The sequence below is a fragment of the Zea mays genome, chromosome 2, assembly GCF_902167145.1.
Source record: "Zea mays cultivar B73 chromosome 2, Zm-B73-REFERENCE-NAM-5.0, whole genome shotgun sequence".
NCBI classification, from domain to species: Eukaryota; Viridiplantae; Streptophyta; class Magnoliopsida; order Poales; family Poaceae; genus Zea; species Zea mays.
This window is the reverse complement of record NC_050097.1, coordinates 176590349-176662437: the sequence shown is the minus strand read 5'-3', so window position 1 is coordinate 176662437 and position 72089 is coordinate 176590349. Positions and strand designations below refer to the sequence as shown.

The following is a 72089-nucleotide window of genomic DNA, read 5'->3' as shown; positions in this document are numbered from 1 at the left end:
GCATGCGCAGATCGACTGATTTGCTGCCGATTTGCGGTTGCTCAGGGTATGTGTCCATCGGCATCCCATAAAGGGGTTGTGACTGGTCGTGACAACCTGTAGCCGATGTGTTACACGTGTTACCTCCTAACTCAACCTCATGCGAAGGAAAATTTGTGATACTAGATTTATCAAATGCACGTACTAGTCTCTTAAGATCGCTTTGCATACCCCCTATGATGTTCTGCATTTGTTCACGCTGATCTTCTACATAATTTCTAAGAGACTGCAGATCGTTGGTATTACTTACATTGGGGATATCTGGCGTGGGTTGGAGCGAAGCCGGATCCGTCGCCCGATGTCGGACGACATTGTTGTTCCTGTCCACTTTGAAGTTGGCCAAGAACTTTGCTTTTGCCTCCTGGATCATCCGCTCCTTGTGCTCCTCGAACTGGAGCTGCTCGTCAGCCGGCAAGGTTTCCCAAGTCGGCTCTATGATGTTGCTTGGAGAAATATCAGAGCTATCCCTTGAACCGACCATTGAGGGCCGATTTGATAGGTCTATATGTGTGTTCCCCAGCGGAGTCGCCAAAAAGTATGTTGACACCTTTTTGGAGGCGCCAATTACTCAAGAGAACCAGCGGCGGTGCTCTCTGGTCAGGTGCGGACGGTCCGCGGCCCAGGGCCGGACGGTCCGCGACCTGGCGCGAGGCGGTGGTGCTCTTTGGTCTGGCGCGGACGGTCCGTGACCTGGTGCAGGAGCTCGGGTTCCATGCCTGACGGCCGGACGGTCCGCGCCCTAGGGCCGGACGGTCCGCGCGTGCGCAGGGGCGGCGGAGGATCGCCGGCGGCGCCTGGATCTCGCTCCCGGGAGGGACCCCGTCAGGGAGGAGAGATCCTAGGTGGCGTCTAGGCTCGGGTAGACCGACCTAGACTCCTCTAATCGACGTAGAGTCGAGGAGAGGCGGAGAATTTGGGGATTGGAAGGCTAAACTAGGGCTAAACTAGAACTACTCCTAAGGTAAAATGCGAAATAGAAGTTGTATTGATTCGATTGATCATTACAAATCGGCCGTATACCTCTCTATTTATAGAGGAGGGGGGTTGGACCCTTTACAAACTAATTTCCGAGCTTTTCCTGTGATTTTAGCTAACAACCGTAACACAAAACTCAGAACCCTAATCTGCTCTGCGCACGCGCGGACCGTCCGGCCCCCAGGCGCGGACCGTCCGGACCGCGGACCGTCCGGCCTCAGGGCCGGACCGTCCGCATGCTCAATTCGGTGCTCAACGCAAATATACTCAAGTTTGTTGCGGACAGTCCGTGCCCCTCGGCCAAACGGTCTGCACAGCGCACCAGGGGCTTAGCCAAAATGAGACCCTTCTGACCAATGCTGTCGGACGGTCCAACCACTTGCCCTAGACGGTCTGCAGTACAAACTGCCCAAACCACACAGAAACAACCCCAATATGCAGACCTCTCTATTAGTTCCCGGATGGTCTGGCCTGGACGGTCCGTGGATCAAAAAATAAGCCCTTCAAATTTACTTTTGAAAAGGTTTTTCTTTCGCAATTTCGAAAGCACTATTAGCTCTCATGCACATGCATCAATTATATGCTCTATGAGGCACTAAGTTTCACATCACGTAAACATTATTGACCCCTCTTGATATTACGACTATCTAGTCTACTAATCTGGTTGTTTTACTTTTCTAATCATCTCTTGACCGGCAAAATTAAACACCTATCAATTACCTTTTTTGAGCTATTCCACAATCCATACCAAAGTCTCCAAGATTTTTAAAGTAGATCAACTGTCAGTAGTCTATCCTACATTCTTTTTTTCTCCAAGAATATGTTAAACCACATATAATTGTCATTAATTACCAAAAGACTACTTAGGGGCCTAGATGTTTCTCACAAGAAAGGTGCATAGTCTAGAGCCAGGTGGGAGTTTGTTGGCAACAGTTGCAGAGAGATTGGGGTAGCAACAACATTCAAAAACTCAAAGGTGGTCATAGATGGGTGACGTTGGGGAAGAGGAGTCCCTTGTTAACGGCGATGTTGACAGCATCCTCGTCGGAGGATGAGTCGGTGGAGCTCTCATCGGAGTCCCATTCCCGACACACGTGGGCATCGCCGCCCTTCTTCTTGTAGTATCTCTTCTTCTCCTTCTTCTTCCCCTTCTTGTCTTCGCTCCTATCACTATCACTAGACATTTTGCAATAAAATGACCGGGCTTACCATATTTGTAGCACACCCTTTTGGAGCGGGGTTTGTAATCTTTCTCCCTACTTTGCTTGAGGATTTAGCGAAAGCTCTTGATGATAAGCGCCATTTCCTCGTTGTCGAGCTTGGAGGCGTCGATGGGAAGCCTACTTGATGTAGACTCCTCTTTCTTCTCTTCCATCGCTTTGAATGTGATGGGATGCACCTCGGGTGTTGAGGTGGCGCCTTGCTCCAAATTGACAATAGTTTGGAGTCTTTGATCATAAGTTCAAAGCTCACAAACTTGCTAATTACTTCCTCGGGAGACATCTGTTTATATCTAGGGTCTCCACGGATTAGTTGCACTTGAGTGGGATTACGAAAAACAAGTGATCTAAGAATAACCTTGACCATTTCATGGTCATCCCACTTGGTGCTCCCGAGGTTGCGCACTTGATTGACCAAGGTCTTAAGCCGGTTGTACATCGCTTGTGGCTCCTCTTATTGGTTGAGGGCGAATCGACCGAGCTCCCCCTCGATCGTTTCCCGCTTGGTGATCTTGGTCACCTCATCCCCTTCGTGCGCGGTCTTAATGACGTCACAAATCTCCTTGGCGCTCTTTAACCCTTGCACCTTATTATACTCCTCCCGACATAGAGAGGCGAGGAGTATAGTAGTTGCTTAGGAGTTAAAGTGTCATATTTGGGCGACCTCGTCTGAGTCGTAGTCCTCGTCCCCCCACCGTAGGTACCTACGCTCCAAATTCAACAATGTCCCAAATGCTTGCGTGGAGTGAGGTTAGGTGATGCCTCATTTTATCACTCCACATACAATAATCCTCACCATAAAAATATGGTGGTTTGCCTAATGGAACGGAGAGTAGAGGAGCGCGCTTAGAAATACGGGGATAACGAAGTGGCATCTTACTATACTTCTTGCGCTCATGACGCTTAAAAGTGACGGATGCCGCGTCGGAGCCGGATGTGGAGGGCGACGAAGAGTCGGTCTCATAGTAGACCACTTTCTTCATCTTCTTGTCGCCACTCCGATGCGACTTGACGCGGGGAGGGGATCCCTCCTTGGCTTTGGTGCTGGACACCCTTGATGGAGCCTTCCTATGGCTTGCGGCCTTCTCGCCGGTTTCCATCTCCCTCTTGGAGGATCTTCCCGACATCACTTCGAGTTGTTAGACTCTAATGAAGCACCAGGCTCTGATACCAATTGAAAGTCATCTAGAGGGGGTGAATAGGCGGAATCTGAAAATTATAAACTTAAGCACACACTACAAGCCGAAATTAGCGTTAGAAATGAATCCGAGTCTGAAAGAGAGGGAAAATAAATCAACCAAGAAATAGAGCGGATGAACACGGTGATTTGTTTTACCGAGGTTCGGTTCTAAAGAACCTAGTCCCCGTTGAGGTGGTCACAAAGACCGGGTCTCTTTCAACCCTTTCCCTCTCTCAAACGGTCACCTAGACCGAGTGAGCTTTCTCCTTAATCAAACGAGTCACTTAGAACCCACAAGGACCACCACACACTTGGTGTCTCTTGCTTTGATTACAAGTCACTTGGGAACAAGAATGAGGAAGGAAGAAAGCGATCCAAGCAACAAGAGCGCAAAGAACACGAACAAACACTCTCTCAAGTCACTAGGTGGTTGGAATGAGTTTTGGCACTTGGAGAGGCTTTTGATCTTTTGATTTGTGTCTAGGGGTGAATGCACTATCTCTTGTATTGAATGAGAAACTCGGAAAACTTGGATACTTGGAGTTGTGGTGGTTGGGGGGTATTTATAGCCCTCAACCACCAACAAGCCGTTGGAGGTGGCTGCTGTCGATGGGCGCACCGGACAGTTCGGTGTGCCACCGGACACTGTCCGGTGCGCCATCCACGTCACCCAACCGTTAGGGTTCGGGAGCTGTCGACCGTTGTAGGCTTTGTCCTCATACGACACCGGACAGTCCGGTGCCACACCGGACAGACACTATTCACTGTCCGGTGCGCCTCTGACTCTACGCTCTGACTCTACCGTGCACTGCTGTGCACAATTCCTCTGTTCTTCAGCTTTTGCAGTCGACCGTTGCGCGAAATAGTTGTTGCTCCGCTGGTGTCACACCCGGGTTTCGGGCCACCAAGACCCGGGCGCGAACATAATCACCAGGTGTGCTGGGACCAAGTCTCACACATATGATGAATCATGGCACAGGATCGAATGTCACATCTTTACTATATAATAGGAGTTCTATACAAAATAATTAATTACATTATAAGGAGACAACGGTCCAGCAACCCAAAGTTGACTGGGAGACGACGGTCTAGACCACTCACGAACTCATCACAACATCCTCCATGCACCTCATCCTGTGGTACCTGTTCTTGACCTGTGGGGGGGTGTGAGACAGCAAGAGTGAGCTCACATACGTTCATCGCTCAACAAGTTGTGGGGAATAATGTGCATGAACTCGCCAAAGGTGGGAGCTCACGTGAAGTGTAAGGCTTACCAAAGAAGATGGCTGAAGCTGAGCATTGCTTTTAAAGTTGGTCAAAATTTTATTAGCAATTACTAAGTATAAGTAAATACCAACCCAATTAAGTAGTAGAACAAAAGTAACAACCTCACCTGCGATGCAATGCATATGACAAATTGAGTTTAAGTTCCATAATTTAATCATGTGAGTGTCCGAGCTGCTCATGACCGTGAGCACGGCTAGTATACCAGTTTTACACTATGCAGAGGTTGCACATCTTTACCCACAAGTCATGTTACCCATCTGCCAAGAGACGGCCAATCCCATACACCTCTACCGAGGAGGCGAGGCAGGGTAACACTACGAGGCCTTTACAAAGTTCCACTAGCTTCAGAAAACCCGCTACAGTTTATAGGAAGCTCCAATGTAGGAATCCCTCGCATGACCGCCATCGCAGCAAAATCATCCCAAGGGCCTCCCTACACTGACCACTCCCCTACTGCCCTTGCCCCTTTCGGGTAAGGTAGTCTTCCACTAGCTTTCCTAATTAGTCAGCCAAGGGCGTCCATAAACCCTTGTGGTAGCACTGTTTTCCTGGGTGGTTCTCCATGTTCCAATTAACATAATGATCTTATCATGAACAGTAAATAACAACTGATAACAAAAGTGTAATCATGAATAATGTATCTCCATACCCAAAACCACATATAGCACTAGCAAGTACTACCCAGAAAGTTTAGTGGTAAACAAGGTATAAAGATAGACAAACTAGGGTATCCTATTGGGTCCCATCAAAATTAACCTATGCAGATCATTATGATTAATCAGAACATGACTGGGTAAAAAGAAGTGATCAAGGGCACAACTTGCATGGGACTTGAGATTCCAGGTACCAGGATGATCTTTAGGTAGCTCGTAACCTCGTGCTAGTCGTAGCAATACAAACAAGCATGGTATAGGCAAAATTAACATCACACCAAACATAAGAACAAACTATATAAGAATATTCTACGCATCGCTACAAGATCGTGGGAACGAGAATCACTAAATTTGGAGTTACGGTTAAGGATTTATGAATTTCTGACGTTATTAACCACCTAGAATAGATTAATTCAAATGAACAATTTTAATTCAAGTTTCATGACTAAACAGTGTTAATAGTTGTTAGAAAATGTTAATACAAAATTATTGCAACTAGAATGACTCAATTTGGAGCTAAAATGAATTAACTATGAATTATACAAGTTTATGGAATTATTTTCATACTAAAATCATTTTCTATATTATTTTATCTTATTTTATTTACTATATGGGCTGCTGCCACAATTCTGGAGTTTCCTAGGGTCAAATCTACAAAATCCAGGGCCTATGTGGAATTACTTATACACAGTAGTGGGCCGCGGGTTTATATCAATAGAGATCAAGGGTTCTTTTGAATATTTGCACAGCCGAAGGGGTATGGAGCGATTACAGCCGCACGATCAGAGGCGCACGGTGCAGATTAAATCTGTCTTTAAATGAATCGGTACGGAACGCAAGCCCTCGGATCTAAGATCGATGCACCAGATTTAATATGGCTGCGATTAAATCCCTGCTCTCCATCTAGGATCCAACGGTCCCCGCCATCCATTCCGAAACGTTCCTCGGGATCTAATCCCAGCCCTTGATTCAAGGATCAACGGTGATGGCACCATCTCCTCCCCAGCGTCGTTCATCCACGGATCAATGCACCAGATCCGCCTGCCCGACCTGGATGCCAAGAGCGATCCTGGCCGTCTGATACTGATCCAGCGGCCAGAAAGCATTGCCTAAGCCTAGCCGTTGATCTAAATATCAATGGAGGACGTGCTATCACCTACCTCCAGCCATCGTACGCTATGACCGCGCAGGGCCATAGCCGCCTGCTACACCGAGACGGAGCATAACCCCATGCATTCGCTGTGCAGGTACAACCGCCTATGTAGCCGTCGCACGAGCAGGGCAACCTCCGTACCTCCTGGCTGCAGTCCACGACGCCAACAAAAGCAACAGCACAGGTACGTCTTCCACATCGGGTGCCAGTCGACGTCGTTGCCGGCCGTGCCCTCGGCACCACCTGTAGCTTGCGAGAGCCCCCATGCGCAGACAGCCAACCATGGATGGCCGCGGCGGCTTCACGGTGGGTCCGACCATGCTTCCGCTGCGCAGCCGTGGCGAACGTCGCGCCGTCTTCAGCAGACGATGCGCATAGCATCGCATGGGCGCCCGCGACGAGCAGTGAGCCGGCCGGTGAGTTCACCATATCGCTAGAGGAGAGAGACGGTTGATCGAGGAGAAAGCCAGGCGGACGAGAAGAATAGCGGAACGGTGACCGGATTTATATTGGGGTTGAGGCGACCTGCACGGCTGGAATTTCGCTTGTTTGTTTAGGATTCGCCCGGTTCACAGATTCTAATAAATTTGCTTCGATCAGCGGATTCCGTTTGGTTGGGCAGTCCCTCAATTTCCGCTCAGCCGTTTGCGAACACAATCCGACGAGGAAGAAGACCGACCACTTGGGCCCACATGGCTGTGAGAGAAAGGAGGACGGGAGCTGGTCGGCCAGGGTGTTGGGAATGGGTAGAGAGGCTGTCGCCTAGGCCCTGCTTGTCAGGCAACAAGCGCATGGACACGGAGTGAGTTTCGCGGAGGTGGCATGCTGAGCCGGACCCACATGGTGGTGAGTGCAAGTGCATTAGTCCACATGGGCTGGAAACAGGGTTGTTGGGCCCTGCTTGTCAGGCAACAAGCGCATGGACACGGAGTGAGTTTCGCGGAGGTGGCATGCTGAGCCGGACCCACATGGCGGTGAGTGCAAGTGCATTAGTCCACATGGGCTGGAAACAGGGTTGTTGGGCCACAGGAAGTGGTTTTGGCCCAAAGCCAGTTCTGGCATTTTCTTTTCTTCTATACTTTTATCTTTTCTATTTCAAACTTTAGCCATCCAATTCAAATTCAAACTCATGTCTTTGAACTTCAAGTTTCCAAGTGTCAAAATTAATCCTAATATAAACTTTACTATTTACAATATTATGTATTTTTTATTCTTTTCCTTATTATTTATTTATGGGAGGAAAATTTTATTTCCCATTCTCTTTTATTTTCTGTTTCTATTTTCAAATTCTAATTTCTTAATTTGAACTTGTCTCACAATTTAAATGCAAATACCAAAAACGCGAGAGCATCATGAAGCGCATATTTTTTTGTATTTATTTATTTGATATTTGGTTAACTTAATTCCATTTAATTAAACATTCAAAAGCAGAGGAGATCAAATAACATCCACAAGTTTCAAGAATCCCTAAACACTATTTATTTTATTATTATATATATATATTGCCACCAATTTTGGGCTTTACAGCTGGTGCACCGGACAGTCCGGTGAATTATAGTGGAGCGCGCCTAGAGAAACCCGAGAGTGGCTAGTTGGTTTTTGTACGGACCTAGTGCACCGGACAATGTCCGGTAGCACGCCGGACAGTCCGGAGCGCCAGGCCACAACACACTTGGTTTCTTTTGCTCCTTTGAAATGTATCCCTAACTTGAATATTTATTGGTTTGTGTTGAACCTTTTTGCACGTGTAGAACATGTATTCTAGAGCAAACTAGTTAGTCCATTTATTTGTGTTGGACATTCAACCATCGAAATTAATTGTGGGAAAAGGTTAATCCTATTTCCCTTTCAGGCGCCAACTTGCTTTCCTGCTTGACATGCGCTACAAACCCTGTCTTTCTCAAAATAAACATTTGTTAGTCCTAAAATGTGTTCTCTCTTTAGAAGTTTGTGAAGATTCTTCATTCCAACATGGGCTAGTCGGCGATGCCAGAGCCAACCCATATTAGTCTTAGCAATTAAACAAGTATTGAGTTCAGTTGTGTTTTCATTAAAATCGACTAAATATAGCTGACCCTCTAGCACTCCCTTAAATGCTATTGAATCATCACTTCTTCTAAAGACAGTAACACCTACATCTGTAAATAGACAGTTGTAGCCCATTTTACATAATTGAGAGACAGAAAGCAAATTGTAATCTAAAGAGTCTACAAGAAAAACATTGGAAATAGAATGGTCAGGCGATATAGCAATTTTACCAAGTCCTTTGACCAAACCTTGATTTCCATCCCCGAATGTGATAGCTCGTTGGGGATCTTCATTTCTCTCATAGGAGGAGAACATTCTTTTCTCCCCTGTCATGTGGTTTGTGCACCCACCGGATGCATAAACCTATAAAACAATTTTAGGCCTTGTTCTTAGGTACCCAAACAGTCTTGGGTCCTTTGACGTTAGAAACAAGCACCTTGGGTACCCAAACACAAGTCTTTGAACCCTTGTGTTTGCCCCCAACATATTTGGCAACTACTTTGCCTGATTTGTTAGTAAGCACATAAGAAGCATCAAAAGTTTTGAATGAAATGTTATGATCATTTGATGCAGCATGAGTTTTCTTTTTAGGCATTTTAACATGTCTAGAATGCCTAGAGCTAGAAGCCTCATTTTTATACATGAAAGCATGATGAGAAACAATGTGAGGTTTTCTAGCATGAATTCTCCTAATTTTGTGCTCAGGATAATTAGCAGGATATAAAATATAGCCCTCATTATCCTGAACCATGGGAGCCTTACCCTTAACAAAATTAGACAATCTTTTAGGGGCATTAAGCTTGACATTGCTTCCCTGTTGGAAACCAATATCATCCTTAATGTCTGGGCGTCTCCCATTATAGAGCATGCTTCTAGCAAATTTAAAATTTTCATTTTCAAGTTCATGCTCATTAATTTTAGCAGTTAGTTTAGCTATATGATCATTTTGTTGTTTAATTATGGCAAGGTGATCATCAATAGCTTCAACATTAATATCTCTACATCTAGTGCAAATGGAAACATGCTCGACAGTAGATGTAGAGGGTTTGCAAACATTAAATTCATCTATCTTAGATTTTAACATGACATTTTCATTTCTAAGACAGGAAATGCAATCATTGCAAACATTTAAATCTTTGACCTTAGAATTTAATCTAGCATTTTCATTTCTAAGGCTAGAAATTGACTCATGGCAAATGCTAAGCTCCTTAGATAATTTTCACATTTTTCTACTTCCTGAACAAAGGCATTTTCAACTTAACATGTTTTTTGTTTTCTTTAATAAGGAATTCCTCTTGGCTATCCAAAAGTTCATCCTTCTCATGAATGGCTCCTATTAATTCATTTAACTTTTCGTTTTGTTCCATGCTAAGGTTGGCAAAAAGAGTAAGCAAATCATCTTCATCTTCACTAGAGCTACCCTCATCACTAGATGTTGTATATTTGGGGGTGGCTCTAGATTGTACCTTCTTTTTCTTGTCGTCCGTCGCCATGAAACACTTGTGGCCGACGTTGAGGAAGAGGAGGCCCTTGTTGACGGCGATGTTGGAGGCGTCCTCGTCGGAGGAGGAGTCGGTGGAGCTCTCGTCGAAGTCTCATTCCCGGAACACGTGGGCATCACCACCCTTCTTCTTGTACTACCTCTTCTTCTCCTTCTTCTTCCCCTTCTTGTCTTCGCCCCTGTCACTATCACTAGACATTGGGCATTTAGCGATAGAATGACCGAGCTTACCACATTTGTAGCACATCCTTTTGAGTGGGGTTTGTAGTCCTTCCCCCTCCTTTTCTTGAGGATTTGGCGGAAGCTCTTGATGATGAGCGTCATCTCCTCATTGTCGAGCTTGGAGGCGTCGATTGGAAACCTACTTGATGTAGACTCCCTCTTCTCTTCTTCCATCGCCTTGAATGCGACGGGTTGCACCTCGGGTGTAGAGGTGGCACCTTACTCCAAGTTGACAATATGTTTGGAGTCTTTGATCATAAGTTCAAAGCTCACAAACTTGTCAATAACTTACTCGGGAGACATCTGTTTATATCTAGGGTCTCCACGGATTAGTTGCACTTGAGTGGGATTACGAAAAACAAGTGATCTAAGAATAACCTTGACCATTTCATGGTCATCCCACTTGGTGCTCCCGAGGTTGCGCACTTGGTTCACCAAGGTCTTGAGCCGGTTGTACATTGCTTGTGGCTCCTCTCCTTTGTTGAGGATGAATTGACCGAGTTCTCCCTCGATCGTTTCGCGCTTGGTGATCTTGGTCACCTCGTCCCCTTCGTGCGCCATTTTGAGGAAGTCCCAAATTTCTTTGGCGCTCTTTAACCCTTGCACCTTATTATTGTCACACCCGGTTTTGGAAGGCAAACCGAATGCGAACCATGTACGTGCCAGGATCAGTTATTCACGTACACAGCAGTTACATAACATGGACATCATCACACAGTGCTCAAAATGGTATTAAAAGGGAAATAATAGTCGATTACATCATACGTCTGAGACGTCCATATAGTCCTTACAATAAATCAAACTGCGAAAACGAAACGTAGACAACCGCGGCCTTCACAGGCAGCCGACTGGGGGTTGCCGCTAACCCACGCCTAGAACTCATCGTAGTCTTGGAACTCCTGGAAGTCTCCTTCCACAGCTTCATCTTCGCCTGAGCAGTGGTTGCAATGCTGACAACCTGGGGATGGGGGGGTTTGGTGTGTAGAGCAAGGGTGAGTACACATCAACATACTCAGCAAGTATCCTGTTTGGCTGTAGTGGACTAGCTTTATGTGGGGATAAGTCAAGCAGTTGCTTTTAGTTGGTCAGATTATTATTTACTAATAGAAAGCCAGGTTTTAGCATTAACCCGAGTTATTAGCCCGATGTACCCTTTCCAAATGGAAAGAATACCACTTACCAGCACCATAGCCATAACCAGAACCATCGATCTCATAACCACCTATACCGTAATGTCTCTGATCAAGTACCACTAATCACTGGAGCTCCCTTGGCCGCTCATAACCGCGAGCACGGCTGATATATCAGTTTTCAAACACTCTGCAGAGGTTGTGCACTTTACCCACAAGCCGTGATTCCCATTCTGCCCGAAGAGAGCTACTCCCCATTGACCACTACCTAGGTGGCCTAGCAGGGCATCACTACGTAGCCTTTACAAAGATTCCCTGGGACTGTAGCCACCCGTTAGGTTTCCTAAATGCACCGCACTCCTCCCCAAGGGGCGAACCCAAACTTGGCAGAGCGAGCCGCATACACCGAGCCCCATTGACGGCACGACGGCTAAGTGAACTACACCCCGGATCCTCTAATTATTCAGCTAAGGGTATCCCATTCCACCCTCATGGTTGCACTGTTTTCCCGGGCGGTCATCCATAGAACAGGTCCTTACGGAGAGGCACTCGAGAAATCGCTCGAGCCCCCTTGAAGACCACAAGTACAACATCATAATAAGAGAGGGGAAAACAACGTATCATAGATAATCTCATCATGTTCATTGATTAGAGTTTGAGCAATAGCATAGAGCTAAATAATAATAATCCAACCCAAATAGGTAAACAAGGACATGGATAACAAAAGCTAGTCAATCCTTAGGCATAAATGTGTAACGCGGGAGGTGAATTAAAGAATGAATAGGACAGAGATAGGTCAAAGGACACTTGCCTTCACCCAACAGACGCTCAGGATATTCAACTTAGTAGAACTCGTAAAGTTTTGATCTCTTGGTCGCCGGAGCTTGATCCTTGATTCCTCGAAGCTCGGAAAAAGGGTCGCAGACTATTCGCGACGCATAGCGAATACAAGCAGGAACAAACAAACAAACATATACAAGTATAAGAACATCACACCATACAAAGGAAAACAATATAAGAACGTGCAATACAAAATAAAGCTCGCTTCTATGGTCACGCGAGGAAAGAAACGCGATCGTCGAAGCTACGGTCTAGAAGTTATAACGTTTACGCTACGCAAGTAATAGCCAGGACATTTACAAAATATAAATTAATGTCACTACTTAGTTTGATTAATTTGATATTCTAATAGTTAACAGCTACATAGGTGATTAATTAACATGAATGATCATAAGCAAAAACAATTTAATAATGCGCGCGACAACGCGCGAAAGACGTGTGACGACACGCGACACTGCGCGGACGGCACGCGAAACAACGCGACTACACGCGTGAACAGCACGATGACACGTAAAAGATGTCGTATACGAACAACAACAAATAAACAATTAATTAACCATATTTAGGCTGATATTAATCAGGTTGATTAACATTTATTTATGAAAGCATGAATTAAAAAACTATAAACAGTTTTAATTAGAAGGTCATTTTATTAAGTATCGAATGAATAGCTGATTAAATAATATAGACTTGCGACGTGATGAAATACTATTATTAATATGTTGACAATAATGTTATGAAGTTAAAGTAACGCGAGTGGGGCGACACGGATTTAATAACGTGTGCGACCGCGCGGAACAACGTAAATGACGAGCGTGGACGACACGCGGATCATCACGAAACCACATGCAAAACACGTACGCGACACGAGAGGATCACTAACAAATATCGTGTTTATTATAAACGAGTGATAATTCAGAACCTGCGAGTTGACATTAATCACGCTACGCATACACCCATGGAAAGCCACCTAAATTACGCTATGCGTATAACCTAGACAATTTAATTTCTTTTGACACCTTCATTTACCAATCATATGACATACAAGATTAGCACCACAAAGACAAGGAAAAATAGGGGAAAGATACTTTCCTATTGTCGAGATGGAGCACCACATCGGCAACACAGATCCGGAGGTCGCCACATAACATGCCTCCGCGCAACCAAACTAGATTTGAAACCCCCCAATGTCGACGATGAGTCCTGGTGAACTCGATGTCGATGATGCCAGAGTGGCGGAGCTTGTCGTTGAGGTTGGGCTTGGCCAGCCTCCTGAACACCGTGGCACTGAGGTCGAAGCGGTATTTGGACCCGGGGTAGTAGTTCATGCCGTGGTGATCACCGTCTCTGTTGTCATCGGGGCCAGTGTCGTTGGGCTGGCCGTACTAGGTGGCTCGGGCCCGCTGCTAGGGGCCCCAGCACACGGCAACGGCGTCCACGGCGTTGAGCTGGGCCTCGTGACAGTGGCCTCCGGCGATCAGGGCTAGGACGAGCACGAGCGTCACGACGACGGTGGGGGATCCGCGCGTGGGGGGCTGCCGGGCGCGCAACGCAGCGCAAGTGCCCGCGACGGCCATGGCTGAACTTGCCGAAGACGAGGAAGAGGAGAATGGGGCGCAGCAGGGCCGACCACGACCGAGGTTGCGGCTACTCGGCTGAGACTCGCGCGTGTGGGGGGAAGCTCGCCCGACCATGGGGTTGGGGTGGGGCTCGCCCATGCGAGGGAGCATGGCGCTCGGCGTTCCTCGCTAGGGCACGCGCGACATGGCCGATTGGGGCACGGCGAGGGCTGGGCAGGCGCGCACAGGCGGCTAGGCAAGCGGCGGCGCTAGGGTTTGGGCGCTGGGCTGCGCGCGCTGTAGCCGCCAGGGAAGGTCGCGGCTGGGCCAGGCGGGGCTATGGGCGCGGCATCCGTGCCTGCGCGCATGCGCACAAGCAGAGGGGTGGCGGCGGCGCTAGGTGGCTAGGGGCTGGGCGCGCGTGGCGGCTAGGGCAGCGGGGGCGCGCTGGGCTAGGGCACGGGGGCTGGAGTGGGCCAGGCGCGGGGCAACATCGAGTTGGGCCTCGGCGTGCTGGGCTGGGAGAAAGCGCGCGCGCAGGCCGGCCAGGGAGGCCGCGGTTGGGCCACGGGGGAGCACTGGCGCGGGGCGCCGATTGGGCCTCAGGGCAGGCCGGCCAGGGGGAGGTTCTGGGCCGAGCTGAGACCAAAGGAGGGAATCGGGATGTGTTTTTCCTTTTTGATTTCTTCCTATTTTCTTCTTTCTATTTGAATATAGATCTAGCTTTTAGATTCAAAATCAAACATACTTCATGGGTATAAATGGAGGCACGAAAACACGAAACATCATACAAAATTATATGCTCCAACATGTGACACAACCACCAAAGCACCACTAGGGTTTTACTTTACTAGGCTTACACATAAGTATAAAACAAAAATAACTCCCTACTATTTTGGAAAAGAGTAGAAGAGAAGGAAAGAAAGAGGGTAACACCTGAATTTGGTGGATATTAGAAAAGAAATTTTACACCCCCAAATTCAGGGTGTTACAAATCTAACCCCCTTAACAGAATCTTGCCCCCGAGATTCAAGAAGAAGCTAGCAAGGAAGCAAGGTTGGTTCAGAGGTTGTTCGCGGCTCTCTTGAGTTGACTTTGACTCTACAAGCTTAAATTTTGGACTAGTTGCTTTGACCTTCAGATGCTTGAGACCAATTGATGCAATTCTTGAGGATCTCCTGGACCTACGGGTTAGTACACACGCTTCCGCTGCGCCACTTTAATCTTGTTGGTTGATGTTGATCGCATTGTCTTCATTGGGGTTAGCAGCTAACCCCCTTAACAGGAGCATTGATACGCACTTGATGAAGATACTTCGAACTCTGTTCTTGACTGATTAAGATAGGTTGCAGGATGCCAACCGGACAGGTGCAAAAGGGAAGAGTATAGATAGAAAAGGTAAGATAGAAAAGGTAGGCATAGATGGCTTAAAGAGGGAGAAGGAAGAGCACTCAGCTACTTAACTCTGCGCCACTCAGCTAGTAAACGAATGCCATTGCGGACCCATGGGCCACAACACACCAACACTCATCACAAAGAAGCAAATCGGTCATAACACAAAGACAAACATCACAAGAATACCACAACAAACATATCATTGCTACACGTTAATGCTAACTAGATGGTGGTCTTCCCTAAAAGGGAATAACTAATCTCTAAGGTTGTCGAAGGATGAGGAGAAGAACAAGACGTGTAGGATAGGGACACGAGCACAATTAAGGATGGAGCTTAAGCAAGGATTGTAATATACAAGGAAGAAAATGCAACCAAGGGCAAGGTAGGTAAACACCATTCTCAAATCGAGATGGGAAAGATGATATTTCAAAAGGTAGGCATAGGATAAGCATCATGGAAAGATCTAGACATTAGGAAGGTAAGGGTGATATTGAGTAAAAGTTAAGACTTGCAACGTGATAGAGGAAAAGGGAACAGACAAGAGCGAGATGGGTAAGACATCACTCTTCGAATGAAATGGGAGAGGCGGCTTTAAAATGCAGGTACAAGATAAGCATCAAGGTAAAGATCGAGGGATGACAAGGGTTAAGGTGATGAGGGACAAACACACAATAAAAGATGTATTTTAGACAAGACTTGCAAGGTGTCAAAGAAGGGGGAGCAGTCGATGATGAAATCGAGGAGGCATTATCCCCGAACGGGGATGGAAAGGAGGAGGCTTCAAAGGGTAGGTTCAAGGTAAGCAGGAAGGCAAGAGCATAGATATCACGAGGGTTTTTTAGGTAATAACAGACAAGGACGTATGAGAGGAGATAAATAGGCATAAGACGAAGGATATAAGTACCATAAATAATGGAGTTAAGACCGGACCTTCAAATGGAAAAAGAGAGGGTGCATCCAAGGGCTAGATAGGTAAATTGCCACTCCAAAATTGAGGTGGAAAAGAGGGGATTTTTAAAGAGTTGGAATAAAGATGAGTATCAAAGCAAGATCAATGGACGACAAGGTGAGGGTGATAGCCAATAAAAACACATCAAAGGATGAAGTTTGAACAAAACCTGTAAGGCGACAACAAGCAAAAAGAATTCAAAGGAGGGACAGGAAACTCATAGCTCTCAAACTAGGTTGAAAGAGAGGGGAGGCTTTTAAAGGATAAGTTCAAGATGAGCATCTAGGTGGAAGACCACAATATCACAAGGGTCAAAGGTGATAACAGACAAGGGTATAAGAGAAAAGATGAAGGCATAGAAGGGCCAGTGGTATAAGTACAATAAAGAATGGAGTTACATCAAGGCTTGCATGTGGTAAAGAAGAGGATATCGCCAAGGGTAAGATAAGTAAAACACCGCTCTCAAATTGGGATAGGATATTGGAGATTATAGATCACAGACATAATGTAATCACCAAGGTATGGTCGAGAGATGGGAAAGGTAAAGGCAAAACTAAACATGAGCACAACAAAGGGTGGTGTTGAAAACTCAAGAGCGATGAGGAAGAGGATACAACCAAGGGGAAAAAAGGTAAAATACAACTTTAAAATTGAGATAGAAGAGAGAAGGTTTTAGAGCACAGGTATACTATAAGCATCAGGGTAAGATATAGATGTGACAATGGTAAGGATGAAAATAGTGAAAAGCATAACCAAGGATAGAGTTAAGGCAAGACTCACGAAGTGACAAAGTGGAGAAAACAATCAAGGGTAAGATAGGTAAGGTTCCAACAGAAGGGTTAAAGTAAAAAATTACCGAAGGAAGTTACAAAGAATTAACGAGATCATCAAGGATGTGCAAAATAAAATGACCGATCATGGATCATTAACAAGCAAGGGTGGTCAAGGGCATGTTAACTGAAATGTCTTGAACAGTCATCGGGGTATGAAGGTAAGCATATAAAAATAAGAGTATGCAAGATCCCAATAGTATGAGTGTACCAAGACCAAGAGAATAGAAAAGGGCAAAGGATAACAGCTTCATAATGGAATAGGGAGGGGCCTCAGAAGACAAGAAGCTCAAGACATATAATCTAAAATGTTTAAGTAGGCAGTAGAAATTTAGAGACGAGTATTTAAAATAAGAGTATTAAAGAATTCAGGGATACGAGCATGCCAATACTAAAGGAATAGAGATTGTCAAATGGTAGCAACTTGATGACGAAAGAGGAAAGAATTCCAAAAGATCAGAAGGTTAAGGTCAGGGGGCATCTACAAAGGTGTCTCAAGCAAAAGAGTGAGAACAGAACTAGTAAGACCAGCAAGTAATGAACCATAAATAAATGAAGGATTAGAATAAAACACAATTTTCAGCAAGGTATAATATATAATAGAACATAGGTTTGGTTGATATGACCAACTTTTGAAGGGATACCAAAGTCAAGGCAGGGATAGAGGTCTATAATCCTTAGAACGACCATTCTACTCTAGGTTAGCGGTCCTACAGTCAGCACGGCTTTGATACCACTTATGTCACACCCGGTTTTGGAAGGCAAACCGAATGCAAACCATGTACGCGCCAGGATCAGTTATTCACGTACACAGAAGTTACATAACATGGACATCATCACACAGTGCTCAAAATGGTATTAAAAGGGAAATAATAGTCGATTACATCATACGTCTGAGACGTCCATATAGTCCTTACAATAAATCAAAGTGCGAAAACGAAACGTAGACAACCGCGGCCTTCACAGGCAGCTGACTGGGGGTTGCCGCTAACCCACGCCTAGAACTCGTCGTAGTCTTGGAACTCCTGGAAGTCTCCTTCCACAGCTTCATCTTCGCCTGAGCAGTGGTTGCAATGCTGACAACCTGGGGATGGGGGGGTTTGGTGTGTAGAGCAAGGGTGAGTACACATCAACATACTCAGCAAGTATCCTGTTTGGCTGTAGTGGACTAGCTTTATGTGGGGATAAGTCAAGCAGTTGCTTTTAGTTGGTCAGATTATTATTTACTAATAGAAAGCCAGGTTTTAGCATTAACCCGAGTTATTAGCCCGATGTACCCTTTCCAAATGGAAAGAATACCACTTACCAGCACCATAGCCATAACCAGAACCATCGATCTCATAACCACCTATACTGTAATGTCTCTGATCAAGTACCACTAATCACTGGAGCTCCCTTGGCCGCTCATAACCGCGAGCACGGCTGATATATCAGTTTTCAAACACTCTGCAGAGGTTGTGCACTTTACCCACAAGCCGTGATTCCCATTCTGCCCGAAGAGAGCTACTCCCCATTGACCACTACCTAGGTGGCCTAGCAGGGCATCACTATGTAGCCTTTACAAAGATTCCCCGGGACTGTAGCCACCCGTTAGGTTTCCTAAATGCACCGCACTCCTCCCCAAGGGGCGAACCCAAACTTGGCAGAGCGAGCCGCATACACCGAGCCCCATTGACGGCACGACGGCTAAGTGAACTACACCCTGGATCCTCTAATTATTCAGCTAAGGGTATCCCATTCCACCCTCATGGTTGCACTGTTTTCCCGGGTGGTCATCCATAGAACAGGTCCTTACGGAGAGGCACTCGAGAAATCGCTCGAGCCCCCTTGAAGACCACAAGTACAACATCATAATAAGAGAGGGGAAAACAACGTATCATATATAATCTCATCATGTTCATTGATTAGAGTTTGAGCAATAGCATAGAGCTAAATAATAATAATCCAACCCAAATAGGTAAACAAGGACATGGATAACAAAAGCTAGTCAATCCTTAGGCATAAATGTGTAACGCGGGAGGTGAATTAAAGAATGAATAGGACAGAGATAGGTCAAAGGACACTTGCCTTCACCCAACAGACGCTCAGGATATTCAACTTCGTAGAACTCGTAAAGTTTTGATCTCTTGGTCGCCGGAGCTTGATCCTTGATTCCTCGAAGCTTGGAAAAAGGGTCGCAAACTATTCGCGACGCATAGCGAATACAAGCAGGAACAAACAAACAAACATATACAAGTATAAGAACATCACACCATACAAAGGAAAACAATATAAGAACGTGCAATACAAAATAAAGCTCGCTTCTATGGTCACACGAGGAAAGAAACGCGATCGTCGAAGCTACGGTCTAGAAGTTATAACGTTTACGCTACGCAAGTAATAGCCAGGACATTTACAAAATATAAATTAATGTCACTGCTTAGTTTTGATTAATTTGATATTCTAATAGTTAATAGATACATAGGTGATTAATTAACATGAATGATCATAAGCGAAAACAATTTAATAATGCGCGCGACAACGCGCGAAAGACGTGTGACGACACGCGACACTGCGCGGAACAGTGCGCGGACGGCACACGAAACAACGTGACTACACGCGTGAACAGCACGATGACACGTAAAAGATGTCGTATACGAACAACAACAAATAAACAATTAATTAACCATATTTAGGTTGATATTAATCAGGTTGATTAACATTTATTTATGAAAGCATGAGTTAAAAAACTATAAACAGTTTTAATTAGAAGGTCATTTTATTAAGTATCGAATGAATAGCTGATTAAATAATATAGACTTGCGACGTGATGAAATACTATTATTAATATGTTGATAATAATGTTATGAAGTTAAAGTAACGCGAGTGGGGCGACACGGATTTAATAACGTGTGCGACCGCGCGGAACAACGTAAATGACGAGCGTGGACGACACGCGGATCATCACGAAACCACGTGCAAAACACGTGCGCGACACGAGAGGATCACTAACAAATGTCGTGTTTATTATAAACGAGTGATAATTCAGAACCTGCGAGTTGACATTAATCACGCTACGCATACACCCATGGAAAGCCACCTAAATTACGCTATGCGTATAACCTAGACAATTTAATTTCTTTTGACACCTTCATTTACCAATCATATGACATACAAGATTAGCACCACAAAGACAAGGAAAAATAGGGGAAAGATACTTTCCTATTGTCGAGATGGAGCACCACATCGGCAACACAGATCCGGAGGTCGCCACATAACATGCCTCCGCGCAACCAAACTAGATTTGAAACCCCCCAATGTCGACGATGAGTCCTGGTGAACTCGATGTCGATGATGCCAGAGTGGCGGAGCTTGTCGTTGAGGTTGGGCTTGGCCAGCCTCCTGAACACCGTGGCACTGAGGTCGAAGCGGTATTTGGACCCGGGGTAGTAGTTCATGCCGTGGTGATCACCGTCTCTGTTGTCGCCGGGGCCGGTGTCGTTGGGCTGGCCGTACTAGGTGGCTCGGGCCCGCTGCTAGGGGCCCCAGCACACGGCAACGGCGTCCACGGCATTGAGCTGGGCCTCGTGACAGTGGCCTCCGGCGATCAGGGCTAGGACGAGCACGAGCGTCACGACGACGGTGGGGGATCCGCGCGTGGGGGGCTGCCGGGTGCGCAACGCAGCGCAAGTGCCCGCGACGGCCATGGCTGAACTCGCCGAAGACGAGGAAGAGGAGAATGGGGCGCAGCAGGGCCGACCATGACCGAGGTTGCGGCTGCTCGGCTGAGACTCGCGCGCGTGGGGGGAAGCTCGCCCGACCATGGGGTTGGGGTGGGGCTCGCCCATGCGAGGGAGCATGGCGCTCGGCGTTCCTCGCTAGGGCACGCGCGGCATGGCCGATTGGGGCGCGGCGAGGGCTGGGCAGGCGCGCGCAGGCGGCTAGGCAAGCGGCGGCGCTAGGGTTTGGGCGCTGGGCTGCGCGCGCTGTAGCCGCCAGGGAAGGTCGCGGCTGGGCCAGGCGGGGCTGTGGGCGCGGCGTCCGTGCCTGCGCGCATGCGCACAAGCAGAGGGGCGGCGGCGGCACTAGGTGGCTGGGGGCTGGGCGCGCGTGGCGGCTAGGGCAGCGGGGCCGCGCTGGGCTAGGGCGCGGGGGCTGGAGTGGGCCAGGCGCGGGGCAACGTCGAGCTGGGCCTCGGTGTGCTGGGCTGGGAGAAAGCGCGTGCAGGCCAGCCAGGGAGGCCGCGGTTGGGCCACGGGGGAGCGCTGGCGCGGGACGCCGATTGGGCCTCAGGGCAGGCCGACCAGGGGGAGGTTCTGGGCCGAGCTGAGACCAAAGGAGGGAATCAGGATGTGTTTTTCCTTTTTGATTTCTTCCTATTTTCTTCTTTCTATTTGAATATAGATCTAGCTTTTAGATTCAAAATCAAACATACTTCATGGGTATAAATGGAGGCACGAAAACACGAAACATCATACAAAATTATATGCTCCAACATGTGACACAACCACCAAAGCACCACTAGGGTTTTACTTTACTAGGCTTACACATAAGTATAAAACAAAAATAACTCCCTACTATTTTGGAAAGGAGTAGAAGAGAAGGAAAGAAAGAGGGTAACACCTGAATTTGGTGGATATTAGAAAAGAAATTTTACACCCCCAAATTCAGGGTGTTACAATTATACTCCTCTCGACACAAGGAGGCGAGGAGTATAGTTGTGGCTTGGGAGTTAAAGTGCCTAATTTAGGCGACCTCGTCCGAGTCGTAGCCTTCGTCCCCTACCTTAGGTACCTGTGCTCCAAACTCAACAATGTCCCAAATGCTTGCGTGGAGTGAGGTTAGATGATGCCTCATTTTATCACTCCACATACAATAATCCTCACCATCAAAATATGGTGGTTTGCCTAAGGGAACAGAAAGTAGAGGAGTGCGCTTAGAAATACGGGGATAGCGAAGGGGCATCTTACTATACTTCTTGTGCTCATGGCGCTTAGAAGCGACGGATGCCTCGGAGCTTGATGTGGAGGGCGACGATGAGTCTGTCTCGTAGTAGACCACCTTCTTCATCTTCTTTTCCTTGTCGCCACTCCGATGCAACTTGATGGAGGGAGGGGATCCCTCCTTGGCTTTGTTGCCGAACTCCCTTGATGGAGCCTTCCCAAGGCTTGCGGGCTTATCGCCGGTTTTGATCTCCCTCTTGGCGTGATTTCTCGACATCACTTTGAGTTGTTAGACTCTAATGAAGCACCGGGCTTTGATACCAATTGAAAGTCGCCTAGAGGGGGTGAATAGGTGTAATCTGAAATTTACAACTTTAAACACACACTACAAGCCGGGGCTAGCGTTAGAACTTAAATCAAGTCCAGGAGAGAGGGGGGAAATAAATAAAATGGAAAACAAGCGAATGAACATGGTGATTTGTTTTACCGAGGTTCGGTTCTAAGGAACCTAGTCTCCGTTGAGGTGGTCACAAAGAACGGGTCTCTTTCAATCATTTCCCTCTCTCAAACAGTCACTTAGACCGAGTGAGCTTTCTCCTTAATCAAATGGGTCACTTTGACCCCGCAATGAACACCACACACTTAGGTGTCTCTTGCTTTGATTACAAGTCACTTGGGAACAAGAATGAGGAAGGAAGAAAGCGATCCAAGCAACAAGAGCGCAAATGAACACGAACTCACACTCTCTCAAGTCACTAGGTGGTTGGAATGAACTTGGGACTTGGAGAGGCTTTGATCTTTTGAATTGTGTCTAGGAGTGAATGCACTAGCTCTTGTATTGAATGGGAACTCCAGAAAACTTGGATGCTTGGAGTTGTGGTGGTTGGGGGTATTTATAGCCCTCAACCACCAACAAGCCGTTGGGGAAGGCTGCTGGCGATGGGCGCATCGGACAGTCTGGTGCGCCACCGGACAGGTCATGTTCACTGTCCGGTGCACCACCACGTCACCCAACCGTTAGGGTTCGGGAGCAGTCGACCGTTGGAGCCGTTGTCTTCTTGTGGCACCGGACAGTCCGGTGCCACACCGGACACTGTCCGGTGCATCTCTGACTCTACGCTCTTACTCTGTTGTGCACTGTTCTCCACTGTTGCGCTGTCAGCGTGCTTTTGCAGTTGACCGTTGCACGAGTTAGTCATTGCTCCGCTAGTGCACCGGACAGTCCAGTGGCACACCAGACAGTTCGGTGAATTATAGCGGAGTGCGCCTGCTGAAACCCGAGAGTGGCTGGTTCAACCCTGTACGGGCCTGGTGCACCGGACAGTCCAGTGCGCTAGACCAGAGCATACTTGGTTTCTTTTGCTCATTTGAATTTGATCCTAACTTGAATATTTATTGGTTTGTGTTGAACCTTTGTGCACCTGTAGAACATGTATTCTAGAGCAAACTAGTTAGTCCATATATTTGTGTTGTGCATTCAACCATCAAAATTAATTGTGGGAAATGGTTAGACCTATTTCCCTTTCAATGTCGCCTAGAGGGGGAGGTGAATAGGCAATTAAAACTTTTCAACCCAAATGAACTCAACTTACTTGATTTGATCGATTGTAGCGGAATAATGTCCTTGTCCACTAAGTGGCTACACTTGTCAAACTCAAATAAAAAATATGTAATGTGAAGTTCAAGTAAATAAAGCAAGGGACAAGACACACAATTTTATGACATGGTTCGCTGAAGCCTCAAATGCTTCCCTACTCCAGGTTGGAGTTAGTCAACCGGCTTGGAGTCTATTTCAACTCCTTCCTCCATTTGATCAAGTTTATCGCCACTTGAGATAAATTGGGACTTCCACTATCTCTTGGTTGCTTTACAACAATCCCGAGGCTTTCCACACCTTGGAAGCTCTCTGACGAATGCCTAAAAGCGAATGGCCATAGCCCACACACTTTGTTGAAGGTTGCTTAGCTATTCTAAGATCTTGCTCTCTTAGTTCTTTGCACAACTATCTAGCTCTAAACACAAGCACTCTAGCTCAAACACACTCTCTAATACTTGATTATACGTGAAGTTATCACTCAATCTCACAAAGAGATGGACTAGAGAGGGTTTTCCACTAGCTAGGATATGTATATGAACTTCTGAACACTTGCTTGTGTCTGTTGGAGGCATGGAGGAGGTGTATTTATAGCCCCAAAGCTAAACTAGTTGTTGCCCAAATTTTGCACTTTCTAGGTGCACCAGACCTCTCACTATAGCAGGTCTGGTGCACATCGGACCTCTAACTCCGCAAGTCCGGTTAGTGACCATTTTGATAAAAGCTGAGCTGTCAAATCTCACCAGACTGGTCCGGTGCGCCACTAGACTATGCCACAACAGCGCCACATCACTTGTCCATTGCTTAAAATTTCCCAACCGTTGAAGATCTAGTGCACACCGGACTCCTCTAACGAGGCTCGAGGCGCCAGCTACTGAAGTCCTGAAAACACCTTATCTACATAACTGATATGGTGCACCAAGTCCTAGAAACCCATAGAATACATTCTCTGCATACAAGGTTCAGTGCTCCACCAAACTGGTCTAGTGCACCGTAGTATAGCAGACTTAGTCTAAACTTAGGCTCCTTTTCTTTGTCTCCACTAGGCTCTTCTATTGGACACCTTCATGACTTAGACAAATGTTCCTTGAGTGTATCCAACCATTAGTCATCTTATTGGCTTCATTTAACTCATTTTGCCTTTTTTTCTTCAACCTTTTGCTCCAATAGGCACTTGGAACCTCAAACTCTAAAACCGAGTAATATCCTCACTTTATTGAGTTCCAAAATGATGCAATGGTCATCAAGAACTTACCAAAACACTAGAATGGTCCCAAAACAAATTCCTTCTAGATTTCCTCATTTTGGTCATTTCTATCAAAGTCTGCACAACTGTGAGCCCTTTCTAGGTTCTATCTTTGATACCTTCTACTTGATTTTGTGACCATGCTTCTTTACTTGAGCTAGCATTCTTTGAGCCTTATGACTTGAACCATCACAATACATATGAGTTAATCTGATGGCTTCAAATCACATCTTCTAATGTGGTGATCTCCAACACAACATGACTCTTCATAATCTGATTAGTCCATTGACATCTTGCAAGTACTCTCTTCTTCACCCTAGCTATGTGTAGCACCTCAAAAATTCAAAGCTTGAAATTTTCTCAAACTCGCTCTAAATTCAAAATGAATTTTGAATTTTGTTTCAAAATGTTTGTTTGCGAGTTGTTATCAACAAATAAAATACAATGGTCTATATTCTCTCCAAAATCCTCCTCACAATATCCTATAAATAGTTCCCCACTAATCCCCCCCCAAGTTGTTTCCAGAAATACTGCCCAAATATTCCACCGATATTTCTCCAAATATTTTCCTCCTGAGAAATACCTTCAGAATCATTTTTAAAGTCCCTACAAATATTTTCTTCATAATTTTCCTCATGTTCATACGTATACGTACGCCTCTAGTGTCATACAATGATCTCTACAAGCTATTTTCACTTATACATGACTAATACATGCTTATCTCCCACTAATCCTCGCATCCTCCCACTAATCCTTGCCTCCTCCCCCTAATCCCCCCACCTAGCCTATAAATAGACGGGCAAGGGCCTCCCCTCAAGCCACACCAAGCCATTTCATGGCAACTCTCCCCCCACTCACTCTCCCACACAAGCACAACACAAGCACAAGGATCGTTCGGTCATTCATTCAATCGTTCGTCCACATGTTCTTAGTTTGTTCGTTCGTCCATCCGATCGTTCGATCGTTCATGGTTCGTTCCTCCGTTCGTCCAAATAACCTTTGTTCAACCGTTATGCTGCCAAAATTCCGATCGTTCGTTTGTCCGATCATTCGATCGTCCGTTTGTTCGTTCATCATCCCTATTCATCGTTCATCGTTCGTTCATCATCCCTATTCATCGTTCATCATTCGTTCATAGTCCCTATTCATCGTTCATCGTTCGTTCATAGTCCCTATTCATCGTTCATAGTCCCTATTCATCGTTCATAGTCCCTATTCACCGTTCATCGTTCGTTCATAGTCCCTATTTATCGTTCATCGTTACTATTCACCATTACTATTCCATCGTTACTATTCATCGCTACTATCCATCATCGTCACTATCATCATTACTATTCATCATCGTTACAATGCATCGATGTTGTTATCGTTACTATTCATCGTCGTTACTATTCATGATTACTATTCATCGTTACTATTCATCGATCATCCGATCACCCCGAATATTCAACTGCTCATCCATCATGTTGTCTAGCTCAACTAAGACCCGCCAGACCAATATTCCAATCATACGAACTCCGGTGACTGATTTTCCTTCCAGTAAGAACTTCTCATCTAGTCACCCATCCCATATTTCTCCAAGTTAAGCATGCTTAACTTTGAGATTCTTTCGAACTAGGCTTCCAAACTCAGATTCCAATAATTCTTGTTTCTAAATTCTTATCAAATTATTCCCTATCCAACCATGTCATCCCTTAAGCATTGTTCATATTGTAGAAAACTCCCAAAATACTCTTGTCCCATATTCTGCCTATAATTTCCCTGTTCAGACTAAGTCGGACGATTCATTCATCACTATTCTCACCAACAGTGAACTTTACTGTACTACACCACATACACCCAGCTATAAATACACCCAGCTACCCTCTCCCTCTCCACACACTCAACACCCTCAGCCAAGGCAAACACCCCACCCACTCAGTTACTCCGCTCTGTTGGCTACGCGCATAGTGTCGCTTCGCCTCCAATCCACCCTCCTGGTAAGCATCTCCACTCCACCACCACATGACACAGATTCTGCTCAAGACTCTACCCATCCATATATCACCATTCTGACGACTATACTAAATATTTGTTGATATACTTGATGGTTTGTATGTTTGTTTGTTCATGTTGCATAGTTATCGGAGCATTCATGTCGTCTCGTGAAGGCAAGTTCTGCAAGTCTACGCCAGACGGTAGAGCCAGAAGCCAGTTCCGTGAGCTCTCACCCTTTCGTCGGTTAAGCAACGACAAGCTCACTGGATCCCTTTGATGCATAAATTACCTATGCTTTTCAACCACAACCCTCAGCCTGTTATTTTATGCATGATATGATTTTGCTGCTAAAAGACAAGTTATTATGGCCACCCACCCTTAGAACTTTGCCGCAATTCATCTTTATACTTCTTGACATCTTTGTTACAAATGATTTGAGAAAAGGTGTGAGTTTTCAAAAGAAAATGTTTTTCAAAATGGGTATGATGAAGGGTTGTCACCCTTATCACCCTTGAGTGGGATGATTAGGGACTCCCTGGTTTAGGGGAGGGCCTAAGGTGATGGCTCAGTCGGGTTAGGTGTGAGCATGAAGGATTGTCCCTCTCGCCTAAGAACCGGTTTGTCATCACTCCTTACCTATACTTTTATCAAGTACAACCACTCGAGACTATATGGCCAGTCGCTTGATCTGGACTTGCACGGTCCGAACCCCAGGATTATGACGGCTGGGGAGCACCAGGAGGATAAGGAAGGGGAATGTTTTGTCCGGTTTGGACATGGTGGTGGCCTTGTTCATTCCGTTATAATCGCTAAGGTAAGTACATGCAAGGAAGGAAAGAGTTTCAACATTCGGATCTCACGATGGTGAGATTGCAGAAACCGGACTAGTGGGTAAAGTGTACACCTCTGCGCAGAGTTTAAAAACCTATTCGAATAGTCCGCATCCACGGATATGGATGAGTCATGGCATGGATTTGACAATTAGTGTTTTGTTTTCCAAAAAAAGCTTTGGAAAAGTGGTTTTAAAAGGTCCGGTGGTTGGGCCGTGAGCTATGGTGGATGGGAAGTCCAATAGCCGTTTTTTATAATGAAAACCAGTGGGAAACTACTGAGATACCTGGATGGTTTAGTCCAGGGGATTTTGTTCTATACTAAAAAACTTCCTGCTCCATTGGGAGAGGATGCCCTTTGAAAAATATGAAATGTTTTACAAAATAACCCTGCATCAAATATCGCTATTTCTGCAAAATATCCTGATCTCCACATACTCCATGCATTATATCTAATTTTCCCATTCCGTGGGTGAAGATGGGCTGCTGGGTACGTAAGTACTCACCCTTGCTTATTTGTTGTTTTTCAGAGAAGGAGATCGTTGATCGGGTAAGAGTTACGCCTGTTCCCAACCTTGTCTGTGGCTGTTGGACCGCTGATTTGCTTCGCTGCGTATATCGAGCTACTTCAGCCCCACTCTGATGATATGTCCCAAGTTGTGGACCAACTCTTAAAGTTGATCGCCACCTTTATAGGTTTGTCTCATTTAAACAGATCTGGAATCATCTGATGTATAAATGTGTTTACTAGCCTCCTGGGACTAGTAATATCACATTTGAGTCCCACAAAATTGGGGCGCTTCACTATGGTACCTTGGTCCATAAGACATTTGCTTGATCTTCATCTTCGCTTAGTCCCTTGAAGCCTTTTCCTTGTCTGTCTTCACCTTATTAGATAGTCTCCAAGTCAAATCATATTGAAAACCAATTTAATCAATGTGCATCCTTCTTCTCATCTTTCTTCAACAAGGATCACCCAATATTGCATGACTTCCCTTGAGCTTGATTAGTCCCTCGACTAAATGCAAGTACTTACTTCTTCAGCTTAGCCTTGGTTAGTCCTCTTGATATTCTCCTTTTCTTAGTCCATCGAAGCCCTTTTCCTTGCTATCTTCACTATGTCAAGCTTTCCTTAAGTCACACCACTTTGAGTGTACATTGAATTCTTCACTATCTGATCTAAGTGTTGATCTCGTATCAAATCCTTATTCTTGTGATATCCATGATCCATAATCCTAACTGATCTTTCTATGAAATATCATATTGTTCTCTTATGTTGAACCTTGTATGCCTTTCACTAAGACATATGCTTTATGCTTAGTTTCTTGTTCAACACGTGACAAACTAAGTAGTCCTTTAATATTGTTCTCATTTAATTCACCAAAACCCACAAAGGTGTAGATGTACTTTTAGGTCCAAATGGAGTGTTCAACTTTGCCATTTTACTAGTTAGTGTAGCGACACGACATTTGGAGACATCGTGAGTGGCAATCAAAGGAGATAAATCAGGGATGATTGAATCTAATCCTAATCATACCTAAAATAGCTTGCTAACCAAATACAGAGGCAGTGGATGGTGCGGCAACCTAGCTAGGCATATGGTCATGTGGACAAGTACATGCATGCATGAATAATTATATGTCTAACATTGTATATCCACTACTTCTTTCTCTATAAATATCAATAGGCAACTTTATGCATGAATAAATATATGTCTAACATTGTATAACACGTCAGATGTGTCTGATGATTTGTCTGATGCTCACACTAGACATTTGACATGGTTAACATCTAGTTTATAGTTGTTAGGATTATAGCCATTGGAAGGACACCGACCTATTTGCACCGCACCAGACATGTCTGGTGCATCTAATTTCTGAAATATTTATTCTAACAACTAGATTTCTTTAGGGAGCTATAAATACACCCCTTGGTCGGTCTTAGCTGGTATGTCATAATCTATAACACTTTTATACAAGGTTTAAAAAATACATTTCACTCACTCCAAACATATAGATCATCACTTAAGTGAGACTAGAGCACTCTTAGAGCATTACATAGAGTTCATGCATCTTATGGCACTAGTTGAGTGAGTTGGGCTAGTTATACTCTTGTTACTCATGATGATTATTGTCACTTAGATGGCCTAGTGATTAAGGGATCATTGAGCAGTATTAATGATTGTTGATGGCTCCAATCATTCTTGTGAGGGGCACTTGTGTTTGTTTGTCACAAGAGATTCACGAAGAGCTACTCTAGTGAAATAGTGGCTTATTGAAGTGCCTTTCTAGCTAGTGATTCTTATAGTACAGTTCATGGGCTTGGCTTATTAAGCCAATAAAACATGGAACATCTAGTTTGGACTCACTATAACAAGGATGTAGGTTGTCGATAAACAACCGGACCTTGAGGATAAATATTGTGTTCATCTCTTGCCTTGTGTGATTAGAGTTATAAATTACTCTTGTCATTACATTTACTTATCATACCTCATACTTTACATAATATTATGTAGAGTACTCTATCTTGCTTGTTGTTATTTATATCTTGTTCATGTTGCTAGTAAAAAGTAAATTAGAACTAGACCAAGATATACGCTTCCACTTGTAGTTTCAACTTGTCTCTAGTTGTTTTGTTAAGTTTTCTTAGAGTAATTTTGTAGGCTATTCACTATCCTCTAGCCATCCAAGTCGTATCAAGGGAAAGCATTGAGTCATAGACGCATTTCCGCATGGTTGGTGGGCAGCCTAGTGAGGCCCATATTGGTAGCCCATTGGGGGTGTAGTCCAGATGGCAGACATTCGCATGGTCCAGCGCGAGTGACAAGCGTGATTGGTGATGACTACGGCTCATGGGTGCGATAGGTGTGACTTACGACGGTTCGATAACGCACATGATAAGCGCAGTGGGTGGCAGCGTGACGAGCATGGTGACACGTGGCCACAAAATCAATCTGACCATGAGAATTCAATCTACAACATGCATCTGATTGCAAAAAGACAATCTAGAGCATGCATCTAACTGCATAAACTTATCTAGATTAAATAGATCAAGATTGGTTGAGAACATGCATCTAACCGTAGTTTAGAGCAGATCAAGAATGATATACTGTGTTTCTTGATTTAGCGAATGAAGACGAAGTCTGTCGTGCAAAACAATCCAGTAAGACTAAGAACCTGTCGATTTGGTTGAGAGTTGGTATAGATTGGATCCGCAACAATGTTGGGTAGAGCAGTGATGATGATGTGTTGAGTAACAACATCTAGACCCTGAACCTTCATGTTATCAATAGATGCCTGAGTGAGATATGGAAGACATGTTTTTTCGTTTCTCTCCCCGCGACGACATAAATACAAAGAGATAGGAAACAATGATGACTAGTCTCTTCACTTATCAGTGAGATTGTATAGATTTAGAGCGTGTTTGGCATGGCTCCGCTCCACTTCAGAGCAACTCTATTCCAAAACTCTGGGTGGAGTAGCTCTACACCAAAGTTTAGATTGCTTACTCATAACCAGTGGTAGGCAAATAACTCTAAAAGGAAAATGGGCTTTGAGTAGGGGTGCAAACGGATCGGATCAGAGCGGATAATGCCTTTTCCATATCATAATCCTATTTTTATCGTTGGATTTGGATCAAAGCGAATATTATGCAGTTGAGGATATGGATATTTTAGGATGTCAAAAATGGTAGGATAATACATGTATACATCTATTTTTATAGAGATCAATAATTCATAAATTAAAGTTTAATAATTGACAATATAACTTGAATATAGCTAAATAAATAACTAAATAGGTAAATAATAAATAGCATTACGACACACACTATACAGTGTGTGATTGGTTGATCGCTGATTGATTTATGTTGGCTTGTTGCCTGTTGGGTTGGGGTGGCGATTGATTTCTATCGTGTGTAACATTTTATTTCTTGTTCTACTGTATAGAAATTTTAGTTTTATTTGGACAGTAATCAATCATTGTTGACTGACTCTCTGTTTCTCTTGTACTTGACAAACTAATCAGATATCATCATATTTTAAGCATCAGATAATCCATGTTCAAATATCGGATACTCCATATCCGTCGGGATACCATATCCTACTCCGCGTTCGCACATAGATCAGATTCAGATTATCCATATCCCCATGGATATAATAACTCCTCTACCATATCCATATAATTAGGATTCGAATCGGATCGGATAATTATCCACACCACTTGCACCCCTAGCTTTGAGCCATTTCTATATTAGTTTTGGTATTTGATGACCATCACAACATTATAGACTAACTCAAACAAGGCTACAAAGGGAATATCTTGGAAAAGGTGAACTGTGAGTAGTTCAAGTGTTTGGAAAAGTTATAAATGCCCTTAGGAACAAATTTGAGCACCTTAGAGAGGTTGGAAAGTTCATAAATTGATATTGTTTGGAGCTAAGTTTGAGCCAACATGAGAATATGAGTCGAACAATTCAAAAAGATGAAGAACAATGACTTAGACTAGTTGAATTAACTCTAGGTATGTTTGTATAAGTCATATGAATTCTCAAGAAGACAACCAAATAAAGATAAATAAAAAAAAAGTTTAAAATGATTTAATATGCTGCTATGCGGCACACCGGACCGAGTTCGGTTTACACCGGACCAGTCTAGTGGGTCACCAGATCTCATTTGAAAATGAGACTCTCACTCGCCTTTTTCTTTTCTTATCCCCTAATCTACTACTTCAAAGCAGTGTTTCTGTAGTGTTCCTAAGATGAGCTATGTCTGGTTTAGTGTCAACAATGATTACTTAATCTACGGACCAGCTTGCGAATTTGCAGCATCGTAAAAGTAGTATAATCATTACCAACGGCACGCTGTGCGCCTAAGTGCGAAAGACAATGCGCAGAGAGGCAATTTCCTGGGCTTGTGTGGGTTGGTGCACATGACCACTTAAGCAGAAACGTTTTTGGACTTGGAGCAGTTGGAACACCGAACTTCGATCTGGTGAGCATTGGACCACCCGTACACCCAACAGTCGGATGCACTTTACACAATAGTTGGGTGACTTGGCGCCGACGTTGTAGGTCTGGTGCCCCTGACAAGCTGATAGAGGATTAGAGTGGTCACTGAACCTACAGGCGTGGCAGAGGTCCGGTGTGCACTAGACCTGTACTGTAGGAGGTCTGGTGCACCCACAGAAAGAGCAGATTTTGGATTTGATCCCAACGACTATTTGGATGGTTGAGGCTATAAATACACCCCAACCAGCTCATTCAATACACAAGAGTTGAGCAATAACCCTAATACACTAGAGCAACACTTACAAGTGATCAAAGCCTTCCAAGTTCCACAAAAGAGAGAATTGAGCAAATAGAGCTAGTTCCTTTGTGTGATAAGTGATAGTGGCTTGAGAGAGAGAGAGCCATATCAAAGAGTGTGTGTTGTTCATATGATCTACTTTGAGTTTTGACTCCCATCAATTGTAAAGGCTAGCAAGAGCCTCCAAGCTTGTGGAGCGCCTTGCTGAGACTTCGATCTATTCATTGAGAATGGGAAAAGAGAGATGACTATTAGAATCACTTTAGAGGGTTCAAAGAAACTCGGTCCTTTGGGACACCCCAATAGAGAAGTATGTTTTGTTTGAAAATCGAACTCCGGTAAACAAATTGTTGTGTCTCTTGTGTTTGATGCTTTACGATTTATTTTCCTCCTTCCTCCCTAAGTTCTCCTACATTGATTTTCATTCTAATCATCTTGTGTCGCTCCCAAGTTTATTATGCAAACTCATTAGAGCAACACTTCACGAGAAGAACTCATCTCCTTAACTTTGATTATCTTACCTCTTGTTCTAACAAACTAATTTGTGATCAAGTTTTGTTTTAAGTAATTAAATTTAAGGTTTCACTTATTCAACCCATTTAGACGACTATTAAACACCAAATTCCATCTCTAGGTTGTTTTTTAGAAAATTCGAAGCAGCAAAATAGGTACTCCAAAAATATATACTGTAGCTCTTAAAACTTCATAAAATTTGCAAATCTGGAGTTAGTGTTTGGAGTCTCTAGCCAGCTCATTCTTAAGGTGTTGTTTGGTTCACATATTTGTAACGTGAATGGTAACCGATAACGTCAAACTATGTTTAGTTAAGTCCAACCGTAATAAGATACCATACTAGAAACTGATACTGTTTTATTCAAACTTAATTACCAAATCATTACTGTTACCATTTATGTTATATTTTGCAAACTAAACGACACCTTAGGGGGTGTTTGGTTTTTAGGGACTAATTTTTAGTCCCTTCATTTTATTCCAATTTAGTCCCTAAATTACTAAATATATAAACTAAAACTAAAATTTAGTTTCCCTATTTAACAATTTATGAACTAAAATAGAATTAAGTGGAGAGACTAAAGTTTAGTCCCTATAAACCAAACACCCCTTAGAGTTTTGCTCACCCTCAAAGATATTGTCGTTACATACAACCCTCCGCAGATTTGTTAACCCACCCTCAAAGATACGGTCGTTACATACAACCCTTCACATACAACCCTTCGCAGATTTTGTTAACAAAATCTATCTTCTTGGGCGACAAGCCTAAAACCTCTAGAGCCAAAAAGACATAAACACCATAAAAAAGAGCTCATTTACCATCCGCAGGAGCTCCCTTCCAGACGCTTCCGCTCTTCTCTCTCTGCTTCCGGCAGAAATCAAGGCAGTATTAGGATGGTGACCCGGCGCCTCTTCGCGCGACTCTACCGGCATTGCGCCGGCGCAGCGGCTGCGTCATCAGCCGCGGGGCGGCACCGGGGGGCCCTGGCAGCGGCGGCCGTGGAGCAGTTCGCCGGTTCCTCCCTGCCTGTCGGGGTGAGATTTCTGGACCATCTCTTGTGGCCCATGTTTTGTGATTCCAGGGTCTGTTGGTGATTGCTGTGGTGCCAGTCCTGGGGTTTAATGTTTTAGCAGCGCTTGATGAATGCGATTCACACTAGGGATTTAGCGTTGAGTTTGTCGGCGGAGCTGGAATTTGCACTTTCTTATCGTTCTAAGAGGTTAAGATGGTGTATTGGAATGTGTGTAGGATAACGAAAAATTCCGTGAGATGACGTTCAATCAAAATTGTTGTTGCTAGGAGGGTTTTAGGCAATAACTTGTGATATTTATCTAGGTGACATATTTTGATTCGTGCAAACTGAATGGGAACCTACACAGAGCCTTAGTGATGTCTTGTGTATGTGCTAATTGAGGATGTGTTGGCTCATAATTGTTCTTCGTTCCTCACATTTGTAGTTCAGTGTTTTAGAGCACAGCTATTATTTATGGAAGTTTGTTTGGTAACATTCCAATTTTATACTGTCAAACATGAGAGCGAAGCAAGCTGTGAGTAAAGTTAGGTTTTTTGTGTTAATTCAAATTGTCTGGTAGCTGCTTCTTAGGGGTTTAGGCAGTTTTGCAATGTATTGGTTAAGCAGTTTAGCTATATATGTTTTTAGATAAGTAGCAGCCTTTGATGTCTTCACATTTTAGTTTTGATGATATTTTGGTTCTAATAATAAAGTGATCCTGTCTGTTCTTTTATTAACCCTGAGCCTTTGCGACAAGAGTGTTAAGTAAGTTAACCCTGAGCCTTTGCTACTGTAGCTCCTATCTGTAGCAAAGGCTCAGGGTTAATAAAAGAACACCCATCCATGTTGAAGCAACAAACTTCAGAAGGACCGATCGACACTGTTGTTCTAAGTAGAAATATAGACTTAAACACATTTATGAAAAATGGAATCGCATAGTCACCACATTATCCTTTTGAATAACTGAATTTATTTCTTATTCTACCTCACTTGTTAGTGTTAGTGTCAGATGAGGAGACACAGAGCTGTACCACATAGTGTACATTAAATGTGGTATAACTGTTTTCAAGTCGAGAAGTCGAATTGAGTTATGCAGCTACCGACTAGGACAGACTAGTCATGACTAGTCGATCATAAGTTGATGATTAAATTTTTATAGTTTTCTATATATGCTAAAAACTAAAAAACACGTTGAAACACAAAAAAGGGTGAAAGAAGGGCATTGAACCTGGAAATGTGCAGGCATTTCTGCTCATGTCCTGCAGCACCCTAAAAGGGACAAAATCACAAAATTATTAAGTGTTTTCTTCTGAACATTAAATAAAAAACAGTAGTATATCACCCAACAAGTCATTATGCATATTAAAGCAACAAATTCAGACAGCACATATCAGCAAATTAAAACAGCAATATCTAGATCCAAATGCCATATTACAGACTTACAGTCATCCAAAGTTCGATAATAAGCAACATCTAAACTCCAAAGTTCCAACTTCTAAATAGAACAGCAAAATAAAATCTGGAGAGTGGCCAACATTACACATTCCAGGCCACAAAATAAAGTTGGGACATTGGAAAAACACCATAAAACAACCTAAGTTTTGTTATTATCTTAAGCATTCAATTCATTAGACAGCACATATTAGCACAAACTGCTTCATCAACTTGTCCGGAGGCTGCACAACAAAAACTTACAGTTTTTTTGCTAAGCATTGAAGCTCATAAGCAAGGCCACCATATGCACTCCACCAAAGCACTAACACTTAAAAATAGTAGTTGAATACTTCAATCTTAGCATTGCAGTTCATATTTTTTTCTCGAAAAACGTAGGAGGACTGCGTTTTAGATATATATTAAGAGAGAGACAAGGGTCTAAAGAGACCCAAAATTGTAGTTCATATTTCAGAAGTTTAATTCTAAAATTGTAGTTGGATATCTGAAATATCGAACTTACAAGGGCTCTTCTTGTCTCTATCTTTACATCAACAACATAGCCTTTTAGTTCTAAGCTAGAGTTGAAACCCAACAAGAAGTCATCAAAAAGAGAAAGAGAGAGAAAGGGGAGGGGAAAAAGCTTTTGAGAGAACTAAAAGGGAAAATGCCTAATCACGGTTCGGGCACGTGGATAGCTTCTTTCCAAGTATTTCTAGCCAAACACAACTCCTTTGAGATATTCCATTCCTTCACGTCCCTTTTGATTGCCTCCTCGCATGTCAAGTTTGGCTGCCCTCTACCTCTCTTCACATTATTGTCCTGTCTTATGATGCCTCTGTGCACCGGTGCCTTTGGGGGTCTCCGGTGGACATGCCAAAACTATCTCAACTGGTGTTGAATAAGCTTTTCTTCAATTGACGCTACTCCTAGCCGGTCGCGTATATCATCGTTTCTCACTCGGTCCAATCTTATGTTCCCACATATCCAACACAACATATGCATCTCTAGGACACTTAGTTGTTGGATACGTTGTCTCTTAGTAGGTCAATACTCAGCCCCATATAACATAGTAGGCCTAATCGCCGTCCTGTAGAACTTGCCTTTCAACTTATGTGACATTTTCTTGTCACATAGGACTCCCGATGCTTGACGCCATTTCATCCACCCCGCTTTGATCCTATAGCTAACATCTTCATCAGTATCACCATCATTCTGTAACATCGATCCCAAATAACGGAAGGTGCCTTTCTTTGGTACTACCTGATCTCCCAGACTTACATCTCCATCCTCACTAATTGTAGTACCAAAGTCACACATCTCATATACTCGATTTTGGTCCTGCTAATTCTAAAACCTTTTGACTGTAGGATCTGACGCCATAACTATAGCTTTCTATTTACTCCTTCCCAACTTTCATCTACTAGAACTACATCATCAACGAAAAGCATACACCAAGGGATATCTCCTTGTATATTCCTCGTGACCTCATCTATCACTAAGGCAAATAGATAAGGGCTCAAAGTTGAACCTTGATATAAAAAAGGGCGTACCCAGTGCCGTAGGCTTCCCGCACTGTGCGGGGTCTAGGGAAGGGTATCTTTAAGCGCCAAGCCTTACCCGCATAATATGCAGAGGCTGGGGCTCGAACCCGGGACCTTCCGGTTACATACGGTAGGCTCTACCGCTGCACCAGGCCTGCCCTTCAAAGTTGAACCTTGATATAGTCCTATGTTAATCGGGAAAACATTTGTATCACCATCAGTTGTTGGGACGCTAGTGACAACCTTGTCATACATGTCCTTGATGAGCGTAACATACTTTGTTGGGACTTCAGCTTGTCCAATGCCCACCACATGAGATTCCTAGGTATTTTATCATAGGCCTTTTCTAAGTCGATAAAAACAATGTGCAAGTCCTTCTGCTCCATATACCGCTCTATGACTTGTCTTATTAAGAAAATTGCTTCCATGGTTGACCTTCCAGGTATGAATCTAAATTGGTTCATGGAGATATGTGTCATTCCTCTCAAGCGATGCTCAATAACTCTCTCCCATAGCCACAGCTCATGAGCTTAATCCCTCGTTAGTTGGTACAACTTTGAATATCTTCCTTGTTCTTGAAGATTGATACTAATGTACTCCACTCCTCGGGCATCTTATTTGGTCGAAAAATATGGTTGAACAACTTGGTTAGCCAAACTATAGAAATGTCCCTAAGGCATTTCCACACCTCTATTGGGATACCATCCGGGCCCATCGCCTTGCCCCCTTTCATCCTCTTTAAAGCTTCTTTGACTTCTAACTCTTGGATCCTGCGTACAAAGCATCTATTTAAATCATCAAAGGAGTCATCCAACTGGGTGTCCATAGTCTCATTCTCAGCATTGAAAAGATTGTCAAAATATCTCTACCACCTCTGTTTGATGTCTTGTCCTTTCACCAAGAGTTGATCCATCTCATCCTTAATGCATTTAACTTGGTTGAGGTCCCTCGTCTTCCTTTCTCAAATCCTAGCCATCTTATAGACATCCATTCCCCTTCCTTTATACTTAGTCTTCGGTGTCTCTATCTTTGATGGACATTTTTTAGTGAAGCAAGGATCTTATGTGCGCTCATAATCATCTGCTTGGTTGCTCATCCTGGCTTCATTTTGACTTCTGACTCTTGGATCCTGCGTACAAAGCATCTATTTAAATCATCAAAGGAGTCATCCAACTGGGTGTCCATAGTCTCATTCTCAGCATTGAAAAGATTGTCAAAATATCTCTACCACCTCTGTTTGATGTCTTGTCCTTTCACCAAGAGTTGATCTATCTCATCCTTAATGCATTTAACTTGGTTGAGGTCCCTCGTCTTCCTTTCCCGAATCCTAGCCATCTTATAGACATCCTTCTCCCCTTCCTTTATACTTAGTCTTCGGTGTCTATCTTTGATGGACATTTTTTAGTGAAGCAAGGATCTTATGTGCGCTCATAATCATCTGCTTGGTTGCTCATCCTGGCTTCATCTACCTCCATCTTCCAAAATTTCCTTATCTTTAAAGCCGGACATAAATGGCCCCAACTGGCCTATCCACGTCTTCACAATTCCGTGCGTGCGTTCGATCCTCCATCTACGTCTTCAATCGCTCCAGCGTAATAAGTCTCTAGATATTTCTGACGGGCGTTTCGTCTTTTCTCTGTTGGCTTCGTTTTTGGAGAACTTCCCATCTACTTAAATATGGTCACACACATGTTTTCAAACACGGCTGAACACGCGCGCAAGGCGCGCACAATACACTAGTACATCATTAAATATTGAACAGAGTCTTGTAGCAAGTCTTCTATTGTTCTATCTGATTTTTAAAGAACTTGTTTGGATTCAAAACATTGCTGCCCCATACAGATTGGTCTCCATATCACCATCCCACCTCCTATCAACAATAGAAATTTCTTCATTCATTAATCGTTCCTTGTGTTCCAAAGCTTTCTTGATGCTCTTTTTTGCATGGTCCATGGTAGCCCACATTTCAGCCATTGCTGGTCTCTCATCGCAATTAACAATCCTCAAGACTATTAGAAGAGGTTATGAAGCTCTCATGCAATCTTCTACTACTTGCTAAAATACAACAAACAACACATGCTTTTCCTACTCTAGTGTTCTTCAATTTGCTCTCACACCATTCATCACTAACAAAGAGATCTTTCAGCCCTTGTCTATTGTTTCCACTTTCCACATACTAGCCAATGTTAGGAAGGATGTTGCAAACCGATTAGTCGTAGGTCGTACAAGATCTCCACCATTTGTCTTGGTCCTCATCAAGTCATGAATCCTTTCATGCCCATAGATAAATATGGTTATCTTCTTTGCTTTAGCAATGCAGCCACTGAACTCTTTTATCTTCCCAATATCCTCCAGCATTAGATCCAATTCCAAGCAATGGGCAGCACAAGACGTCCAAAATAAGGCAGGAAACTTGTCCATTAGCATCCTCCTTGCTGCCTTGTGATTGGCTCCATTATCTGTGACAAGCTGGATCACATTTTCCTTCCTAATTACATTAATCGGCTGCTCCAACAGCTGTGCTAACAGTTCTGCAGTGACTGATTCAGAAGAAAGATTGCTTGACCCCAAGAACAAGTTATCCTCTAGACTATTAACAAGATAATTTATCAAACTGTAACCTTTCTTGTCAGTCCACCCATCTGACATGAGTGTGCAGCCATACTCTTTCCATGCATGTTCATGCTTCTTCAGTTCATCTCTCTTGGACTTTGCTCTTTCCAGCAATCGCACTCTCACCTCATGGTAGGTTGGTGATCTATATCCAGGTCCATACTGCTCTATGGACTCAAGCAAAACCTCCCGATTTCTTGAGTTGACAACATTGAGAGGTATGCAGTTTTCATACAGGAAAGCAGCCACATGATCATCCACAATTTGCTTCTGTTCTTTTGTCTTTTTAGTGCTATGTTCCATTGTAAGTTGATTCATGCATGAGGCATGCTGCTCTGCAACTACCTCTTTTAGAGTCTTTCTAATCATGTCAACAACTGATTTCTTCTGTGGCAGCCGAGAAACTTGAAAAGATGTTCCTGGTTCCTTTCTCTTTGCACTTGATTTTTTTGCTCCCTTAGTGTTCTCGTGCTGAGCTACCTGAGCATCATCTGCTGCATTCTCATCCTCACCATCAAGATCAAGTTCTGCAGATCTGAACTTCCTTGAATTAGTCTTCAAGTACTTGTTTATCTCTTGCCAATTTTCTGCAGTTGCTTTTGGATGTTTCTCTACATCAGAATAACCTCTACAAAGGTGTCGCTTCATTCTTGGTACTCTAGCATACACATGCTTGTTGCACAAAGTACATTGGAGGAGATCCTTCCTCTCCAATTTTGGCAAAAATGCATACTTCCATGCTGGATCCTTGGGCTTAGCTTGATTTCTCAATGGGTCCTTGGATGGATCATGTGGAACAGCTCAGTTCCCTTGGCTTGCTGCCTATAGGAGAAAGAGGATGGAAATCAAGTCCATATCAGAGCAGTGCAAGGGATTGAGAAAAGCAGGGAGGTAGAACTGCACAAGAGCATGAGCAGAGCATAGATCCAGAGCATGACAAGGAGAGGGAGAGTGAGAGGTGGCATGTCTGGCAGCTGAGCATATCGTGGCGGAGAGAGGGAGCAGACGAGCACGGAAGGAAGGAGCAGAGGAGGGAGGATGGAGCAAGGAAGGAGCATCAACGGGAGGAGGTGATCTCTAGTGGTAGCCGTCACCGGCGAACTGGTGGCACCTGGGTTGTACCCTGACTGTTGTGGCATTGAAATGGCTTTGGAAGCACTGCACTGGTACACGAAAAGTTTCCCCACTCGATTTTTGGGATGTGTGGTGTGGTCAGTGATGGCTACGGTTGAGATGGCTGGGTGGGCCTACAGTTTTATACCTGGGCCGAAATAAATTGCCCGGCCAAGTTGCTCCGACTAGTCGATAAGTGGAGCGACTAGCAGAGAAAGTCGAGTCGCCCAGATCGATTACCACATTTGCACCGACTTCTCGACTAGTCGCTTGACATTAAAACCCATATAGCAAACTTAGGAGCCTATTTTTATGTTCTCTTCTTATCCGAAAATATTTTTTTATTTAAAAGATTTAAAGTTTATTAAACATAAGTCCCTAGGATGTTCTGTATAAAATAAAGTTGGTTGTATTTAGGGATTCTGTGATAAACCACTGTTCTCTTTTACTAAACACCTACTTGAGATGACATGGTACTTAAGTTGGACTTATCAGGGTACATGGTGCACGGGTGCTTATTTTTCTCTTTTCTACCATTTTACAAACACTTCTCCTTTTTCCAACATGGTACTACTACAAGTGTGAAAATACATGGAGTGGGGGTAATTGGAATTGTCTATGGAACTTCTTACTTCAATGTATCCATTTCAACTGTAATCATTGCATGTTGACTGTTTAGGGAAGGATATAATTTTGGCAGACAGGAAGTATGTGTTTTTTTCTTCCTTCCTTTGTTTTATGGTTATTTTTGCAAATACTGATGATGCATGTATTGTTACTCACATTCTTCTATAAAACCAGTACCATCTGTTGGTATTGGACTTCTGGTAGTAATCTGTTTTGTTTAGTTGTAACAACTTCTGTTGAAACATCATTCTTGCTATTGTGTTAAATTTGTTGACTACTATTTACTGGGGACTGCTTATGGAATTCCTAGATTAATAAAATAGTGCTAGGTGTTCATGCTATTTGGTAAACTATTTTTCTCCATCTCTTATAGTTTATTCTGTTCTTATAGATGCTTTACTTGTTTTTGTCCAGGTTCCAAATATTTTGAATCATCATTTCAGATACTCAACCAGCATTTTTCAAAAGATTGGTTTCTCGTCTGTTTCACCACAACAAAGTGATGATGAGGTTAATGAGCTGAAAGACCACGAAAGGGCCTTAGATGGATCAAGTGAAGATTGTCCATCTGGAAGTGAGAACACATCAGAACCATGTTTGCAATACTGATGTCCCAATCTTTTAGTAGGAGGTATAGGTACTAATGGACTGCATATTTCTGATTCAGGTATTGAAGGCCTTGATCTGTCGAGAGATGATTTGGTGAAGCTAGTTCGTGAGAAGGATGAATTGTTGAAGTCCAAAGATGGTGAAATCAAAGATATGAAGGATAAGGTTTTGCGCAGCTATGCAGAAATGGAAAATATCATTGCTCGGACAAAACGTGAATCTGAGAACTCCAAAAAATATGCAGTACAGGTCTGCTGTTACCATTCCAATCATTGAAAAATTCAATTGCAGAGAGGATTTTGACATACATTTCTGTAAAATATTGTGAATTAGCTTTACCTATGGCATCTGTAATGATTGTTCGTGCAGAACTTCTCTAAGAGCCTGCTAGATGTTGCTGACAATTTGGCTAGGGCATCATCTGTTGTCAAGGAAAGCTTCTCGAAAATTGATACCTCAAAAGATTCTGCTGGAGCTGTCCCACTACTGAAAACCCTGCTGGAGGGTGTGGACATGACTGAGAAGCAACTTGCAGAGGTGCTTTATCTGTTATGAGTTTTCTTTATCTGAAAAAGGGTTCTCTCCTGGAGAAAAGTTTTCAGCCATTTCCCCTTGTAAGGCTAGTTTGGGAACTCCATTTTTACAAGAGATTTCTATTTTCCCAAGAGAAAATGAACTGATTTCTTTTGGGAAAATGGGGTTCCCAAACTAGCCCTTAACTTAGATTTTCTCCTACAGTATTCCATAACGTGAAAATTGAAAAGGTTCCCTCCAATCTAAACAGGTCTTCAAGAAGTTTGGAGTCGAAAAATTTGACCCGCTGAATGAGGAATTTGATCCTAACAGGCATTGTGCAGTTTTTCAAATTCCTGATCCTTCAAAACCACCGGGGACCGTTGCTTCTGTTGTAAAGGTATGTTAACTTAAAAACACCCTTTTTTTCAGCATATTATAGGAAATCCAAGAATGTTTAGATTGGAGTTATCGGGTTTCCGTTGCATTGTGTTTTTTTCGTTTCAGCTGTTCGTTTGTTGATTCTCTTGAAGTTTGTTTTGGTACACACATGGTTGTTATGTCATCATGTTGTAGTAGCCTGGCAGTTTATTCTGTGTGTGTGATTCTGTTTCAATAGCTCTCTCCAGTTCTGTTGCAGTGGATAGTAGTTGGTTGCTCTACTCCAATGGTGACACTGAGTGATTTTAGCTGGGCCAAACTAGTTAACCTGTATGTCATGCTAACAGTGGCGAACAGACGAAGCTTTGAAAATGGTTCGGTCGTTGCAAAACCTGTGTTGCAAACTGGTTATATATTGAAAATGGGAATATTTCTCAAAAGTTTGATTGCCAAACCTGTGTTGTACTGCTGTTCATCAACCAGTAGAGTAACATACATTTGTGGTGTGGTTTCAGGTGGGCTACATGTTACACGATCGCGTCCTCCGCCCTGCCGAAGTCGGCGTCACTGCCACGGAGGGAGGTGCGCATGCAACTGAAGAGGCAGAGAAGCCGGAGGAGAAAACAGCGAGGGACTAAAGTTAGCCGTGGTTTAGTCAAGGAGGATTGAATGCCGTTTCTGTTTAGAGTTTGAGAAACATGAATGAATGCAGAAAACTTTTGGCCGTGTTCGACACGGGGAGAAAGTTTAGCAAGCAGGCTGGCGCCTTTTTTTTCTTGTTTGGAACTTGGAATGAAATCCATTTTGGGGTTTGGAGCAACCCTGCATGTCGTACAACACCTTCTGCCTGCTAGTATGACCGTTGACCTTGAGGGATGGGCATGAGGCCCTTGGCCGATACTAAAGAGCTGTGCTGCCGTGATCGGCTTTCTGTGGCTTAAATGTTCGGCAGCGTTTTCACCAACACGAGTTTTAATTAGGATACTCAGTAGCACTTTAGTTTGAAATGAATATTTTAGCATTTAATATAAACATTTTAAAATTTAACGGTATTGTGCAGAACCGAATATTTTAGAATGCACTATGTTTTTAGTGCTAGGTAAGGTTTTTTATCGACAACGAGAAGTCTGATGATTTTGTTAAACTTAAAATTTTATTAATTTAATTTTAAAGATATTTATAGAAATATGTTTCAATGTATTTGTATCCTTAGAAGTCTTGTGAATCCGTTCGCTGGAAATAGCCCATGAACGTATCGAATGGACTGATGCAAAGATAACCTATAACGGCGAACAAAACTAGATTATTTCTAGACAGCCAGATTGACCAACACAAAAGCCACTGCTCTAAGTACAACGATAGTTTGTAAGGTGTTAGATAATCTCTATAGTTATGACCCAAACATATGGAAATCATTGTTTGCTTCAGGTCAGGAAGACTTGAAGCACACAAAAAAAAGACCAAATAGTTCTAGCAAAACGGCACTGAAAAATGTAGAAATGGCTCATGCTTTGTCTTTGTTAGCTCAAACTAATGAGCAAGTATTGGTGGCTTTGCAGGAGTTACTCGTCTCTTTATCTCTTACTCAGAGCGCAAAGAAAAAACAGTTAAATCTGGACGAGCAGCAGTGTAGGGCTAAAAGAATCGATTCAGATGAAGATATCATGAGCAAAGCACAGCATTTGGCTGCCAAGTGCAACTTAAGTGAGTTCTCATTTATTACCTACAACCCCAAAACTATTATATCTAATATGAAAAATATCGGGATTAATCTTGGCAAAAAATGAGAAAGAAGTGTTAAATTCGGTAGTTATGATTAAAAGCATAGAGATTGATAGACTTGCAGTGACTGCAAAATTATCTTACCCTTTTAATATTAGAACAGATGAAGAAGAGAGTGAGGAGTTTGATGCAGAGTTATCCAACATTACTCAAAGTTGGGATGATGATATGGTTAGTAATGGCACAGACTTATGTTATGATTCAAATGATGTGTCGCGTACGAAAAAGCGAACAGGGCCAGATCTATTGGAAAGGTTACTCGCCGTCCTAAAAAACCGATCACCCCTTTCGAATATCAGTTTATAATGAAAGGGATCTTTTGGAATAGCTGAGGTCTGGGAGACTTGTCTAAACACATTTTTGTCCAATTTTTCTAAAGAACAACGCTTCAACTTCATTGCTATTATGGAAACGGGTAGAAGTGGCTTCTCGGATTCAACTTTGAGACACTTGAGTGGCGGAGTTGATTTCTTATGGCACTCTATGCCACCAAGGGGGATCAGGAGGTATGCTCTTAGGTGTAAATCCTAGCGTATTTGATATTGGAGCTATAGACGAGGGAGACTTTTACTGCAAATTCCGCCTTAGAAATAAAACTGATGGCTTCATTTGGGCCCATTTTGCGGTATACGACCCAACACAGGATGATCTTAAGAGCATGTTCCTAACTGAAATGGCAAGAGCGTGTGGTACAGAGCCTCACCCTTTTATCATAGGAGGTGATTTCAACATCATGAGACGACCAGAAGACAAAAATAATAACAACTTTAATTATCGATGGTCTAATTTATTCAATGCGGTCATAAAGAGTCTAGAGCTAAGGGAAATAGAAATGACGGGTCGGAAGTACACTTGGTCAAATGACTTAGACCCACCAACGTTTGAGAAGTTGGATAGGGTGTTGATGAGTCCAGAATGGGATATTAAATTTCCAAATGTTACTATAGAGGCCCTTGATCGAACCCGGTCGGATCACACGCCACTTTTACTAAATGGCAAAGTAGCTGCTTTGACGGGTAACCACACCTTGTTTAAATTTGAGCAAGGCTGGTTAATTAGAGATGATTTTCATGATATGGTTTCCTCTATTTGGGATCAGGAAATGAAAGGATGCACTGCCATGGAAAAATGACAGAACAAAATACGGGTTGTATGCCAGCACCTCAGAGGGTGGGCAAAAAAAACAGCTGGAACAATGAAGAAGGAAAAAAAAATTAAACTTACTAATTTAATTGAAGATCTGGATAAAAAGGCGGAGGTTATTCGCCTGTCGCCTAATGAACTAGCTTTGAAAGCTTATATTCATGAACGACTGGCTGGCATTCTAAGAGAGGAGGAAATTCATTTATTCCAAAGAGCAAAGGTTAAGCACATGCTTGAAGGTGATGATAATATGAAATACTTCTAGTTAGTGGCGAATGGCAAACATCGGAAACAGAAGATATACAGTCTAGAAGATGATTCCTGTACAAGTATAGTAGATGAGGAGGAGCTCAAAAGACACATTACTAGCTATTACAAAGGTTTATTTGGTAAACCGGAATTTACTTCTATTGAATTGGAGGAATCGGTTACTAATGATATCACTCAAGTTTCAAATGAGGAGAATGAAATTTTAACTTCGCCATTTTCTATGGAGGAAGTCTGGAAGGCGGTTTTCCAAATGGAGCATAATAAAGCTCCGGGACTAGATGGTTTCCCAGTAGAATTCTTTCAAGTTCTCTGGGAAGTTATTAAAAGTGATTTAATGGCTCTATTTGAGGACTTCCATAATAATTCTTTGCCGGTGTATAGACTAAACTTTGGGGTTATTACGTTAATTCCTAAGAAAGAGATTGCTTTGAAAATCCAGGAATATAGACCTATCTGTTTGCTAAATGTGAGTTTTAAAATTATCACTAAAGTACTCACAAACAGAATAGGTATGGTGGCAGATCGAATTATTAAACCCTCTCAGACTATGTTTATGCCTGGTCGTAACATTTTTGAAGGGGTAATTGTTTTGCATGAATCTATACATAAGCTACACAGGAAAATTTAGATGGAATTATTCTCAAGTTAGACTTCGAGAAAGCATATGATAAGGTGAAGTGGAAGTTCCTTCAGCAAGCTCTGAGCATGAAGGGTTTCTCGCCGAAATGGTGTACATGGATCCAAAGTATCGTCTCAAAAGGTCACGTGGGGGTTAGAGTTAATGACGACATAGGACCCTTTTTCTCAACACACAAGGGACTACGTCAAGGGGATCCTTTATCACCAATTCTATTTAACATTGTGACTGATATGTTGGCAGTGCTTTTCGCTAGAGCGAAAGAGGAACATCAATTCAACAGAATTGTACCGCACTTGATTGAAGGAGGTTTATCTATCCTTCAATATACAGATGATACGGTGGTGTTTCTGGATCATAACATCGAACATGCCAGGAATGTAAAACTGCTTATAACTGCTTTTGAACAAATGTCCGGCCTTAAGATAAACTTTCACAAAAGTGAACTTTTCTGTTATGGGACGACTAAAGATTGTGAGTCCCAGTACTCACAACTCTTTGGTTGCGGCGTAGGCACAATGCCTTTCAAGTACCTTGGGATTCCTATGACCGACCGAAGATTGAGAAATAGTGAGTGGCGTTGTGTCGTTGACCGGTTTGAGTCGAGACTTAGTAATTGGAAAGCCAAATTCCTGTCCTAAGGGGGCGACTTGTTTTGATTAATTCTGTTTTAAGTAGCCTACCCATTTTCATGATGTCTTTCTTAGAAATCCCAACTAGTGTGCTACAGAAGCTAGATGCTATTCGGTCCAGATTCTTTTGGCAAGGAGGACATCATAAAAAGAAATATAGACTAGCCAAATGGAAAATCATTTGTCAACCTAAAGAGCTAGGTGGGCTGGGAGTCCCAATCTTGATATAAAGAACATTTGTTTACTCAACAAATGTCTTTTTAAATTACTCAATGAAGATGGTGTGTGGCAATGACTATTAAGAAACAAATACTTGAGAGACAAATCCCTAACTCAAGCTGTCAGAAAACCGGGTGATTCTCATTTCTGGGCCGGTCTAATGAACGTCAAGGACAAATTCCTCAAGTGGGGATATTTTAAGGTGGGGAACAGACAAGCAACAAGATTCTGGAAAGATAAATGGCTTAATAATTCTCCTCTTAGATAGCAATTCTCAAACCTTTTTAATATAGTACGCAATAAGACCTCGCTGGTTGCAGAAGTGCTGTCACATGAAAATCTAAATCTTTCTTTCCGGAGATCCATTGTTGGAATTAAGCTTGTAGAATGGCAGACCATGATACACTTACTGGCTACGGTTAATCTGACTCCGGTGAGGGACACTTTCGTGTGGAGAGCTCATAGGAATGGGACTTTCTCAACCCGATCCATGTATTGTAATTTAATTAGTATCCCCAATTATAATCATGGATGTTTGCTTTGGGATTTGAAATTACCCCTTAAGATTAAGATCTTTCTTTGGTATCTAGGTAGGGGGTTGATCCTAACCAAAGACAACTTAGCGAAACGTAGATGGCGAGGAAGTCTGAAGTGCAGTTTTTGTAATCAGAACGAGAACATACAACATCTTTTCTTTGATTGCTACATAGTTAAAACTGTTTGGAGAATTATTTATTTTACTTTAAAAATAGACCCACCCGTCAATATTAATCATATTATAGGGGATTGGGAATCCAACAAAGGTTGTATGCATAAAAAGCTGCTTCTTTTTAGCGTTGCGCCTTTGTTTTGGTCGATTTGGCTTTGCCGTAATGATGTGGTGTTTAATCATAACCATATATCGTCAATTATATAGGTGATTTTCAGAGGTACACATTGGTTCAAATTTTGGAGACTCCTACAGAAGGAAGAAACACAACAGCAAATCCTTGTCGTGTGTCAGTCTTTGGAGGTGGTGGCCATGGAGGTCTTCGCGAGCCACGGGTGGCGGTCTAATACAAGGATTGACGTAGTTTAGTGTTTGTGATCTTATATTCCATATCATGTTTTAAGTTGAAGTTTGTTTGATCCACAAATTGTTGGGATGATGTATTATTTGAGTTGTATGACTGTATGTATGAAAGTGCAAAAGGCCGGAATGATATTTCCATTTCCAAAAAAAATGACACTGAAAGAGAAGATGTTTCATAGTCTCATCAAGAATTCAAGATGACAAAAACTACCGGACTTATTCCTTTCCATATATGTTTAGTTAATTTGTCTTGCGTGAGTAAAATGCCTTTGTGGAGGTACCAAAGAAAAACATTAACTTTTAAGGGTGTCCTAATATTCCACAATTTTTTGTTCAAATTAGGAACTTCCACACGAGTTCAATGTTCTCATGGGTGGAAGTTCTCCACCTGCCTAAACCACGGTTCCCCATGTTCTCCTCATGAACAGAAGTTTTCCACCTGCCTTATGTGAGGCTGAGACACCCATGTCGTAGACTTCCAAATAGACTCATTATGCAACATGCGGAAAACTTTAATGTGGGATTTATAAGAAAAATGGACCCTATAAATCATTAAGTTTAGTTTTTTAGTGTATGATGAACAACATGATCATTTGAACTAATGTTATTTGCTAGTATATAATGTATAGTTCAAATCGATGCAATCTGGACTTCGACTTAGACAAAATGATGCTCCAAATGATCAACACCTCAAGCAACACATTAGAATCCATGTTAATACCTATAAGACATTCTAAGAGGGTGTTTGGCACAACTTAGCTTTACAATAACCCGCTCAGCTTCATAAACTTCAGAATTGAGCAGCTCTGCTTCAAAGTTAGACAATTTTATAAATTGTATGGCTTGCCGACTAGCTTCAGTTTCACTAAAATGAGATTTTGTTTATAAAAGTCTCTTGTACCCTTAAATGTAGGAGGCTACTTTAAAATCATACTAATATTGTTTATAAGCTATATGTGTATTTAGGGGCGGAGCCAGGCTCTTTTATCAGGGTCAACCAACCCCGATAACTTTCTGAATTTCTAGTGGAAAATATTGTTAATAAACGTAATAATTCTATATGATGATGACCCCGATAAAAACTACCTTAACTATTGTGTGTATTTCTCTTTTTTTATTTTTGGGTACAAAAGGTATAGGTGTATTTCACCTTTTATTTTTCATTATTTTGGAGAGATCTCATCAAGAACCCGGGGGGCAAGTTGCAGGCAAGTGCAACCAGTCGTTGGTGCTCCCCTCCATGTGATGCCGCTGACGACACGACCAATAAGTTGCAGGCGGGCCGCACATTTGAGGTGGCAGGCGTATGTGAGGTGAGCACGCGACCGTTAGAATACAAAAAAATAATGTTTCGTTTTAAGTGTGTAACTAATGTTTAATGTGGGTAATTTTACTCTAACTTCATGAGCAAGTTGAAATCATCCATTCGTGAAGTACTCTTTTAGTTGCTTCAAGTTTTTTTTGTGAAGTTGAATGAGACTTAACATTTTTTTGGTGAAGCTAAGTTGATAAAGTTGAAAGTGTTTGGCTATAGGTTTGTGTAGCTGAGTTGATTTTCATAAATGAAGTGGTTCAAAACACTCCCTAAGTAGTCTAATACACCAAGAAGTAGAAGCCTGAACACAAAGACACAAACGAAATTGAAGCCGCCAAAGTAGAGATAGAGGTGGATTGAAATTGCTTCATGATTTTGAATCTAATAAGATTAACACGACTTTAGATCTAAGTTGTAGAGTTTTTTATTATCTTTCCAAAAAGTCCAACATCATCCAAATTAGAGTTTGAAACTAAAAGGTATGTTCAAAATATCAAAAGCATGACATGCTGAAAATATGATAGTGAATGGATCGACATACGGAAGGAGATCATAACCCCAGACGAGTTGTTAGCGGTCAGTAACAGGAAACTTGCCCCATCATAAAAGAGCCAGTGCCAGGAAGCAACGTTACATCTAAGGAAGAAAATAGATCCGCTACATCATCCATAGACCTATCTTAAACAGAGCCAAGGTCAAAAGACTAGCCAGCTTCGGATCAGAGCAAAGAAATTACACCACCAGGACACGGGCGAAGAGATGCCCACGGGTGAAGGGATCGGTAGGTCTCGGATCCATGAGCCATACATATCGGATTTCGCTAGAATAATTAATTTTTAAGGCCAGATCATCCACGCAGCACCAACTCAGAATATCATCGAGTTCGAACTTTTGATCAATCGACTCATGTCGCTGCTTCCTCAAAACATCCCATGGATCAAAGAAGATCTAGCTCGACTGAATAACATGATGACCTACTCGACCCTATATGAGGGCAGGAATCTTGCCCGATCAAGGACATACGACATTAACAGAAGAACTAGCATAACCACCATGTGAAAGTCGCCTAGAGGGGGGGTGAATAGGTGAAACCTGAAATTTACAAACTTAAACACACACTAAGGCCGGGGTTAGAGTTAGAATTAAATTCGAGTCCGAAAAGATTGTTTCTCTTGCTAAGAGTTGCTCAAAGGATGCAGATGATGTATGGGAGCAAACTCAAATCAATACTAGCAAGGAAACATTAGAGAGAGGAAAGAGGGCAAACAAATCAAGCGAGTAGACACGATGGTTTGTTTTACCGAGGTTCGGTTCCAAAGAACCTAGTCCCCGTTGAGGAGGCCACAAAGGCCGGGTCTATTTCAACTCTTTCCCTCTCTCTCAAATGGTCACTTAGACCGAGTGAGCATTCCCTTAATCACACGGGTCACTAAAACCCCGCAAGGAGCACCATACACTTGATGTCTCTTGCTTAGCTTTACAAAGCACTTGAGAAATGGAATGAGAAAGGAAGAAGGCAATCCAAGCGATAAGAGCAACAAAAGAACACAAATGATCCTCTCACAAGCCCTTAAGCAGTAGCATTGATTTTGGGAACTTTGAGTGGATTGATTGCTTTGATTGTGTCTTGGAGTGTTGCACTTTGCTCTTGCAATGAATGAGAAACTCAGAATGCTTGGATGGCTTTGAATGAGGTGGTTGGGGGTATTTATAGCCCTCAACCACTTCCTAGCCGTTGCTAGCGATGGGCGCACCGGATAGTCCGGTGGCGCACCGGACAATCACTGTTCACTGTCCGGTGCGCGCCACGTCAGCGCGTCCGTTAGGGTTTAGAGCTGTTGACCGTTTGAGACGTTTGTCTTTTTGCTGCACCGGACAGTCTGGTGCCACACCGGACAGTTCGGTGACCTCTGACTTTTGTGCTCTGACTTCTGCGCGGCACTGTTTGGCACTGTTCCTCTGCGCAGTCGACCATTGGCGCGCACGGAGCCGTTGCTCCGCTAGTTCATCGGACAGTCCGGTGGTACACCGGACAGTCCGGTGAATTATAGTGGAGCGTGCCCGGCAGAAACCCGAGAGTGGCTAGTTCGCTGCTGCCTGGCCTGGCGCACCGGACAGTGTCCGGTGCGCCATTTTTCAGCACACTCTAGGTCCTTTGCTCCAAATTTGATTGTGACCCTGTTGGGAACTTGCTCTCAAATGCTATAAATTGAGAACAAGACAACACCAAAACAAGTTATTTGTCAATGCCCTTCGTCCTTCGAAGTATTATTTCCCCAAGGATATAATGATCTTCGAACGAAGGTCATGAAGGACATACCTTCATCATCTCAACATACATATATGTATAAATATTAACAACGAATGGAGCATGTAAAGCATAAGAAACAATGTGAACAATAACATTATCACATATATTTCTCAGTATATAATTGTAAGTTAATATAAGGACAATATTGAATAACATTTGGTACCTTCGGCTTGACAGAAAACAAAGATACGAGCGTGGCGCAAAAGCAAATGCCAAGTCAGCGTGAACAGTAGGGGGCACTGTTCATCTATTTATAGGCACGGGACACAGCCCATGTGAAATTACATCCATGCCCTTTACATTTGCTAACGATCCTAAGGTAATCCATCGAGGTCTAAATAGCCTTTTCCCCTTTAAGTCGGTTCCCTTTCCTGCTGTCATGCCGAAGCTCCCTTGCGTGTAGCTTCGGCGCTGCGTCAACCTTTGTATTGTTCGTGCTTCTCACACTGTGGTTCTGATCCGAGTCCGAAGGTACCTGTTTATGTATTACAACTCCGGAAACATTGTTAAATCATGTTTTTGAGGACCTTCGGAAGACGAAGGCCCCCAATAGTAGCCCCTCACAAGATTAATTTGTTAGAATAACGAATTCAGATTGCGATATGGACGAAGGCCCTAAGCCGAAGGTCCGAAAAAACACCTTCCCTTTGCTAGAATAGCAACAGTCAATGACAAACGGGACCCTCCAACTTGGAGTGTGTCGATCGTATAAATAGGAACTCACCTTGAGCACATTTGGTACACTACTTGCCGCTTGTTTTATTTACTCAGTTTTTAGCTCTTGCTTGCCACCGCCTGCTTAGTTTCTCAGACTTCCTAAGTTTCAATTTTAAGGACGTGTTTTTGTCATTTCCGAAGATAAGATGTCTGAAGACAAGAAGACAGTTGCTGAGACGAAGCTAACCGAAGAGGAGAAGCTCCTTGAGGAGAAGACTGCTGGATTTATTGAGTCAATTGCAAAAACAAACATAGAGAAGATAACTAAAGAGATACTAGAAGGCTTGTCTGAAGATACTGATGATAGCGACAACTATGATATGGAAAGTGGAGGCGAAGACTCCGAAGATCGTCCTTGGCGACCAAGTCATGCAGTCTTCGGGAAATCAACTATCAAACAGAGTCATCTTGATAATATGAGAGGAAGGTATTTTCGAGATATGTCTATTGTGAGGGTTGACGTAGATAGAGCCATTCCTGCTCCCGAAGAAAAAGAAGTTGTAATCTACCGAAGCTTCTTCAAAGCTGGACTTCGATTCCCATTAAGCAGATTTGTGGTTGAAGTTTTAAAGATATATCAGATTTTCCTTCACCAGATCACTCCCGAAGCAATTATCAGAATGGGGATCTTCGTTTGGGCTGTGAGGAGTCAAGGTCTAGAGCCAAGCGCAAGATGTTTTTGCAGTATGCACGAGCTTTCGAATGAGACGAAGCCCTGGGATAAGGAACAATATCATAACAATTTTGGGTGCTACAGCTTTGTTGCTCGCTCTGGCGCAAGCTACCCAGTGCCAACGTTTCGGAAGAGGTAGCCCGGGGCCTAGATGGAAGAATGATTTTACGTGAAAAATGATTGGAAGGCAAGAGAAGATATTAAAGAAATCATCATGCGACCCATTTGGTCCCGCTTCGGTCTCCGAAAGCCGAAGGTAGAAATTGATGAGGCAGCCGAAGCATGCCGAAGGGCCTTCAACACAGTTTGCTCTTTTATTGGGACAAGAGACTTAGTTCAAGAACATGTAGCCTACAGGATATGGCCACTGATAGATAGCTGGGAAATGCCAAAAGAGACCATCACTAACCCTAGCGAAGGTGGTTTAGTTCGATTGAAATATACCTTCAGGTTTGGAGACCAGTTTATCGAACCAGATGATGACTGGCTGAAGTGTGTTGAAAATACTAGTGATGAACTACTTGGAGCATACTCCAAGTCTGAAGATAATGCACTATCTGTGGCCTTCGGGAGACGAAAAAAGAAAAGACTAAATAGGGTTTTTGATGCTATTGGATTTGTGTACCCTGACTATCGCTACCCGCCGCGGGGGCAGAAAAGAAAGGGTACAACTTCTGGAAAGGCTGCTGCTTTGGCTGCTCCAAGCGAGCCTGCGCCGAAGAGGAAAAAGTTGAAGGTCCTTACCCACCGACCGCGCTACATTGAACCGGCCATAGTGCCTAAATTTGGCGGTGAAACTTCTTCAGCTATTGAAGCAAAAGGACCCGCTCCTACGCCGAGGATTGAAGAGCCAGCTGCAATGCTGAAGACTGACAAAATTGAGGAACCAAGAATCGAAGGGACAAAAATGTTAGAAGTTCTAAGCCCTTCGACAGGAGTGGCGGTGCCGAAGGCACAAAAAGGTCTACCAGCGACCCCTAAGAGAAAAAGGATGGCCAGTGTACTAGATGTGCTGGAGACAATAAAAGCTTCAAGCTCTACTCTAGGGAAAATTGCCAAGGCTTCGAAAGTGCAAATTGAAATCGAAACAAAACTGACCGAAGCCGAAGCTACAATGAGCCAGGCTAGCACCGAAGTTGAGCCTTCAGAGCCTGCAAGGAGAAACCCTAGGAAATTGGAGAAAAGGCAGCAGAGGAAGAAGCTATAGAACAGATTTTGCCTGAAAAAGCTGCCGCTCCTACTCCCGAAGCACCTTCTGAAGACCTTGATTATATTATTCGACATGCTTCAGGAAAAAGATTATCTGAAGAAGAAATTTTTGAAGCTAAACACTATGCCCGAGAACTGAAGTACCCGAAAGGGGCCTTAGTGTTTAATGGCATAGATGAAGATGACTTCTTGTATTGCCTCCTAGACAACAAAGAATTATCCGTCTGCCGGGAAATGGCCAGAAGTATGGGGTTCCCGAAGCTTTAAGTTGGCCTCTGCGCCATGACGAAGGACGATCTTGCGGATAGCCTTGCATACAACAGTCTGAAGGTACGAAAATTGTGTATTTGGAAGTTTATGAATTTTGAATTAGTCTTTTGTTCTTATATTAATTCATTCATTCTTTTCGTGTAGGGCTTAATACTTAGCAACGCCTTAAGGGCGCAAAAGAATGCTGAAGACGAGAGCTGCAGTATTGCTCTCAACAACCTTCGAACAGAGGTTATTAGGCTGAGAAACGAAGCTTTGGAAAAAGACAAAATCCTACTTACATTGGTGGACAAAGTAAAGGGAGATGAAGCTAACTTCAAGGCTCAATCTGAAATCCAAAGGAATGAGATTGAAAACCTTCAAAAGCAACTAGCTGAAGCCAAATTAAAATGCGCTGTTGCCGAAGCTGAACGAGATGCAGTGATTACTGGAAAAATTATTGTGAAAAAACAGTTGTAGAACTTCGCGCATCAAAAGAAAGATGCTTTTAAAAATCTGTGGAATGCGTAAAAAGGATAAAGACTAGCTTCGCCAACGTGGTTCTGATCTGAGTCTGAAGGTACCTATTTATGTATTACAACTCCGGAAACATTGTTAAATCATGTTTTTGAGGACCTTTGGAAGACGAAGGCCCCCAACAGTAGCCCCTCGCAAGATTAATTTGTTAGAATAACGAATTCAGATTGCGATATGGACGAAGGCCCTAAGCCGAAGGTCCAAAAAAACACCTTCCCTTTGCTAGAATAGCAACATTCAATGACAAACGGGACCCTCCAACTTGGAGCGTGTCGATCGTATAAATAGGAACTCACCCTGAGCACATTTGGTACGCTACTTGCCGCTTGTTTTGTTTACTCAGTTTTTAGCTCTTGCTTGCCACCGCCTGCTTAGTTTCTCAGACTTCCTAAGTTTCAATTTTAAGGACGTGTTTTTTGTCATTTCCGAAGATAAGATGTCTGAAGACAAGAAGACAGTTGCTGAGACGAAGCTAACCGAAGAGGAGAAGCTCCTTGAGGAGAAGACTGCTGGATTTATTGAGTCAAATGCAAAAACAAACATAGAGAAGATAACTAAAGAGATACTAGAAGGCTTGTCTGAAGATACTGATGATAGCGACAACTATGATATGGAAAGTGGAGGCGAAGACTCCGAAGATCGTCCTTGGCGACCAAGTCATGCAGTCTTCGGGAAATCAACTATCAAACAGAGTCATCTTGATAATATGAGAGGAAGGTATTTTCGAGATATGTCTATTGTGAGGGCTGACGTAGACAGAGCCATTCCTGCTCCCGAAGAAAAAGAAGTAATCTACCGAAGCTTCTTCAAAGCTGGACTTCGATTCCCATTAAGCAGATTTGTGGTTGAAGTTTTAAAGATATATCAGATTTTCCTTCACCAGATCACTCCCGAAGCAATTATCAGAATGGGGATCTTCGTTTGGGCTGTGAGGAGTCAAGGTCCAGAGCCAAGCGCAAGATGTTTTTGCAGTATGCACAAGCTTTCGTATGAGATGAATCCCTGGGGTAAGGAACAATATCATAACAATTTTGGGTGCTATAGCTTTGTTGCTCGCTCTGGTGCAAGCTACCCAGTGCCAACGTTTCGGAAGAGGTAGCCCGGGGCCTGGATGGAAGAATGGTTTTACGTGAAAAATGATTGGAAGGCAAGAGAAGATATTAAAGAAATCATCATGCGACCCATTTGGTCCCGCTTCGGTCTCCGAAAGCCGAAGATAGAAATTGATGAGGCAGCCGAAGCATGCCGAAGGGCCTTCAACACAATTTGCTCTTTTATTAGGACAAGAGACTTAGTTCAAGAACATGTAGCCTACAGGATATGACCACTGATAGATAGCTGGGAAATGCCAAAAGAGACCATCACTAACCCTAATGAAGGTGGTTTAGTTCGATTGAAATACACCTTCAGGTTTGGAGACCAGTTTATCGAACCAGATGATGACTGGCTGAAGTGTGTTGAAAATACTAGTGATGAACTACTTGGAGCATAATCCAAGTCTGAAGATAATGCACTATCTGCGGCCTTCGGGAGCCGAAAAAAGAAAAGACTAAATAGGGTTTTTGATGCTATTGGATTTGTGTACCCTGACTATCGCTACCCGCCGCGGGGGCAGAAAAGAAAGGGTACAACTTCTGGAAAGGCTGCTGCTTTAGCTGCTCCAAGCGAGCCTGCGCCGAAGAGGAAAAAGTTGAAGGTCCTTACCCACCGACCGTGCTACATTGAACCGGCCATAGTGCCTAAATTTGGCGGTGAAACTTCTTCAGCTATTGAAGCAAAAGGACCTGCTCCTACGCCGAGGATTGAAGAGCCGACTATAATGCTGAAGACTAACAAAATTGAGGAACCAAGAATCGAAGGGACGAAAATGTTAGAAGTTCTAAGCCCTTCGACAGGAGTGGTGGTGCCGAAGGCACAAAAAGGTCTAGCAGCGACCCCTAAGAGAAAAAGGATGGTCAGTGTACTAGATGTGCTGGAGACGATAAAAGCTTCAAGCTCTACTCTAGGGAAAATTGCCAAGGCTTCGAAAGTGCAAATTGAAACCGAAACAAAACTGACCGAAGCCGAAGCTACAATGAGCCAGGCTAGCGTCGAAGTTGAGCCTTCAGAGCCTGCCAAGGAGAAACCCTAGGAAATTGGAGAAAAGGCAGCAGAGGAAGAAGCTATAGAACATATTTTACCTGAAAAAGCTGCCGCTCCTACTCCCGAAGCACCTTCCGAAGACCTTGATTATATTATTCAACATGCTTCAGGAAAAAGATTATCTGAAAAAGAAATTTTTGAAGCTAAACACTATGCCCGAGAACTGAAGTACCCGAAAGGGGCCTTAGTGTTTAATGGCACAGATGAAGATGACTTCTTGTATTGCCTCCCAGACAACAAAGAATTATCCATCTGCCGGGAAATGGCCAAAAGTATGGGGTTCCCGAAGCTTGAAGTTGGCCTCTGCGCCATGACGAAGGACGATCTTGCGGATAGCCTTGCATACAACAGTCTGAAGGTATGAAAATTGTGTATTTGGAAGTTTATGAATTTTGAATTAGTCTTTTGTTCTTATATTAATTCATTCATTCTTTTCGTGTAGGGCTTAATACTTAGCAACGCCTTAAGGGCGCAAAAGAATGCTGAAGACGAGAGCTGCAGTATTGCTCTCAACAACCTTCGAACAGAGGTTATTAGGCTGAGAAACGAAGCTTTGGAAAAATACAAAATCCTACTTGCATTGGTGGACAAAGTAAAGGGAGATGAAGCTAACTTCAAGGCTCAATCTGAAATCCAAAGGAATGAGATTGAAAACCTTCAAAAGCAACTAGCTGAATCCAAATTAAAATGCGCTGTTGTCGAAGCTGAACGAGATGCAGTGATTACTGGAAAAATTATTGTGAAAAAACAGTTGTAGAACTTCGCGCATCAAAAGAAAGATGCTTTTAAAAATCTGTGGAATGCGTAAAAAGGATAAAGACTAGCTTCGCCAACGTGGGCGCGTACTCGAGCGAAAACAACTTCATAAGGGACGATCCTGAGAGCGTAATTGAGTGGATCAGCAGTGAAGCCAAAGCTTTTGAAGAAATTTTGAGTGACCGCGGGGACGTCTGTGCGTTCTCTGGTGCGAGGGGAGTTGCAGCTATTTTGGAGAAGGCACGGTGCGAACATGTTAAAACTTTGGCCCAGGCCGAAGCTGCCTTCTCTATTGACGATACGAAGGACCCCTCGGCCGAAGCAAGCTCAATAGGCGGAAAATTTTTCACTGATATCTGGGAAAATGGCGACCGAGGGATGACCCATGAAATAATGAAAAAGAGCGAAAAATATATTCATGATACTCGAGAAGCAGCGAAAGCAGCTAAAAAAGCTGCAGAACTTGAAAGACGGATATGTATTAATTAATGTCTTTTAACTTTATTGTTATTACTTTTTGTGACTTCGAACTAATTCATGTCTTCTACCGCAGCTGAACTATCTCCTCCTCCAGAGCCACTCAACCCACTGGCCGATCCAGAGACAAAGAAAACACTAGAAATTATTAATATGGCCGAAGCTATTGTAGATGAAGTCGTTACCAAATTGCTGACCGAAGCTGCAGATAAAGTTTTGAAGGAAGAATAGCTATTGTAAAAACATTTCTAGAATATTATTATAACTTTTGCTGAACTATGCTTGTAATATTTGGTACTTGAATGTAATATATGAATTGTTTGTAATTCAGTTCTTTACGATGCATGAAACTTTGTACATACCGTTTTTGAGCCTTCGGCGAAAAAACACCTTCCCTTCTTTTCATGCTTCGTGAAGAAAAACTTTTATGCCCCGTGGGAATATTCATACTTCGTAAAGAACATCCAAGCGTCGTAAAGACATTAATGCTTCGTAAACAATAGATTTCTTCCTCCACATCAGAGCTTTTTCGAAGCATTCTCCGAAGATCAACATTGTATCCTCTTCTTGTGCCATTGATGCAATATGATGTATGATGTTATGTTATGTGAAATGATGTGATGATGTTATGTTATGCGAAATGATGTTTATGCCGAAGACACACACTCACACCCCCATAGTGGAATACACAATCTCCGTGCTGCTTATTTTTCGGCTTCACCTCTTATTTTTTGGTGTATCAGCGCTGACTTTTCGCTGTAAGTTCTGCATTCCCTAAGGAACGTCTTTTGAACTTCTTCGCCTTCTATTTTGGCGGTATTCGCGTTGACTTTTCGCGCTTTGCCTTATATTTCGGTGGTATTTAGCTCTGCATTCCCTTTGGAACGACTTTTGAGCAGAAAACTTACACTGCGCTCCCTTAGGAACGACTTTTTGTAGCTTCAGTGATACTTGCAATGTGATTTTTAGCCCCGCATTCCCTTAGGAACGACTTTTGAGCTTCAACAATTTTTGGACTTTGTGAGTCTGTGGAAAAGATATATTTCACTGTGGCAAGAACGAAGCTATTACAAGAAATTGAAAATGGCAAGAAAACTAGGTTTACTATAATTGTTCCTTATTAAAAAAGAAAATGACAATGAATGTAAAAACTATTTCAGGGGTAGGATATCTCTCAATAGATATGTTTCGATTCTGACACAATACTGTTGACTGTGCGAGCTTCGGACTCCTCCCTGAAATCCCGCTGGTGATGGGTTTGTTGGCTCCCTTCTGGCTGCTGGCCTCGTGAATATGCGGGTTGTAGTGGTGGCGGCGGTGGAGGCTATGGCCAAGATGCCTGTGGCTGGCTAGCTGAAGCAACAGAGGCTGCAGGATGGTTACCCACATACTCTGGTATGTAGGGTGAGTGATACAAAGTAGTGTGCATGACCTGCTTCGGCTGGTTCTGCTGAGCTGCGGCTTCTGCTATTTCCTTTTGTTTCTGAATGGTGACATGGCACATCCTTGTAGTATGGCCCTTGCCCTCACCACAGAATAAGCAATAAATTTTTCTAGGCTGATCCCCAAACCTTCCTCCGAAGCCCCTGGCGCCTCTGCCTCTTGGAGCTGGTGGCCGAAAAGAGCTTTGTTGCTGCCCCGAAGCTTGCAAAGAATACTGTGGCCTCTGTTGTTGACTTCCTCTGTCATCACTCTGAGTAGAGTTGTGAATTGACCTGACGTGCCTCGGGTGGATTCTTCATCCGAAGCCCCTGGTCATTTCAGAGAACCTGTATGTTTCCTCCCTTCTTTGGCGGAAGTCATTGTCAGCTCGGATGTACTCATCCATCTTTTGGAGCAGCTTCTCCAAAGTCTATGGAAGCTTTCTAGCAAAATACTGGGCAGTAGGTCCTAGACGAAGCCCCTTGATCATGGCCTCAATGACAATTTCATTGGGCACTGTAGGTGCTTGTGCTCTCAAACGCAAGAACCTTCGGACGTATGCCTGGAGATACTCCTCATGATCTTGCGTGCATTGAAACAGAGCTTGAGCTGTGACTAGCTTCGTCTGAAAACCCTAGAAACTTGTCACTAGCATATCCTTGAGCTTCTGCCATGAAGTAATAGTTCCTGGCTGAAGAGAAGAATACCACGTTTGGGCCACATTCCGAACTGCCATGACGAAGGACTTGGCCATGACAGCTGCATTGCCTCCGTATGAATATATAGTTGCTTCATATCTCATCAAAAACTGCTTCGGGTCTGAATGCCATCATACATGGGGAGCTGAGGTGGCTTGTATGATGGGGGCCATGGGATAGCTTGCAGTTCTGCTGCCAAGGGAGAAGCATCATCAAAAGTAAAGGTATCATGATTAAAATCATCATACCATCCATCGTCATTGAACAATCCCTCTTGATGAAGCTCCCTGTGTTGGGGCCTTCGATCTTGCTCGTCTTGATCAAGATGGCGTACTTCTTCATTGGCTTCGTCGATTTGTCTTTGAAGATCAGCTAGTCGGGCCATCTTCTCCTTCTTCCTTTGCACTTGCTGATGGATTATCTCCATGTTTCTGATTTCTTGGTCCAACTCTTCCTCTTGGAGTGTTGGACTAGTGGCCTTCCTCTTCTGGCTTCGGGCCTCTCGAAGAGAAAGGGTCTCCTAATTTGGGTCCAGTGGCTGCAGAGCGGCAGTCCCTGTCGCTGAAGCTTTCTTCGGTGGCATGACGAAGGTCAGTGCTTGGCGAAGGTGGTCGAAAAGGGTTCACCGGAGGTGGGCGCCAATATTGGGAACTTGCTCTCAAATGCTATAAATTGAGAACAAGACAACACCAAAACAAGTTATTTGTCAATGCCCTTCGTCCTTCGAAGTATTATTTCCCCAAGGATATAATGATCTTCGAACGAAGGTCATGAAGGACATACCTTCATCATCTCAACATACATATATGTATAAATATTAACAATGAATGGAGCATGTAAAGCATAAGAAACAATGTGAACAATAACATTATCACATATATTTCTCAGTATATAATTGTAAGTTAATATAAGGACAATATTGAATAACGAATGGGGGTAACCAATGTTTTTCTTGTAGATTCTTTAGATTACAATTTGCTTTCCGTTTCTCAATTATGCAAAATGGGTTACAACTGTCTTTTTACGGATGTAGGTGTTACTGTCTTTAGAAGAAGTGATGATTCAGTAGAATTTAAAGGAGTATTAGAGGGTCAGCTATACTTAGTTGATTTTAACAGAGCTGAACTTGATACTTGCTTAATTGCTAAAACTAACATGGGTTGGCTCTGGCATCGCCGACTAGCCCATGTTGGGATGATGAATCTTCACAAGCTTCTAAAGGGGAGTACATTTTAGGGCTAACAAATGTTCATTTTGAGAAAGACAGGGTTTGCAGCGTATGTCAAGCAGGAAAGCAAGTTGGAGCCCACCATCCACACAAGAACATCATGACAATAGACAGGCCGCTCGAGCTACTCCACATGGATTTATTCGGCCGGATAGCTTACATAAGCATCGGCGGGAGTAAGTACTGTCTAGTAATTGTGGATGATTATTCTCGCTTCACTTGGGTATTGTTTTTGCAGGAAAAATCTCAAACCCAAGATACACTCAAAGGATTCTTGAGACGGGCTCAAAATGAGTTCGGATTGAGAATCAAGAAGATAAGAAGCAACAACGGGACGGAGTTCAAGAACTCTCAAATTGAAGGCTTTCTTGAGGGTGAGGGCATCAAGCATGAGTTCTCTTCTCCCTACACACCTCAACAAAATGGTGTAGTGGAGAGGAAGAATAGAACTCTACTAGACACGGCGAGGACCATGCTTGATGAGTACAAGACTCCGGACCTATTTTGGGCGGAAGCAATCAACACTGCTTGCTACTCCATCAACCGGTTATATCTTCACCGAATCCTCAAGAAGACATCATACGAACTCCTCACCGGTAAAAAGCCCAATGTTTCATATTTTAGAGTCTTTGGTAGCAAATGCTTTATTCTTATTAAAAGAGGTAGAAAATCTAAATTTGCTCCTAAGGCTATAGAAGGCTTTTTACTTGGTTATGACTCAAACACAAGGGCATATAGAGTCTTCAACAAATCCACTGGATTAGTTGAAGTTTCTTGTGACATTGTGTTTGATGAGACTAATGGCTCCCAAGTAGAGCAAGTTGATCTTGATGAATTAGATGATGAAGAGGCTCCGTGCGTCGCACTAAGGAACTTGTCCATTGGGGATGTGTGTTCTAAGGAATCCGAAGAGCCTACTCAAGCACAAGATCAACTGTCATCTTCCATGCAAGGATCTCCACCAACTCAAGATGAGGATCAGGCTCAAGATGATGAAGATCAAGAGGATGAGCCACCTCAAGAGGAGGACAATGATCAAGGGGGAGATCAAGTCAATAAGGACAAGGAAGATGAGCAAGAAATACAAGGTCAAAGACTGCCACACCCAAGAGTCCACCAAGCAATTCAAAGGGATCACCCCGTGAACTCCATTCTCGGTGACATTCATAAGGGGGTAACCACTAGATCTCGAGTTGCACATTTCTATGAACATTACTCTTTTGTGTCCTCTATTGAGCCATACAGGATTGTGGATGCACTAAGAGATTCAGATTGGGTGTTGGCAATGCAAGAGGAACTCAACAACTTCACGAGGAATGAGGTATGGCATTTGGTTCCACGTCCTAATCAAAATGTTGTAGGTACCAAGTGGGTATTTCATAACAAGCAAGATGAGCATGGTGTGGTGACAAGAAACAAAGCCCGACTTGTGGCCAAAGGTTATTCACAAGTCGAAGGTTTGGACAAGAAACTTATGCACCCGTAGCTAGGCTTGAGTCAATTCGCATATTACTTGCCTATGCTACTTACCATGGCTTCAAACTTTATCAAATGGACGTGAAGAGTGCCTTCCTCAATGGACCAATAAAGGAAGAGGTCTATGTTGAGAAACCTCCCGCTTTGAAGATAGTGAGTACCCTAACCATGTGTATAAACTCTCAAAGGCGCTTTATGGGCTTAAGCAAGCCCCAAGAGCATGGTATGAATGCCTGCGAGATTTCCTTATCACTAATGGCTTCAAAGTCGGTAAAGCCGATCCTACTCTCTTTACTAAAACTATTGCAAAAGATTTGTTTGTATGCCAAATTTATGTTGATGATATCATATTTGGGTCTACTAACAAATCTACTTGTGAAGAGTTTAGTAGGATCATGATACAAAAATTCGAGATGTCTATGATGGGGGAGTTGAAGTATTTCCTAGGATTTCAAGTCAAGCAACTCCAAGACGGCACCTTCATCAGCCAAACCAAGTACATTCAAGACATACTTAACAAGTTTGGAATGAAGGATGCCAAGCCCATCAAGATACCCATGGGAACAAATGGGCATCTCGACCTCGACACGGGAGGTAAATCCGTAGATAAAAAGGTATACCGATCGATGATAGGATCTTTACTCTATTTATGTGCATCACGACCGGATATTATGCTTTCCATATGCATGTGTGCAAGGTTCTAATCCAATCCTAAGAAAGTTCACCTTAGGGCCATGAAAAGAATCATGAGATATTTAGTTTATACTCCTAAGTTTGGACATTGGTACCCCAAGGGATCCACTTTTGATTTAATAGGTTATTTCGATGCCAATTGGGCAGGGTGTAAAATTGATAGGAAGAGCACATCAGAGACTTGTCAGTTTCTGCGGAGATCCCTGGTGTCATGGGCTTCAAAGAAACAAAACTCAGTAGCTCTTTCTACCGCCGAAGCCGAGTACATTGCCGTAGGCCATTGCTGTGCACAATTACTTTGGATGAGGCAAACCCTCAGGGACTATGGCTACAAATTGAGCAAAGTCCCTCTCCTATGTGACAATGAGAGTGCAATCCGCATGGCGAATAATCCCATTGAACACAGCCGCACTAAGCACATAGACATTCGGTATCACTTTTTGAGGGATCACCAACAAAGGGGGGATATCGAGATAGCTTATGTTAGCACCAAAGAACAATTAGCCGATATCTTTACCAAGCCATTAGATGAGAAAACCTTTAGCAAACTTAGGAATGAGCTAAATATTCTTGATTCTCGGAATTTTGATTGAAACATTGCACACATAGCTCATCTATATACCTTTGATCATATCTCTTTCATGACTACGGCTAATGAATTTTCAAGTGTATTTATATACTAAGTCTTAGATTGAAAGGGAAATGGAGTCTTCGGTGAAGACAAGGCTTCCACTCCACTCTATCGGTATCATTTACCCTTCGCCGTCACTCCACATCACTCTCAAATTGGTATAATCTTCCACTCATATTTACTTGTACCAATGGGGGAGAAAGTAAAGAGGGCTCTCAACGTCTCCGTTTTTGGCGATTAATGCCAAAGGGGGAGAAATATTAAGCCCAAAGCAAAAGGACTGCACCACCAACTTCAAAAATTTTCGAAATGATGATTTATGTTTGTTTTTCCAATTGGTATCTTATGATAGAAATTTCTTCAATTGATATGATATCTTCAATTGGTATATTTAAAGATAGATTTTCAAAATTGGCATCTAAAAATACTTCTAATTGGTATCTATTAAAACCCTCTTGAAAACTAAGAGGAGAATTTCATTAAGGGGGAGTTTTGTTTAGTCAAAGGAAAAGCATTTGAAATAGGGGGAGAAATTTCAAATCTTGAAAATGCTTTGTGCAATCTATTCATATACCTTTGACTATTTTACAAAACAAGTGGTGCAAATGTGGTCCAAAATGTTAAATAAAAGAAAGCAATCCATGCATATCTAGTAAAATTATAAATTGGTTTAATTCCAAGTAACTTATGCACTTACCTTATGCAAACTAGTTCAATTCTGCACTTACATATTTGCTTTGGTTTGTGTTGGCATCAATCACCAAAAAGGGGGAGATTGAAACGGAAATAGGGTTAACCTTTTCCCAGTATTAATTTTGGTGGTTGAATGCCCAACACAAATATTGGACTAACTAGTTTGCTCTAGATTATATGTTCTTCAGGTGCATAAAGGTTCAACACAAACCAATAAAAGATTGAAGTTAGGGTTCAATATCAAAGGAGCGAAGAAACCGAGTGTGCCCTGGTCTGGCGCACTGGACTGTCCGGTGTGCCACCGGACAGTGTCTGGTGCACCAGGACCGTACAGAGTCCAAACAACCACTCTTGGGTTTCAACCAGCGCGCTCCGCTATAATTCACCGGACTGTCCGATGCACCAGCGGAGCAACGGCTATCCAGCGCAACGGTCGACTGCAACGGACCCCTGCAAACGCTACAGTGCATGAACAATGTGCGCAGAAGTCAGAGCAGTCGTTAGAGGCACACCGGACAGCAAACAGTGCTTGTCCGATGCAGCACCGGACTGTCCGGTGCCACTAGAAGACAAAGCCTCCAACGGTCAGAAGCTCCCGAACCCTAATGGTTGGGTGACGTGGCTGGCGCACCAGACAGTGTCTGGTGGCGCACCGGACTGTCCGGTGCGCCCATCAACAGTAGCCATCCCCAACGGCTATGTGGTGGTTGAGGGCTATAAATACCCCCAACCACCACCACTCCAAGCATCCAAGTTTCCAGCACTTTACATTCAATACAAGAGCTAGTGCATTCACTCCTAGACACAATTCAAAAGAATCAAAGCCTCTCCAAGTCCCAAATTTACTCCAAACACCTATTGACTAGAGAGAGGATTTTGTTCGTGTTCTTTGAGCTCTTGTTCTTGGATCACTTTCTTCTTCCTCATTCTTGTTCTCTAAGTGACTTGTAATCAAAGCAAGAGACACAAGTGTGTGGTGGTCCTTACGGGGTCTAAGTGACCGTTTGATTAAGGAGAAAGCTCACTCGGTCTAGGTGACTGTTTGAGAGAGGGAAAGGGTTGAAAGAGACCCGGTCTTTGTGACCACCTCAACGGGGACTAGGTTCTTTAGAACCGAACCTCGGTAAAACAAATCACCATGTTCAATCTCTTTATTTCTTGGTTGATTTGTTTTCCCTTTCTTTCGGACTCGAATTCATTTCTAACGCTAACCCCGGCTTGTAGAGTGCGCTTAAGTTTATAATTTTCAGATTCCGCCTATTCACCCCCCTCTAGGTGACTTTCACAAACCAATCAAGACACCCATGCCTACTAATGGACATCTCAACCTAGATGAGGGAGGTAACCCGGTTGATCAAACTCTCTACCGTTCCATGATTGGTAGCTTATTGTATCTTACCACATCTAGGCCCAATATCTTGTTTAGTGTCTGTATGTGTGCTAGATTTCAAGCAAATCCTAAGAAAGCTCATCTTCGTGCTATTAAAAGAATTCTTAGGTATCTTAAGCACACCCCAAGCATTGGCCTTTGGTATCCCAAAGGAGCTACTTTTGATTTAATTGGCTATTCCGATTCGGATTATGCCGGTTGCAAAATTGATAGAAAAAGTACATCCGGGGGATGCCACTTGCTTGGGAGATCACTAGTTTCATGGACATCTAAGAAGCAAAATAGTGTCGCCTTGTCAACCGCCGAAGCGGAATACATTGCCGCGGGTGCTTGTTGCACATAAATTCTTTATATGAAATAAACTCTTCTAGACTATGGTGTAGTTCTAGAAAAAGTACCTTTGTTGTGTGACAATGAGAGTGTTGTTAAAATTGCTAATAATCATGTACAACACTCTCGCACCAAGTACATTGATATCCGTCATCATTTCCTTAGAGATCATGTTGCTAAAGGAGATATTATTTTAGAAGGAGTGAGATCGGAAGATCAATTAGCGGACATTTTCACAAAGCCACTAGATAAAACCCGCTTTTGTATGTTGAGGAATGAGTTAAATATTCTTGATCTCAGAAATTTCACTTAATCTTAAAGTCGTGTTGTCAAGCCTGCATTGCATGTTTCAATTTCTTGTATTGCATCTAGGGCTTGTCTAACCTAGTTAAGATAACCGCCAACAAAGCGAGTGAAAAAGCTTAACAAGTCTTAGCATTTAAGCTTTTTAGTACTTAAAATTTCATTTACTATGCAATTGTTGGTTCTTGATATATGCATGTGGCACTGCACTTAGGGGGAGTATTCAAAACTCAAGTCATTCATGAAACCCCTAGTGCAAAGCCGCAATGCAAATTTCACCATTTGACTATTTTCTCTAAAAACTATCTAGCCTATGGCAGAATATTTTGAAAAATATGAGAGAATATGTGAGGGTACCAATATATGTCCCAACAAGTTTTCTTTTGTGTGCTTATAAGTTGGGATTTGGTTTGGTTCAAAATTAGGTAGAAAATTTCAAAATTCCCTCTGTTTGGGCTCATTGGACAGTCTGGTGTGCACCGGACACTGCATTGTGTAATGTCTGGTGGTTCACAGATACCTAAAATCTATTTTATTATGATCCATTTCGTGAAAATATAGATTATGCCAAAGATGCCAAATTGCTTTCTTTTTTCTTTTTATTCTAACTCAAAAAAGAAGAAGAGGAAAAAATTGCAATGATTTAAAGCGAGAACTTGTTCTTAGGTAAATCAATTGGGAGATGCTTCTCTAGAGTGTCCCATATCAGTTTTCCATCTTCCATACAAAAACTATTAATTTGCATAAGATCTTCTTCAGTCTTACTCAAAAGGTCCAATAGTGTATGTATATTGGCCCTTTTGAGACAATTATACGTTCTAGAAGGCAATTCTAATTGATCAATAAAAATACAATTCAATGGAATTCCTTTTTTGTTTTTCTTTAGATTAGTGAATCTTTTTTGAAAGGTTAAAAGGGGTGGAGTTAACCTGTTTTTATTTTCTTCGAAACTAGTGCCCTCTTCCTCTGTGTGTAGAAAAGGAAGAAATAAATCAATCAAATTACGAGAAGCTTCATAAAGCGCTTCTTTAGGAGTTAAACTTCCATTTGTCCATATTTCTAAAAAAAGTATCTCGTGTTTTTCATTTCCATTCCCACAAGAAAAAATACTATAATTCACATTTCGAACAGGCATGAATACAGCATCTATAGGATAACTTCCATCTTGAGAGTTCTTTCTGAGTTCCGTATGATATGCGCGATCTCTCTTGATCTGTAACTCAATACAGAAATCAACGGGTTCTCTCAAGTTAGCTATAGGTTGTGTCGTATCAACGATTTCTACGGAAGGCGGTAAGATTATATCTTGAGCGGTTATGTATCTAGGACCTTTGACGCAAATTGATGCGTCTATAACTCCATAGAGATTACTTCTCAATACAATTTCTTTCAAATTTAGTAAAATTTCTTGTATGGATTCTTCAATACCTACTATTGTGGAATATTCATGTGGCACGTTCCCAAATTTGGCGCGTGTGATACATGTTCCTTCTATTTCTCCAAGTAAAGCTCTTCGCAAGGCAATACCGACAGTATCCGCTTGACCTTTTCTAAGCGGAGACAGAATGAAACGACCATAATAAAGACGTTTACTATCTACTCTTGATTCAACACACTTCCACTCTAGTGTTTGAGTGGATCCTGTTATCTCTTCTCGAACCATAACAGACTAGTATTATTTGATCATTGAATCGTTTATTTCTCTTGAAAGCGGTTTCATTTTTTTTACAGACGTCTTTTTTTAGGAGGTCGACATCCATTATGCGGCATAGGTGTTACATCGCGTATATAACTTAACCGTACACCACTTTTAGCAATGGCTCGTAATGCGGCATCTCTTCCGCTACCAGCACCTTTTACCATAACTTCTGCTCGTTGCAAACCCACTGTACGAATAGCATCTACTGCTGTTCTTTGACCAGCATAGGGTGATGCTTTTCTTGAGCTTTTGAATCCACAAGTACCTGCGGAGGACCAGAAAACGACCCGACCTTGTGGGTCTGTAACGGTTATAATGGTATTGTTGAAACTAGCTTGAACATGAATAATCCCTTTTGTTATTCTACGTGCACTCTTCCGTAAACTAAAACGGGCATTCCTACGCAAACCAATACGCACTTTCTTACGTGAACCTATTTTTGGTATAGCTTTTGTCATATTTTATTATCTCATAAATATGAGTTAGAAATAACAAAAAGAAAAAAGATACAAAGATATCCGTTTCAGGTTAAAATATATCCTTTACTTTCATTTTTTTATTTGCAATTTGGGCATTTCCGTGGGTACTTTTTACTTTAATTAGAAAGAAAAGCTATTAGAAAGAAAAGCTTCTTTTTCGAAAGATTACCCCTGTCTTTGTTTATGCTTCGGATTGGAACAAATGACTCTAATTCGCCCACGCCTGCGAATCAGTCGACATTTTGTACAAATTTTACGAACGGAAGCTCTTATTTTCATATATATGGGTATTCCTTTCTTAAACTATGAATCTATTCTTTTGGAAAAAATAAGTCTCTTCACTTAAATTTTGAAACTTGGAAGTTATTACCCCAGAAAAACCTAATCCTTTGAATCTTTGGTATCCTTCAAATCTTCAGTATCCTTCGAGTCTTCGGTACGCTTCGAATCCTTATGGGGAAGTCTATAAATTATACGACCTTTGCTGGAATCATAACGACTTATTTCAATTTTGACCCTATCCCCCATCAGTATTCGTATAGAACTAGACCGGATCTTTCCTGAAATATAGCCCAGGATGATCGTGTCATTCTCTAGGCGAACACGGAACATTCCGTTGGGTAGGGCTTCCGTAACTAAACCTTCGAAAGTGACTTTTGCTTCTCTCGGGTTTTTTTTTCTCTACTATTTTTTTTTCTGTCATATATTTTTCTCCTATTTTTCTATTTTTATTTTCAAAATAGGAAGTTCGAGATAGAATTTGGGTACTATAGGTGGGGCCATTACCATATATAACATAAAACTTCTCCCCCAATTCTGTTTAGTCGAGCTTCTCGATCTGTCATTATACCTCGAGAAGTAGAAAGAATAGCAATTCCCATTCCGCCCAAAACCTTAGGAATTCCCTGATAGTTGGCATAAATTCGTAAGCCAGGTCGGCTGATACGCTTTAAAAAGGTTCTAGTTCTATATATTCCCTTTCTAGTCTTTCTCCTTTGATGTCGCAAAGTTGAAACCAAGAAATATCTGTTACTTTCCTGATGTTTCCGAACACTTTCAATAAAACCCTCTCGTAGAAGTATTTTAACAATGTTTTCGGTAATATTTGTGGATACTACTCGAACAGTTCCTTTTTTATTCATGTCTGCGTTTCTTATAGAGGTTAGTAAATCAGCAATAGTGTCCTTGCCCATAAGACTCTAATTCTAGGTTCCTCCTAATTTTTCTATAATCAACATGTTTTCCCTTTTCTTTAAATTTAGGATTTTAAAGCATATACGTGAGACAAAATCTACTAATTTTTTCTTTGATCTATATCTCGTCTACTAGTATTTATAATACTTCAGGAGCTAATGAAACTATTTTAGTCAAATTCAATTCTCTTAATTCTTTGGCAACCGCGCCAAAAACTCGAGTTCCTTTTGGATTTCCTTTTTGATCAATGATAACTGCTGCATTGTCATCATAGCGTATTATTATACCGTCGTCGCCTTTGAATTCTTTACGTGTACGTACAATTACAGCTCGAATTACTTCGGATCTTTCTAGAGGCATTTGGGGCACTGCGTCTTTGATTACAGCAATAATAACATCACCAATACGAGCATATCGCTGATTACCAGCGGCTCCTATGACTCGAATACACATCAATTTTCGAGCTCCACTGTTATCTGCTACATTTAAAAGGGTCTGAGGTTGAATCATATTATTTGGATTT

At 42.7% G+C, this 72089-nt stretch overlaps 1 protein-coding gene across 1 annotated transcript; it reads left to right on the top strand.

Annotated features, from left to right (window-relative positions):
* The first annotated feature begins 34134 nt into the window (after positions 1–34134).
* On the top strand, positions 34135–44151 carry LOC100272350 (uncharacterized). The gene is made up of 6 exons (NM_001146833.1): positions 34135–34380; positions 42101–42260; positions 42354–42544; positions 42665–42832; positions 43080–43208; positions 43705–44151. The coding sequence occupies exons 1-6, from the start codon at positions 34240–34242 to the stop codon at positions 43825–43827; spliced, it is 912 nt and encodes a 303-aa protein (NP_001140305.1). The 5' UTR covers positions 34135–34239; the 3' UTR covers positions 43828–44151.
* Positions 44152–72089: the final 27938 nt, after the last annotated feature.

Coding starts and splice junctions, on each gene's coding strand:
- LOC100272350 (NM_001146833.1), top strand. CDS start 34,240: ATGGTGACCCGGCGCCTCTTCGCGCGACTCTACCGGCATTGCGCCGGC. Junction 34,381..42,100: donor GTTCCTCCCTGCCTGTCGGG/GTGAGATTTCTG, acceptor GTTTTTGTCCAG/GTTCCAAATATTTTGAATCA. Junction 43,209..43,704: donor CCGTTGCTTCTGTTGTAAAG/GTATGTTAACTT, acceptor GTGTGGTTTCAG/GTGGGCTACATGTTACACGA.